The sequence below is a fragment of the Dendrobates tinctorius genome, unplaced genomic scaffold, assembly GCF_039654945.1.
Source record: "Dendrobates tinctorius isolate UK_male_01 unplaced genomic scaffold, ASM3965494v1 ptg000133l, whole genome shotgun sequence".
In the NCBI taxonomy this organism is placed as follows: Eukaryota; Metazoa; Chordata; class Amphibia; order Anura; family Dendrobatidae; genus Dendrobates; species Dendrobates tinctorius.
In genome coordinates this window covers 12348279-12420367 of record NW_027361801.1, presented here as the reverse complement: position 1 = coordinate 12420367, position 72089 = coordinate 12348279, and positions in this window count along the sequence as shown.

Genomic DNA, 72089 nt, shown 5'->3' with positions numbered 1-72089 from the left:
TTGTTAAAGGAGCGATAGTCAATACATGGCCTTAATGAGCCATCTTTCTTGGCCACAAAAAAACCCCCAGCACCTAAAGGTGAAGAAGATGGTCTGATATGACCCTTCTCCAACGACTCCTTGATATAAGATCGCATAGCATCATGTTCAGGTACCAATAAGTTGAAAAGCTGACCCTTGGGAAATTTACACCCAGGCATTAACTCAATTGCACAGTCATAACTCCTATGAGGAGGCAAGACGCAGACTTATTCTCACTAAATACATCAGAAAAATCAGCCAAATAGTCAGGAATATCATGAGACTGGGGAGAGGTGGAGAAAACAGGAGTGTCACTAAGAACACATTGACAACCCCAACTCACCACAGACACAGATTTCCAATCCAAAACAGGATTATGGGTTTGCAACCAAGGAAAACCTAGAACAATAGTATCATGCAAATTGTGCAACACCAAAAATTACAATTCTCTTGGTGGTCTGGGGCGACCCGCATTATCACCTGGGTCCAAAACTGGGGTTTTCTCCGCCAAAGGAGTAGCATCAATACCCCTCAAAGGGATAGGCATCCGCAGGGGTATCATGGGAAAGCCACATCGTTTGGCAAAGTCAAAATCCATCAGATTCAAAGCTGCTCCTGAATCAACAAAAGCCTTAGCGGAAAAGGTAGACAAGGTGCAGATCAAGGTAATCACCAAAAGGAACTTAGGCTGTACACTGCCCACCGTAAATGCATGAGCAAAACGCTTTTCTCGTTTAGGGCAGACAGAAATAGTATGAGAGGCGTCCCCACAAAAAAACACAACTTAATATGCCTTCTAAACTCCCAACATTGTGCCCTAGACAAAACCCTATCGCATTGCATGGGTTCAGAAGTTCATTTGAAAGGTGGCACAGCCTCTAGTGTAGTTTTACATTCACGTAAACGCCGATCAATTTGAATGGCCAATGACGTAGAGTCGTCAAGACGAGAGGGGACAGGAAATCCCACCATAACATCTTTTACGGTTTCTGCCAAACCCTTCCGAAAGAGAGCTGCTAAGGCATCATCATTCCATTTAGTAAGGACCGCCCACTTTCGGAGTTTTTGACAATATAACTCTGCAGAATCCTGACCCTGGTTCAATGCCAATAAGCTCCCCGATGAGTTAGGTTTCAAAGCAAAAAATAGTTTACAATTATTCTTAATATTCAAAAATTTAGCCTGATCCCCAGAAAACACATCAAGAGTAGGGATTTTTGGTTCAACAGCAGATGATTGAGCGAGATAGGCAGAAATTCCCCGCACTTCAGCAGCGACTTGCTCAACACGATCGGACAATTGCTTAGTCTCCATTAAGGAAAAAATCCTCCTACGGCCCCAGAGAAAAAAAGGAAAAAATATACAAAAAAAGATTCTAACACTTTTTTATTTTTTCACAATTCTCTCCTTCTTTGAGTACCATAGAGTCTACAGTAGGGCTGATTATTCTGTTATGAATGGGTCACCAAGGAGGATGGCAGAAACAGGCTAAGTCACCAGAATACCAGAGTGGTTGGTAACTAAGTGGATTGCAGACCCCTGATCCTATCCACACAACTAGCAGTAGCCGTGGAGCGTACCTACGATTCCCTAGACACCTCGGCACAGCCGGAGAGCTAACTAAGCCTAAAGCAAGAAAGGTGAAAACTAAACTGCCCCGGAGCAGATCCCAAAAGGAATAGATAGCCCCCCAAACATATACTGTCGGTGAGACAAGATGTAACACAAACGCAGGAAGAAAAATAGACTGAGCAAACGATGGGCCAAAGCTGACTAGACAGGACAGGAAAGGAAAAACACTATCTGCAATCACGCAAAAACCCTGAAAAATCCAACACGTCTGATGTACAAAAAAACACTGAAGTCACACGACTTTGCACCCACTATATCAGCACTCCGGTATGAACTGGGAGCAAAGCAAAAGAGACCAATATAACAGGGGACTGAACAAACTGACACAGGCTGTAACATATGGAGCGGTGGTCCAGCACAGCCCCCAGAGGAGCAAGCTGAACCCGCACAACAAGCAGAGAGAGACAAAACCAGATCAGATGTAAAGGATTAACAAATGAACCACTTAGCTGAACAATACAGGAACAAGGCAGAAAACATCAGGCCTCTGAATGCACAGGAAAGCAATCACCACAGGGATTGCAGGAAGTCTGCAGACTTAAATACTCCAATCAGTAACTCCAGAGCTCCACTCGTCATCATCATCATCATCATGTGGCAGACCTCTGTCAATCTGGCCAGCTCCACTACCTCCAGTAACCACTGGAGGGAGCAGGGGGAGCTTCGGCTCAGAAGTCTGTGTGGTGTTTGCAGGTACGCAGGATGCAGTGACGAGTCGCGAGACAATTTGGTGCTTTCTATATTAACATTTATAAGACTAGAGGGAACTTTCCTCAGTCCTGGCCTGATCAACAAAAGGGGTAACACGGGTTGCCCTCGCAGGGGCTCTATACAAGCAAACACGAATGGATAGAACACGACTACTTCCAGAAATAGCCGGTCACTATAGGGCCGCAGTATGGCCGACTACGGATCCTTAATTATATAGTCAACTTAGCCGTCCAGACATCCCTCGCCATTCGGGATGGTGGTCTTTCGGCGTAGTAGTCACTGGGCCCAGTTGCTGCGTTGACAAAGTCTTTGCTCGCTCTGGCGCGCTGATGACACTGGAGGGGCAGCAACCCCCAGACTGGGGCAAGTGGCAGCGATGTGGGGTGGCGAATGACAGGCCACCTGCGCAGCTAACGGCTGCGACGGGGAGTCCGCGGCCAGCAGAGGCTCGGCCCCTGCTGCGGACCGGAGCTGGACAGTGGTGGCTGCCGACGGCACTGTACTTGCCATGGCCACCGGTGAGAGCAGGGTGGCTGCTGGTGGCGGGGAACAGGCCGGAGCCGCGTCTGGAGCGAGACTGCAGCGGCCGCGGGAGACCGTGGGTAGGCCGCAGCCGCGGGCTGAGGTGAGGCGGGAGCGGCTGCGAGTCGAACTGGGGCCGCAGTGGCCGCGGGCTAGAGCGGGGCAGGAAGTCTCAGATGATCGACTTGGCGCCGTCCCTCTGGAGTCCTCAGTGAGCATCTTCCCTGGCAACGGTAAGTCGCTCTAGCTTTCAGTCGCTCCCAGGGTCTCCTGCTGCCTCTGTTCCGGTCTGCTGACTCATCGTCCCAGGAATTCCCCCCCTCCTTTATACTGGTCCCTCCCCCAGCCCATCTGTCTGTCACAACGGTCCGTCCTCGAACTCTGTCTCCCAGGGACAGTTTCCCCCGGAACCCAGATGACGGCTCCCTTGGTTCCGGCCCGGACACTCGACGGGGGCAGTTCCTCCCACATCTGAGCCAGGGAATTCACAACACCCTCCCCTCACTTCATCAATTGCAGTCCCCCTCCCCCACTCCATCATGTGCAGTCGCCCTTCCTCAGTCACAAGTCATCATATGAGGGCCCCCCTCAGACACAATTCGTGTGCAGTCCCCCCAGACACAGTTCATCATGTGCAGTCCTCCCCCTCAGACGCACTCAATCATGTGCAGTCCCCCCTCAGATACACTTCATCATGTGCAGTCTCCCCAAGACACACTTCAAGTGCAGTCCTCCCCCTCAGACACACTTCATCATGTGCAGTCCCCCCAGACACACTTCATCACGTGCAGTCCTTCCCCTAGAACACACTTCATCATGTGCAGTCCCCCCTCAGACACACTTCATCATGTGCAGATGTGCAGTTCCCCGTACCTCACCAATTTAATTCATTTTACAAAAGTAAAAAAAAACGTTTTTCATACTTACATCACAGACGATCCCCAGCAGGCACAGCTCTGCTTCTGGCTTCCTCGTTCCATCGCGTACGCACCGTCACCTGACCGGAAGTCCAGAGAAGACAGGGAGCAGGAGCTGCGCCACCGTAATGGTTAGACGGCCGTGCACAGCTCCGAGAACACTCCCAAGCCCCAGCGCAGACGTGTGCACCGCAGCGCACAGCATTTTAGTGCACTATGTAGCCCGGTGATCAGAAGCATAAGGGCAGTAAGGGGAGTAATGACCCGATGGTGGCCCTGTATATATACATTGCCATCTGTACAATGTTAATGAAAAGTTTTGGGAAGAAAGAGGGAAAAAATGGGATTACTATCTTATCATAATATTAAAAGAGTAACATCAAAGTGAGGTGTGAGCGATTAAACTCACCTCATGGAGTTGTGCAAGCAGGCACAACTCTGGAAGAAACATTTCTCCAATATGGATCCCTGATAGTGGTTTGTTTCCTGTGTGGTTGCTGTGGATGATTCCTGGGAATGGTTACAACATGAGGGGTAGAGAAAACAAACAGAAGACCAAGCTGTAAGGCACTTCCACTCATATACATCCAGGATCCAGAGATATGGATGGGATTTTTTTTTATTTTAACCCCTTTTTGTCATGTGACGTACTATCCCGTCCATGTACCCTGGGACTTAATTCCCAGGGACGGGATAATACATCACAGCGATCAGCGGCGCCCACGTGGTGAGCGCCACTGATCGCAGCTGGGTGTCAGCTGATTATCACAGCTGACACCCAGCACAATGTGTCAGGGGCGGTCACGGACCGCCCCCGACACGTTAACCCCTTGCACACCGCGATCAAACACGATTGCGGTGTACTGGGGGTTAAAGGGAAGCTTCCCTGAGCCCCCCCCCACAGCAGCGCAATGTGCAACGCTGCTGCAGGGGGCTCCATCCCTGCAGGTCCCCGAATCCAAGATGACGACGGGGACCTTCGGGGGCCTGCAGGGAGCTGGCTTCCTCATGCCTGCAAAGCGCAGGCAAGGAGGAAGCCTTGTGCAGTGCCTGTGACAGATCGCTGATCTGTCATAGTGATCTGTGATGTGACAAATCAGCGATCTGTCACAGGACAGTGATGTCCCACCTGGGACAATGTAATAAAATAAAAAAAAAAAAAATGTGTAAAAATAATTTTAAAAAAATCGCTAAATAAATTAAAAAAAGAAAAAATATTCCCTAATAAATTCATTTTTTGGAAATAAAAAACCCCCAAAACAATAAAAGTACACATATTTGGTATCGCCGCATCCATAACGACCCGCCCTATAAAACTATCTCATTAGTTAACCCCTTTAGCGAACCCCTTAAAAAATAAAAATAAAAAACGAAGCCAAAAATAATGATTTATTATCATACTGCCGAACAAAAAGTGCAATAACACGCGATCAAAAAGACGCATCTTGTCCCGCAAAAAATGAGCTGCCATACAGCGTCATCAATGAAAAAATAAAAAAGTTACCGTATATCTCGCAGAATAAAGTGATGCAAAAATAATTATTTTTTATATAAAATTGTTTTCATTGCATAAAAGCACCAAAACATAAAAAAAGGCCTAAATGAGGTATCGCTGTAACCGTACTGACCCAAAGAATAAAAGGGCTTTATCAATTTTACCGCACGTGGAACGGTGTAAACGCACCCCCCAAAAGAAATTCATGAAACACTGGTTTTTGTTCATTCTGCCTCCCAAAAATCAGAATAAAAAGCGATCAAAAAATGTCACGTGCCTGAGCATGATACCAATAAAAGCGTCAACTCGTCCCGCAAAAAATAAGACCTCACATGACTCAGTGGGCCAAAATATGGAAAAATTATAGCTCTCAATATGTGGTGATGCAAAAACTATTTTTACAATAAAAAGCGTATTTTAGCGTGTGACAGCTGCCAAATATAAAAACCGCCATAAATAGTAAATCAAACCCCCCGTTATCACCCCCTTAGTTATGGAAAAATAATAAAATAAAAAAATGTATTTATTTCCATTTTCCCATTAGGGTTAGGGCTAGGGCTAGGGTTAGGGCCAGGGTTAGGGCTAGGGCTAGGGCTAGGGTTAGGGCTGAGATTAGGGTTAGGGGTGTGTTGGGGTTAGGGTTGGAGTTAGAATTGGGGGGTTTCCACTGTTTTGCACATCAGGTGCTCTCCAAATGCAACATGGCATCTGAACTCAATTCCAGCCAATTCTGCGTTGAAAAAGTCAAATGCTGCTCCTTCCCTTCCAAGCTCTGCCATGTGCCCAAACAATGTTTTACCCCCACATATAGGGTATCAGCGTACTCAGAACAAATTGCAAAACAACTTTTGGGGTCCAATTTCTCCTGTTACCCTTAGTAAAATAAAAAATTTGGGGCAAAAATATCATTTTTGTGGAAAAAAAATGATTTTTTTATTTTCACGCCCGGGCGTTATAAACTTCTGTGAAGCACTTGGGGGTTCAAAGTGCTCACCACACATCTAGATAAGCTCTGTGGGGGGTCTAGTTTCCAAAATGGGGTCACTTGTGGGAAGTTTCAATAGTTTAGGTACATCAAGTGCTCTCCAAACGCACGACACCCGCAGACCATTCCATCAAAGTCTGCATTCCAAAACGTCACTACTTCCCTTCCGAGCCGCGACGTGTGCCCATACAGTAGTTTTCTCCCACATATGAGGTATCAGCGTACTCAGGACAAATTGGACAACAACTTCTGGGGTCCAATTTCTCCTGGTACCCTTGGGAAAATAAAAAAATTGGTGACAAAAAGATCATGTTTGTGGAAAAAATACGATTTTTTTATTTTCACGCCCGGTCGTTATAAACTTCTGTGAAGCACTGGGGGTTCAAAGTGCTCACCACACATCTAGATAAGTTCGTTAGGGGGTCTAGTTTCCAAAATGGGGCCACTTGTGGGGGGTCTCCACTGTTTAGGTACATCAGTGGCTCTCCAAAAGCAACATGACACCCGCAGACCATTCCATCAAAGTCTGCATTCCAAAACGTCACTACTTCCCTTCCGAGCCCCGACGTGTGCCCATACAGTAGTTTTCTCCCACATATGGGGTATCAACGTACTCAAGACAAATTGGACAACAACTTTTGGGGTCCAATTTCTCCTGGTACCCTTGGTAAAATAAAAAAATTGATGACTATAAGATCATGTTTGTGGAAAAAATACGATTTTTTTATTTTCATGCCCGGTCGTTATAAACTTCTGTGAAGCACTGGGGGGTTCAAAGTGCTCACCACACATCTAGATAAGTTCCTTGGGGGGTCTAGTTTCCAAAATGGTGTAATTTGTGGGGGGTTTTCACTGTTTTGGTACATCAGGGGCTTTCCAAACGTGACATGGTGTCCGATCTCAATTCCAGCCAAAAACGTCAAATGGCGCTGCTTCCCTTCCGAGCTCTGCCATGCGCCCAAATAGTGGTTTAATCCCACATGTGGGATATCAGCATACTCAGGACAAATTGCACAATAACGTTTAGGGTCTTGTTACCCTTGGAAAAGTAAGAATTGAGGGTGAAAAGATCATTTTTGTGGAAAAAATATGATTTTTTAATTGTACCGCTGTACGTTATAAACTTCTGTGAAGCCCTTGTTGGTTCAAATTTCTCACCACATATCTAGATAAGTTCCTTGGGGGGTCTAGTTCCCAAAGTGGGGTCACTTGTGGGGGGTTTCCACTGTTTAGGTACATCAGGGGCTATCCAAATGTGACATGGCGTCCGATCTGAATTCTAGCCAATTTTGCATTGAAAAAGTCAAATGGCGCTGCTTCCCTTCTGAGCTCTGCCATGCGCCGAAACAGTGGTTCCCCCCCACATATCAGGTATCAGCGTACTCAGGACAAACTGCACAATAAATACTGCAGTCCAACTTCTCCTGTTACCCTTGGTAAAATAAAAAAAATTGAACCTGAAGTATTTTTTATGTGAAAAAAAAGTTAAATGTTCATTTTTTTTAAATATTCAAAAAATTCCTGTGAAGCACCTGAAGGGTTAATAAACTTCTTGAATGTGGTTTTGAGCACCTTATGGGGTGCAGTTTTTAGAATGGTGTCACTTTTGGGTATTTTCTATCATATAGACCCCTCAAAGTGGCTTCAAATGTGGTGTGGTCCGTAAAATTAAAATGGTGCTGCAAAAATGAGAAATCGCTGGTCAACTTTTAACTCTTATAACTTCCTAAGAAAAAAAAATTTGGGTTCCAAAATTGTGCTGATGTTAAGTAAACATGTGGGAAATGTTACTTATTAAGTTTTTTTTGTGTGCTGTATCTCTGTGATTTAAGGGCATAAAAATTCAAAGTTGGAAAATTGTGACATTTTCAAAATTTTCGCCAAATTTCCGTTTTTTTCACAAATAAACGCAAGTTATATGAATGAAATTTTACCACTAGCATGAAGTACAATATGTCACGAGAAAACAATGTCAGAATCACCAGGATCCATGGAAGCGTTCCAGAGTTATTACCTCATAAAGGGACAGTGGTCAGAATTGTAAAAATTGGCCCGGTCATGAACGTGCAAACCACCCTTGGGGGTTAAGTGGTTAAACAACTAGCAAAGGGTTGCTTGATAACATATAACAAATTTAAAAAACTTAATAAAACATAAACACTGTGTTTATGTTTGATTAGGCTTTTTAAATTTGTCATTCGTTATCTAGCAACCCTTTCAGTCCATCCATACCTCTGGATTCTCGATGTATCTGAGAGGAAGTACCTTACAGCTTGGTCTTCTGTTTCAAGTATGATGTGTATGGCCATCTTCTTGAACAACACCTTAGCATTTCTCTTGGCACTGTAGGGTAGGGCTGAAGGACTTGATCAGCGAGATCAAATCCCCTATATTTTTATTGTACCCTAGGACACAGTCTTATTTCTTGACCTGTGTAGAGGAACCTTGTAAAGCCGTGGGGGTGCTGCCATCATATGTTTGGTGGTCAAGAAAAGGAGATCCCTCTTGTCCTTGTACTTGACCACCAGCATGTTGTTGCCACATTGGACTCTGCTCTCACTCTTTTTGAGCAAGCTGCCAATTAGTATATTAGGTAGGTCTTTCTGATTTTTGCGGACAGAACCGCATACTATGGTAGCCCTCACAGAGAGGGACTTGAAGATTGAAGAGTGGGATGCTGGTATAAAAGTTATCTATATAGCGGTGATAACCTTGATCCAGCAGTGGGTGCACCAAATTCCACACCATTTCCCACTCACTCCCAGGACTTCCCTTTATAAACTCCAAACCTGTTGGTGTACAACGAGGAAGTCTCGCACAGCTTGTAGAGTTTAATTCCGTACCTGGCCCTCTTACCGGGCAGGAATTGCCAGAATTTCAGCCTCCCCTTGAAATGCATTGAGCACTCAATCCAGCAGATGTGCCTTTGTGGAACATACAATTCAGCCAACTTGTTGCTGAAGTGATCAGTGACCTGCTGAACTTTGAAAAGTCGGACAAAGTTGGAGTAAACTCAGGGAGAATACCATGCATTATCGTTGTAATGCACAAAATTGTGGATTGACTCCAATCGTTTATTTGTCATAGTAATGCGGAACAGTGGAGTGTTGTATAAAACATCAACACTCCAATATTACCGAAGTTCTGGCTTCTTCACTAACCCCATGTGACGAACAAAGCACCAAAACGTCATCATTTCTACTGCATCGGCCACCATGAGGTTTACAAAATCCTCACAGAAAAAGACTTTGAAAAAGTCTATTTCTATGAGGCCAGTGGAGTCAAATTGTATTCCTGATTGCGCCACAAAATAAAGAATCTGTGGCTCATAATATTCCAGGGGTGAGATCCATACAGGGTCAGTAATGGTGAACACTCGTTCCTTTTCAGTTCTGAGGCATCTACGTGGCAGATCAGTATCACTTAAGGAAGAGAAGAAGAATAAAACATAAAGGAAGGTCGCATCCTCTCCCTTACTAGCAGTGTCGGAGGCAAGAAAGGCGTATGCCTCCTTTGGGGTTTACGCGGTACCGGGCCGGTCAGTTCTTCAGGGGGATGTCACGGCAGCAGTGACCTGGTCCGTGGCCCTGGGCGTGCAATAAAATGATTTTGGGGAATGTTTATAGGGAATTAATTTGTGATGCCACCCATGGTGTTCGGCAATGAAGGTGATAGCCAATGCTGCAAAAGAGACCGCTGGGGCTGATGGTGATGCAGAATATTTGTTACAGCTCTTTGAATTGGCAGAGCTAAGCCCCAGGGCAGTTATAGGTGTTAGAGATGATGATGGTGGTTGTGGTGCAAGGCAGGTGACGCAGTAAATAAATCCGAGGACACAGCGGAGTGCAGTTTCCACACTTTTACTCACAGTTCTCCATATACAATCCCCAGCCGGGGTGCTGTGTCCTCCGAGTTGGTGGTCCAGCCAGCTTTCCATAAATTTGGGGTACACCGTGTCAGAACCCCCTTCAGATGTTCCTTCCCTGGCCGTCTCACTACGCTGGCTCCCTCCTCTCCTGCCCGGCGCCTTCACACACAGTGTCCTGAGCCAGCAGCCCCGGATCCTGTCGGGCGACGTACTCTAGGTTCCCTTGATCCTATACGGCTGCCTTTTCAGCGATTGTGTGCGGATGTGGCTGCAGCACATGCAGATACTGCAGCCTCCGGTTAGCTAGCTGAGCCCTCAGTTTCTCCACTAGTCTGGGGCCAGTCTCCTACTGCGACCTGGTCTCTCCATCCGACTACAGTATGTGTGGATTCCTCATTTCTTCTGCCCCTAGAACCCCTTCTTTCTCTCATCCACTGAAGCTTATCTTTCTGCTTCTTCTGCCTTTCCTTTCTCTTTCTACCGTTTTCTGGTCTAGGGATGAGCTCCTCTCAGCTCAAGTCCCCAGCACCAACTGTCCTTTTTCCTCCAAGTGTCACTTCCTTCAGCTCCCACCTACTACTTTCTCCACCCACACCCTCTACGTTGCTCCTCCCGGGCCCTGAGAGGTAAAGTGTTGGATGTAAGTGTGTGTGTTCTGGATAGTGCCCCCCTCCTTACCTCAGAGCGGAGTACCACACCTCTAGCTGAGGTGCAGTGCCTCTGTGACGACTGAACCTTCAGGGGTACCACACAAACTTACTAAACGGGCGTCTGTAAAAAATGAATTACTGAGCGCCTGCAACTATATGACTCTAACCTTGACTATTGTGGTGTAGTGACCACTGTGTCCACTAGGGGGCGCTGTATGGATGTCCCAGGAGAGTGGATGAATGGCAAGATACTGAATGATCGTTATGTATCTCAAGGTGGGTGGCCTTGAGATGGAGATTTATTTGTGTGTTAATCAGCAGTGATACTGCTGAGGTGCTGGTTCAATGTGTCAGGGACTAGTTACCTACAAACCCACCCAGGGGGTGTGTTTTAAGAACACTGTTGTAAAGAGTGTGAGTGGTTGAAGGACCTTTGATGAGGTCATAGTCATGTGACCCGGTGGGCGTGGCTATGGACCATATAATGTGGCCAGGGTGAGTCACATGAGGTGAATGCTGGGACCCGATTGGTCCAGTGTGGAAGGTCCTGCTGAGATGGAGCTTCCTGGCTAACAGCCTGTGAAGTGGCTGTGGTGAATGGCTCCACGTGTCTGAGAGTTCCCAGGGGAGGGAATGAATGTCTGCAGTAAGCTGAAGCAGCCATGAGGAAACCCGGATGTGGGTGAGATAAGTGAGGCTAAGAGAGTCTGTATGCTGGACATTGTATAACCTGTGTGAACACAGGGTTTACAGAGTGAAACTCTGCCATGGACGCTCTGCTGTTTATATGAAGTTTTGTTGCTTCTGTGGGTTTATGATGTTGAATAAACCGCATGGACTATGCTTGCTTTATGGAAAATCTGTGCTGGATCTGATTTTGTGGCTGCTGAGCGAGTATCCCCTACCCGAATAACAGCACTACCTCACAATTGGTGGAGAATGCGGGCAATATTGTAGCCTTTTTGCTAGGGGCAACGGAAAAGCACTGCAAAGTCGGTTGCTAAGGGCAACGCTGAGCCAGGAGGGCTGATGATATGGAAAACCGTGTGATATGCTGACTGGAGTCAGTGGAAAAGACTTATAGGATACCTCTTCGGTAGAGGGGTCCGAGAACCTACGCGGCCAGCAGGTGACGGTCGTGAAAACCGTGTTGTACTGACCGGGGTCAGTGAGAAAGAGACTGTGAATTGTGCTATAGGGTGCCTCTGTGGAGAAGAGGTATCCGAGGACTTGTGTGGCCGACACAGGTAACAGACTGGTGTTCGTGTGGTACTGACCTGGGTCAGTGGGAGAGACTGTGTACCTGGAGGGTTCTGTGAGCAAGGTCCTGAAGGGTCAGTGTTGGGAGGTTCTAGGAGAAGAATCGTCTCCCTGGAGCACGTGGTATGACCTTGGACCTGGTGAGGCGTGAGTGTTGGGCAGTCTCAGCTGGAGATGGATGTCCTGAATAGCACCCGCTGAGCCCCTGGATCTGGTGAGGCCGGTGTGTTGGGAAACCCTGGGAGGAGGGTCGGCTCCCTGAATAGCACCCGGTGCACCCTATGTGTCGGACAGTCTCAGGCGGAGACGGTACATCCTGAATAGCACACAGACAGGACTCGTGAGTTTTTTTGTGTGATGTTTTTTTTCTTCTTTTTTCAACTCAGCCTGTGGTGGCTCAGTGGGAGTCAAGAAGGTGACAAGCGGCTTCCTGTAACTCGGCGGGGTTACGAAGGGGACAAGCGGCTTCCGGTAACTCGGCGGGGTTACGAAGGGGAAAAGCGGCTTCCTGTAATTTGGCGGGGTTACGAAGAGGACACCAGCCGCTGTGTGTGAACAGCAGCCGGTGGTGTCGGTGATCGGTGACAGCAGGAGCTGTGGTGGTGCCAGCAAGGACTTGTGTGGTATTGTTAAAAGATGTGAACTGTGGTCTGAGAAGACCGGTATAATGGACACGGGGAAGTCCCAAAAGGGGGCGGTGGCCCAAAAGGGGGTGGAGTCCCAGAAGGGACGGTGACCCAAATTGGGGTGGTAACCCAAAAAGAAGTGGCGTGCCAGAGGGAGGCGGTGACCCAAAAAGGGTGGAGACCTGGGAGGGGGCAGCGAGCCAAATTGGGGTGGTTCAGGAAATGGCAGCACTGGTTGCCTTAGTGGGTATGTCTGGGGAACCGCAGTGTGTCTGTATGAGTTTTGAGGACTGCGGCATGTATTTTCCAGATAATGATGGGTCACAGGTGTGTACCATGATGCTGCGCCGGGAAGGAGTCTCTGGTAGACTGGACTCAGAGAGTCAGGTGACTCTGACAGGAACTCCTCACGTTTTATCTCTGACCGAGAAAAACGCCAGGGTTCGCTGTAAACATGGGGTCACAGTGAACTATGCAGTAGACAGAGTAATGTTTGAGGGGACTAAAGGTGGTGAGTGCCAAGGGGGCGGGATACCACAGGACTTAGTCTATGCCTTGGAGAGGGGACGGGACTTTGTTTTGTTTGATGATGTATGGTCGGACAATGGAGACGTTTCGACTGTGGGGCCAGCAGACACTGAGACAGTGACGGCTCCTGACGTGGACAGGTCACAGGTAGAACTGACCAGAAGAAGAAGTACATCTGCCCAACTTACGGACCAGACGTCTCATGATATGACGGATGGTGGGCTGGAAGATGAGACGACTGGGGTAAAAACACGGTTAACCGGTAACTGGACGGTTCCCTCAGCTGACGGGACTGACCCAGTGGTACCCTTTGCAATATAATTAAAGAGGTAGTAGTGAGACACGTGCTGGCCAAAAGAGAACAGGATCGTGAAATAAAGCTAATAAAGGAGACAGTGGAAGGACATCTCGAACAAGAAAGAGTCCTGAGACAAATGGCTGAGCACAGGGTTGAGGAGCTCGAGAAAGAAGTCTTGTAGCTCAAAGAATCTGTAAGTGGTCTTCTGCGGGAGAAGAACTTTGACAGTGATGAACAGCGGCCGGGTCCGACTGGTGGTGGAACGGAGCTGCTGGTGCCCGTCTTGGCAGACAGTCATGAAGAGATGAGATCTCATGAAGTTGGGGAGCTAAGAACTGAAGAAGACAGTCACCCGGTTGGGTCAATGGTAGTGAGGGAAGTATCTGTGGTAAAGCTAGAGCTTTCGGTCCAGGAAGAGAGCAGGACCACGACCTTCCAGTCTGTGATTGATGCACCAGAGGACATGCAAGAAGCCTGTGCTGAGGAAGGTGTGCATGAGGCTTTCAAAGAGGCGGTCAAAGCGTGTAAGGTGCACTGGGCACCTGAGACTCGGCAGTTGGTGATAGTATCAGCCAGAAAAGATACATCAAACCGAGTAGCTGTCCTGAAGGAGATGCATCCACAATATCTCCACGTCAAACAGCTGGTCAGGCGGAGTAATATGAAGGCTGCTCGACGCCTAGAGTTAGCAAAGGAGGCTATGGATCGGCTGGCTTTGCGGAAAGATGTGGTTCCGGTACCCAAAGCTTTGATTGGGAGAATCATTGGAAGATCCGGGAAGGTAATGCAAGACCTTGTGAATATCTCGGGTGTGGTGAGGGTGAGTATCCCTCCTGTTGATGAAGACCAGGTATCCAGTGAAGTTGATAGAATTCCCATCATGGTGGTTGGCGCCGTGGAGAGCCTGAGAGACTTTCGGATGCTCGTGGAGTATTGAGTGGGGTACCTGCAAGAGATTGAGCAGTTAAGGCTGGACCGCCGGCGAATTAATAAAGAAGAACGGAATACCCGGTGGCGGCTGCATCCAACCCAAGTGTAAGGACCCGAAGGGTTCCTCCAAGTAGTGACGTGGCAGATGGCCGAAGAATGTCAGCAAGTGGTAGTTCGACTGGCAGGATGATGTTGAGAGACCGTAGTTCCTGTGAGACGCTGAATGAGTCAGACTCAGGCCAGACAGTAGGCCCAACTAAGACTGATGACTGTACCAACCGGGGGAGCTGGTCAGGGAACGGAACAAACAGGGAGAGGAATGTGTTCACTAGACAGTGTCTGATGACGCAGACAGACTGTAACTGGAGGGCCAAAGATCAGGGCCGATATTCTCTCGACCTGTGGGGCAAGGTGTAATGAGTGCCCGGTCTCGAGAGCCTGATGTAAGGTTGTGTGTTCAACCCCACAAGTTTGAACAGAGGGGGGAGGTATGTGGTGTAGTGACCACTGTGTCCACTAGGGGGCGCTGTATGGATGTCCCAGGAGAGTGGATGAATGGCAAGATTCTGAATGACAGTTATGTATCTCAAGGTGGGTGGCCTTGAGATGGAGATTTATGTGTGTGTTAATCAGCAGTGATACTGCTGAGGTGCTGGTTCAATGTGTCTGGGACTAGTTACCTACAAACCCACCCAGGGGGTGTGTATAAAGAACACTGTTGTAAAGAGTGTAAGTGGTTGAAGGACCTTTGATGAGGTCATAGTCATGTGACCCAGTGGGCGTGGCTATGGACCATATAATGTGGCCAGGGTGAGTCACATGAGGTGAATGCTGGGACCCGATTGGTCCAGTGTGGAAGGTCCCGCTGAGATGGAGCTTCCTGGCTAACAGCCTATGAAGTGGCTGTGGTGAATGGCTCCACATGTCTGAGAGTTCCCAGGGGAGGGAATGAATGTCTGCAGTAAGCTGAAACAGCCATGAGGAAACCCGGATGTGGGTGAGATAAGTGAGGCTAAGAGAGCCTGTATGCTGGACATTGTACAACCTGTGTGAACACAGGGTTTACAGAGTGAAACTCTGCCATGGACGCTCTGCTGTTTATATGAAGTTTTGTTGCTTCTGTGGGTTTATGATGTTGAATAAACTGCATGGACTATGCTTGCTTTATGGAAAATCTGTGCCGGATCTGATTTTGTGGCTGCTGAGCGAGTATCCCCTACCCGAATAACAGTGCTACCTCACACTATATTCAGTAAAAAATGCTGTACTTGATGCCAATTGCTACAGTATATTTTACTGTCCCTAATCTAGTCTTATCAACTAATCAAAATTTTTTAAAATTCTTTCTTCATACTAAAAAACAACAACCGGATGCCAGTCAGTGATGTGTGTCGCTGATTAGTGCTCATCGGTTGTAGGATGCACACACAGATGTGATTTTTTTTTACGCTTTGCTACCTGCCTCTAAATTCAGTAAAAATGCTGTAGTAGACACAGATTACTACATCATATTTTACTGTACCTAATCTAATCCTATCAGCTAATCTAAATTATTTTTTTCTTTTTCACACAATAAAAACAACAACCTGATGCCGATAAGTGATTCTCGTCATTGACCAGTGCTCAAGGGCTGTAGGATGCATGCGTGGATATGCAAAAAGGGAGAGAAAAAATAGACACTAAACAAAAGACCTTCCCAAAAGCGACTACAGATGCTTATCAGTCATCTGCGTTACTCATCAGGGGCTGCAGGATACGGGCATGGAGGTGTGTGTGGGGCAAATAGGTAAGAAAGAAAAGTCCTGGAAATCAGCGAACAGGGGTGCAGATCAGTGATTTGTGTCACCGATCAGCACTCGGCAGCTGCATAGAAACTGCGCTACAACTGATGCCTTCATCATCTGGACTGGAGTGCAGAGCATGCTAACTCTGACCACAATGAATATCCTGATGCTGGCACTGGCCAGCGTCAGGACATAATACTTTATTGCATGCATTGCAGCGTTCAGTGTGCTCACAATGTAAGGTGTAATTAAAGGGCCATCAGTTGGCAAAAAGGGATTGACGGACCAAGTACTGCGGTCCCAAGGAATCTGCCTGTGGACTGGAAGCAATGACACGATGGCTCAGAGGTTAGCACTGCAGCCTTGCAGCGCTGGGGTCCTGGGCTCAAATCACACCATGGACAACATCTGCAAGGAGTTTGTATGTTCTCCCCATGTTTGCGTGGGTTTCCTATGGGTACTCCGGTTTCCTCTCACATTCCAAAGACATACTGATAGGGAATTTATATTGTGAACCCCATCAGGGACAGCGCCAATAATGTCTTTAAAGCGCTGTGAAATTAATGGTGCTATATAAATGAGTAAAATAAATAAATAAAATAAAAATAAATGAAATCTGGAGGAACTGTTGGATTCCCACCCCTGTTGTGCTGGATTAAATAAATTGATATTTCGATAGAGCTTGACAACATCATTATGTGATAAAAAAGTAGAGATAGGAGCTAGCTTCCATCTCTTGTCAGAAAGGTAGGTTCCGGCCATGTAGCACATTTGGCACTAAGCCTGTATGGAACAGGAAAAGGATAAATAGAACAGTAGTCAAGCATGTGCTCAGATGCTCCATTCAGTGTTTATGGGGCTGATGAAAACAGCTTAGCTCTGCAATCACTCCATCAATCAGTCCCATAGACATTGAACTGAGCAGCACCACATGTGTGTAGTTGTTCAGTGATGAGGAACAGGGGGCTCAATACCCCAATTGTCTGCTGTGGATCAGAAAGAAATGTAAATGGCTGGGCAATTCCTTTACGATGCTTTCTGGAGGAGAGACAGCAGCAATGACAATAGACTGCCCCCCATTCCAGAGTTCTTTTCTAATTTCTTTTCCCCGCTTGGAACTTTTTGTGCATTTTCTGATTGAAGTTGTCAGACCTGGCATCTGCTACATTCCCAGTACTACAGCATAATATATTCTATTGCTAAGCCACTGGGCTATAAAATCAACAAGTTTTTGAGAATCAGAGTAGTGTGTTCTCTTCCTGGAAAAGAAAATCTATTATTTTTTGGTGAATAACATATCTCATTATCATATACAAAACACTTGCAAATCAGCTACTAAAAATGTATGCAATGGAGCAAACAGAACAGTAGGAACACAAAACAATGTGCAAACTGCTTTATGGAGAACAGCACTTGTTTGTAGCACATAACGACACCCACCCACACAGGCTAAAAGTATGCAAAATGTTTATACAATGACTGGGGGCAGACGACAAAATGCAGGTATAAGGCCTCTTTCACACATCAGGTTTTCGGCATCAGGCGCGATCCGGCGCTTTTGACTAAAACCGGATCCGGCGAAATGCAATGCCGGATCCGGTTTCCCCCCCATTGACTTGCATTAGAGCCGGATCGAGCCGGATGGCCATGCGTTTCATCCGATTTTCGCCGGATCCGGCAATGTGACGCGATCCGGCGTCTGGAAAAAACGGCTACTGTAACGTTTTTTGTCTCCGGCGAAAAAGCCGGACACGCCGGATCCGGCGTGTCCAGCTTTTTCATACAATGAAAGCCTATGAGCGCCGCAATGCGCCGGATCCGGTTTCTTTGGTCTGAGCATGCTCAGTAGCTCTGCCCACAGGACATATATAAAAGCAAGACAATGGGACCCTCAGCCACACCCAACATGCCACCCAAGCCAAGAACCAGGAGCAGGAGAAGGCAGCAGACATCTGCAGCAGCAGCACCATCAGCACCACCCCAAATGGAGCAGCATGCTGAACAACGGGAGGGGAGTCCAGCAGCAGATGAGAGACGGTAATTATCAAATCCCCCATTCCTCCAAACTAGGGCTATGGAATATCAAGATATTCATTGGCCCTTTGTTTCTCTTTATTCAACAGCCGCCCAATAGATGCAGCAGCAGCAGCAGCAATGGCAGCAGCAGAAACACCACCCACAGCCATGGAGTCTGGCCATGAGGAAGACAGCACATCTTCTGGGAGCCCTCCCTCGCATCGTCAGCGTTTGACGGTAAGTTTTTATTTCCAAAATCCATCATCTCTGTAATATATGTGTATTCATTGCCTTTTATTTCAAAACAAGAATCACAAGATGAAGAGGAGCTCCCTGAAGAAGAAGGAAGGGGTGGACAGACACTTGGAGTGGGCTCACAATTGGTAAGTTTTTTGCATCAAACGCAGAAACACAACATCACACTACACACAACACATAGAAAACAATGTTCTGCAGACCACACACAGCAAACAAATGCCTACATCCAAAGACATAACATATTTTGTTTTCTTCTCTAGTCTTCCCAATCTGGTGCTCGGCCAAGAGGTCCTCGCAGTGCCTCCCAGGGTCGTCGGCGACAGCAACGCGGCGGTCACCAGCGTGTAAGTCTAAATATTTTTGCTTTGTTTTTTTTGCACTTTTTATTTCATTTCTTTTGTGGAGGCTAATTATGTTATTTTTGTCTTTTTCTTTAACAGCCTTCACAGCGTGCTCCCGACTCTGACGGTGAGGATGGAGGGATTGATGTGGACCGCCTCATCGATCTCGTCAGAGAAAGGGAGCCGCTCTGGAATATGGCTGACCGCTGCCACGCTGACCTGATCGTTACCCGACGACTCTGGGAGGAAATCTGTTCGCTCCTTGTGGACCGCTGGGAGGACCTCGAAGCTCGGGCCCAGATTAAAGAGCGTAAGTATATACAGTACCGGTTGCTTGATTTAAACCAGTGTTTCCCGAACTCCAGTCCTCGTGGTCCCCACGGATCATGTGTTCAGGATTTCTATTTACTTTGGAAATCCTGAAAACATGACCCCTGGGGACCATGAGGACTGGAGTTTGGGAAACACTGATGTTGTATACTAACCACTTTGTCCTTTCTTGTTTCAGGGGAGAGAATTGTGAAGCGGTGGCGGTCTGTGAGGGATCGTTTCAAGAAGGAGTTCAATAAAGAGATGCGGGCCCCGAGTGGATCTGGAGGACGCAGGAGCAAGTACAAGTACGCACGAGCCCTGTCGTTCCTCCGGGAGACAATGCTCACCAGAAGGTAAATATTACACACCACATGTGACAAAAAAATGTTTACATGTAACTTTTTTTTTTCAGCCAGGGCCATACCATGTCACTATTTTAATTGTTTTTTTTTCTCTTTATTCCACAGCACGGTGAGCAGCACTCGGGAGCCTGCATGATTGGACCCTTCTGAGGCGATCCCTGAGGAGACCGGCACCGAGGGACACTTCGTCCGCCCTGGTACATCTGCACCTTCCCAGCCTTCCCACACATTCGACCCATCTGTCCCATCCACCAGCACCAGCACAGGAGCATCGTGGCCGCCTACATTACATGAAGCTGCTGGTGAGGAGATCGCTTTCCCTTTACCCCACCCTTCTGCCCCTGCCACCTCTAGTACACCTGCGGGTACTGGGCGGCAGCGGCAGAGGGGTCAGGAAAAGACTTATGCGCCAGAGTTCTAGCATCTGAATGCATCTTTCCAGAACTGTCTAAAAGTCTTGTCAGAGCAAATCTCCGCAGGCTTTCAGCAGATCAACTCCAGCATTCTGGAGGTGAAGACACTTCTGCAAACCATGCATTCAGAAGCAAGATCTTCGCCAAACCACACCTTTTTCAGGTCTGTTGTGGAGCGCATGGCAACACTATCTCCTACCCAGCAGATGCATGTAATGCATTCGTGCCACGGTGCTCTACAGCAGGTTACCTCCCAACCTCCACCTCCCACCACTGTAGTTCCTCCACCTGCACCCCCTCCAGCCACTTTCCATCCTCCCCCTCCTATTACATCTGCACCCCCTCCAGCCACTTTCCATCCTCCCCCTCCTATTACATCTGCACCCCCTCCAGCCACTTTCCATCCTCCCCCTCCTATTACATCTGCACCCCCTCCAGCCACTTTCCATCCTCCCCCTCCTATTACATACCAGCAACCTCCCCAGTACCAGCAACCTCCCCAGTACCTGCAACCTCCCCAGTACCAGACATCTCCCCACTTCCAGCAACCTGCCCCGTACCAAACTCCTTCCCCGTACCAAACTCCTTCCCCGTACCAAACTCCTTCCCCATACAACTTTCCATCAACATCATCTGCTCCTACAGTCCCTGCCCAACCCTCCACTCCACCGCCCACCACCTCTTCTGCCTCCCACATGTCCACCCATTCTGTAGCTTTTTCCACACCATCACCTCTAACTGTTCCTTCCCCACCACGATCCCAGTCCTCTCTCCACACTCCCAGTGTCGAAGTGTCCCGCAGCCCCTCCAGCAGTATTTCCACCCCACACTACACAAATTTATAATGTGTGTTTTTTAATAAAAATGGTCATTTGGTTTAAAACATTTATTACAAAAGTTTTTTTCACTTTAAAAACATTTTACAAAAAAAAAATATTTTAAATAAAAGTTAAATTATCGTTTTACAATGGTTGTCTGTCATTTCTTTCTGCGGCGAACTATGTTTAAAAAAAAGGTTAAATACAGGGTATTTTAAAGGTAAAAAGGTATTCAAAACCAGGTATATAACTGTGGGTAAATTTTAGCTTTTTGCCACAGTTGTGTTCCTGGTTGTGTTTGAAGCAAAGTATTTCACCTAAAAAGTTGTGTTTATTGTTGGTGATTTCCTAACAATGTACACAACTTTTGTTAAAAGGTGAAATACTTTGCATAAAACACAACCAGGTACACACCTGTGGCCTAAAGCTAAAAATAGAGACCATGACAAGATAGCCAACTTTGGTTGGCAAAGGTATATACTGTTGGTACAGAAGGTACACAAGTTTGGTTAGGGCACAAATCTTTCACACTCTGTCATCCTGCCAGTGTACTCTGCCTTGAGGTGACATAAAGTATAGTGCAAAATTGTCCCTCATTACTGAAACCGTCACAGAACTTCTAGTGGTAATGTCATGGTAATCTTGCAAGGTGGTTTCTTCAGAGGTGTCCTCAATGGAAATGGGTTCCTTGCAGATAACAAAATTGTGGAGTACCACGCACGCTTTGATCACCTCGTCCACAGTTTCTGTCTTGAGGTTGATCGCAGTCAATAGGACCCGCCATTTGGCTGTCAGAATACCAAAGGTACATTCAACCATTCTTCTTGCTCTTGTGAGGCGGTAATTAAAAATGCATTTTGGTCTTGTCAATCCTCTGCTAGAGTACGGTTTCAAAAGGTGTTCTGACAGCTGGAAGGCTTCATCCCCTACACAGACAAATGGCATAGGTGGACCAGATGTTTGCGGCAGCGGTCTAGGTGGTGGGAACTGGAAGGTGTTTCCATACAGTTTACGCCCCATGGCAGACAGTTTGAAAACTTGAGAGTCATTGGAGCGGCCATAGGCCCCAATATCAACCGCAATAAATTTGTATTCCGCGTCAGCGATGGCCATGAGGACAATTGAAAAATATTTCTTGTAATTGAAATATTCCGATCCCGATCCAGCTGGCTTTACAATGCGGATATGTTTCCCGTCCACAGCGCCCAAGCAGTTGGGAAACTGACATATCTGTTGAAACTTGTCAGCAATTTCAATCCACCTCTCTGTTGTGGGCTCTGGTAAAAACTCTTCAGCTAAGGAGTCCCACAGTGCACGGCATGTGTACTTCACAATTCCAGATATGGTGGAAATCCCGAGTCTGTACTGGAAATGCAGTGACGAAAGGGATTCTCCAGTTGCAAGAAATCTGTGGGGAATTAAAAAACAATAAATTAGTTTTAAATCACAGCATTACATACCAAAACTGAGCTATAACACTTGGAGATACAAACTACCACCAACAAGATTGCAGTGAAAGTGTGCTCTGATGCGATCACATCCAATAAATGTGGCTTACCTTAAAGTCACCATCAGACGCTCTGCGGGTGAAACAGAGAAGCGGCAATAGGTGTCTGCTTTTCTTATGAGGTGTGCAATGCGCTCCACCAAGTAATCAAAATTCTCCATTTTCATCCTAACATATCCAAAAAATTTATCCGGGTTTCGTCGAAGGTCCATGCAGAGTGTAGAATAGACCCCACGCGTCATTCTCTTGGCTGTGATGGGGTGGATCCACAAACGTCGTCTACGATGCCTGATGCGCTGCTGTCTCGCTCTCTCCTTCTCCAGAACAATCACCCTCAAACGATTCGCCTCCGCTATAAAATCCGCCAAATTCTTCAAAATATTTCCAATGACAACATCCATCTTCGCCAGTAACTTGCTCTTCTCTCCAACCTGCACTTTTTCCTCGACAACCTGTCAAAGAAGGGCTGTAGGAACACTCTATATATAGTTTTCCAGTAGCCAATCCCGTTCGGAAGGCCACAAGGGTCAATTTTAAAAACCGGATCCGGCGTAATCCGTCGAAAAACGGATAGAAAAACGGATGAACCGGATGAGACGGATCCGGTTTTGTCTGTCAAGAAAAAGACGGATCCGGCAGAAAACCGGATCCGTCACATCCGGTTTTACTAAACATTTGCCGGATCCGGCGTTCCGGCACGACGCCGGATCGCGCCTGACGCCGAAAACCTGATGTGTGAAAGTAGCCTAACACATAACAGTCACATCCTTTAGTCCCAATATTTTTCTTTAAAGTAGATCTGCCACATAAACCTTCTAGCCTAGGCAAAGGCCGCATATAACAGGGAGAGTACTGTTCTGCGATTAGCTACGATGACATGAAAATATTGTGCCATTTTGTTAATAGGAGCTATCAAAAAATTGACAGCGGCATTTCACAGGTTAACAGCCGTGGGTGGATTGCGATTCCACCCACGGCTGTTAGGGGCACATGTCAGCTGTTCAAATCAGCTGACATGTGCTGGGAAAGATGTGGGCTCAGCGCCGGAGTCCACATCAAAGGGAGAGACCTGACATGGGCCGTACATGTATGGCGCATGTCTTGATGGGGTTAAAGAAATTGTATTAACTCAAGAATGGGTTTTTAAAAGTTCTGTCATAATGAAGGAGTGGCCATGCATGCTCTCCATCACTCAATTCTTTGACTATCAGACCGCCAGAGGTAGTTGAGTGCTACAGTATATTTGGCTATCTCTGCCAGTCCCATGGACAATAAATGGAGTAGTGTTGCATATACGTGATTACTGCTCTAATTTAGCCGTGAATTCCCGTCTCATTTTTGGAATTGGTTGGGATCCAAGCGATTGAACCCCTAGTGATTAGCAAGTTATCACCTATCCGGTTAATTGGTGAAAGCTTGAGATGGGACAATCAATTTATCCAAGCGTTTGAACCTCTAGTGATTAGCAAGTAATCACCTATCCTGTTAATTGGTGATAGCTTGAGATGGGACAATCAATTTAAGATCATCGACTAAGAAACAGATAATTTCATAGCTAATAATAAATCTTCCATGGAAAGCATTGCACAAGCTATTTTCTATCCATAAAATGAGGACAATTATTCAGTACTGCTGCAAAATAGCTGATGTATGTTGATAGAGCACAGATGTGCGTTTGATACATCAGCAGATCTGGGTATTTAGAGCCATTTCAATTTTATTCTGCCTTTTCAGTTTTTGTTAGCAGTAGCATCCAATTATTGAAGTATGATAGTACTTTTTGATTAGAGTAGAGAATTGTAAGTGGTCACAGAAATACCAAGCTGTACTTTATTATCCCACTTGGAATCTTCCAATTCCGAGAGTTTTCTTGTAGGTTTTGTGAGTAGAATTCTTGATACATTGCTGTCCTTATTTTATTGCCCATTGTTTCAACCGATTTTTGCCCCTTTTCTATGTTGTTGCATGTCAGTGAGGCATCACAAGATAACAGTGGTGGCATATGAGATGGTATGTCAGTTGAAGCCTCAGTTGACATAGAAGATTCTGAACTACAAAAATCTACAACACGGCAGCAAAGATGGTGGAAAGTGTATTGGCATCAAGACAACCCTTTTCCATATGGTCTATTATGGGATCTGTAAGGGTCAAACAGCCCAGTAACATAGGTTCTTTTGGGTATGTTTGTTATGTTGTTTGTTGTTTTTTACTCAGGGGGCATACTCTCAAATGTAATAAGAACCCCAGATGTAAAGCAATAGCAAGGAAGGATTTGGCCCATTTTATAATAAAGTGAACTTTACTGTTGAAACTGATGGAATATGTAGTCAGAAGGTATGAAGTAAAAACCTTGATTTTTAAACCTTCTGTTTTTAATAGTTGCACAATCATAGTCAGAAGTGGCGGCACATCACTTGCAAAGAACAGTTCTATAACACAACATGAATATCTTGAATCTTCCATTTCTAGCTTGCTTTTCTGTCAATGACAACCCATTTCCTTATGGTACCCATGCCCCGAACATGCAAGTCGAGTCTTGCTGCACTAAAATCCCTGGTCCGGCTTAGGCTACTTTCACACATCAAGTTTTCGCCGTCAGGCACGTTCCGGCGTCGTGCCGGAGTGCCGAATCCGGCAAATGTTTTGTAAAACCGGATGTGACGGATCCGGTTTTCTGCCGGATCCGTCTTGCGCATGACAGCCAAAACCGGATCCGTCTCATCCTGTTCATCCGGTTTTCGATCTGTTTTTTGACGGATTACGCCGGATCCGGTTTTTAAAAACGCCCCTTGTGGCCTTCCGAACGGGATTGGCTACTGAAAAACTATATATACCGTGTTCCTACAGCCCTTCTTTGACAGGTTGTAGAGGAGAAAGTGCAGGTTGAAGAGAAGAGCAAGTGACTGGCGAAGATGGATGTTGTGATTGGAAATATTTTGAAGAATTTGGCGGATTTTACAGCGGAGGCGAATCGTTTGAGAGTGATTGTTCTGGAGAAGGAGAGAGAGAGACAGCAGTGCATCAGGCATCGTAGACGACGTTTGTGGATCCACCCCATCACAGCCAAGAGAATGACCCGTGGGGTCTATTCTACACTCTGCATGGACCTTAGACGAAACCCGGAGACATTTTTTGGATATGTACGGATGAAAATGGAGAATTTTGATTATTTGGTGGAGTGCATTGCACACCTCATAAGAAAATCGGACACCTATTGCCGCTTCTCTGTTTCACCCGCAGAGCGTCTGATGGTGACTTTAAGGTAAGCCACATTTATTGGATATGCTCGCATCAGAGAACACTTTCACTGCAATCTTGTTGGTGGTAGTTTGTATCTCCAAGTGTTATAGCTGAGTTTTGGTATGTAATGCTGTTATTTTAAACTAATTGATTGTTTTTTAATTCCCCACAGATTTCTTGCAACTGGAGAATCCCTTTCGTCACTGCATTTCCAGTACAGACTCGGGATTTCCACCATATCTGGAATACTGAAGCACACATGCCGTGCACTGTGGGACTCCTTAGCTGAAGAGTTTTTCCCAGAGCCCACAACAGAGAGGTGGATTGACATTTCTGAAAAGTTTCAACAGATATGTCAGTTTCCCAACTGCTTGGGTGCTGTGGACGGGAAACATATCCGCATTGTAAAGCCAGCCGGATCAGGATCGGAATATTTCAATTACAAGAAATATTTTTCAATTGTCCTCATGGCCATCGCTGACGTGGAATACAAATTTATTGCTGTTGATATTGGGGCCTATGGTCGCTCAAATGACTCTCAAGTTTTCAAACTGTCTGCCATGGGGCGTAAACTGTATGGAAACACCTTCCAGTTCCCATCCCCTAGACCGCTGCCGCAAACATCTGGTCCACCTATGCCATTTGTCTGTGTAGGGGATGAAGCCTTCCAGCTGTCAGAACACCTTTTGAAACCGTACGGTAGCAGAGGATTGTCAAGAACAAAACGCATTTTTAATTACCGCCTCACAAGAGCAAGAAGAATGGTTGAATGTACCTTTGGTATTTTGACAGCCAAATGGCGGGTCCTATTGACTGCGATCAACCTCAAGACAGAAACTGTGGACGAAGTGATCAAAGCTTGCGTGGTACTCCACAATTTTGTTATCTGCAAGGAACCCATTTCCATTGAGGACACCTCTGAAGAAACCACCTTGCAAGATTACCATGACATTACCACTAGAAGTTCTGTGACGGTTTCAGTAATGAGGGACAATTTTGCACTATACTTTATGTCACCTCAAGGCAGAGTACACTGGCAGAATGACAGAGTGTGAAAGATTTGTGCCCTTAACCAAACTTGTGTACCTTCTGTACCAACAGTATGTACCTTTGCCAACCAAAGTTGGCTATTTTGTCATGGTCTTACTATTTTTACCTTTAGGCCACAGGTGTGTACCTGGTTGTGTTTTATGCAAAGTAGTTCACCTTTTAACAAAAGTTGTGTACATTGTTAGGAAATCACCAACAATAAACACAACTTTTTAGGTGAAATACTTTGCTTCAAACACAACCAGGAACACAACTGTGGCAAAAAGCTCAAATTTACCCACAGTTATATACCTGGTTTTGAATACCTTTTTACCTTTTAAATACCCTGTATTTAACCTTTTTTTTAACATATTTAGCCGCAGAAAGAAGTGACAGACAACAAGTGTAAACAATAATTTAACTTTTATTTAAAATTTTTTTTTTTTAGTAAACTGTTTTTAAGTTAAAAAACTTTTTTAATAAAGGTTTGACACCATAAAACTGGTCATTTTTATTAAAATACACACATTATAAATTTGTGTAGTGTGGGGTGGAAATACTGCTGGAGGGGCTGCGGGACACTTCGACACTGGGAGTGTGGAGAGAGGACTGGGATCGTGGTGGGGAAGGAACAGTTAGAAGTGAAGGTGTGGAAAAAGCTAGAGAATGGGTGGACATGTGGGAGGCAGAAGAGGTGGTGGGTGGTGGAGTGGAGGGTTGGGCAGGGACTGTAGGAGCAGATGATGTTGATGGAAAGTTGTATGGGGAAGGAGTTTGGTACGGGGAAGGAGTTTGGTATGGGGCAGGTTGCTGGAAGTGGGGAGATGTCTGGTACTGGGGAGGTTGCTGGTACTGGGGAGGTTGCTGGTACTGGGGAGGTTGCTGGTACTGGGGAGGTTGCTGGTATGTAATAGGAGGGGGAGGATGGAAAGTGGCTGGAGGGGGTGCAGGTGGAGGAACTACTGGGGTGGGAGGAGGAGGTTGGGAGGTAACGTGCTGGAGAGCACCGTGGCACGAATGCATTACATGTATCTGCTGGCTAGGAGAGAGCGTTTCCATGCGCTCCACAACAGACCTGAAAAAGGTGTGGTTTGGCGAAGATCTTGCTTCTGAATGCATGGTTTGCAGAAGTGTCTTCACCTCCAGAATGCTGGAGTTGATCTGCTGAAAGCCTGCGGAGATTTGCTCTGACAAGACTTTTAGACAGTTCTGGAAAGATGCATTCAGATGCAAGAACTCTGGCGCATAAGTCTTTTCCTGACCCCTCTGCCGCTGCCGCCCAGTACCTGCAGGTGTACTAGAGGTGGCAGGGGCAGAAGGGTGGAGTAAAGGGAAAGCGATCTCCTCACCAGCAGCTTCATGTAATGTCGGCCACGATGCTCCTGCGCTGGTGGATGGGACAGATGGCTGTAATGTGTGGGAAGGTGCAGATGTACCGGGGCGGTCGAAGTGTCCCTCGGTGCCGGTCTCCTCAGGGATCGCCTCAGAAGGGTCCAATCGTGCAGGCTCCCGAGTGCTGCTCACCGTGCTGTGGAATAAAGAGGAAAAAAAACAATTAAAATAGTGACATGGCATGGCCCTGGCTGAAAATTTTTTTTTACATCTAAACATTTTTTTTTACATGTGGTGTGTAATATTTACCTTCTGGTGACCATTGTATCCCGGAGGAACGACAGGGCTCGTGCATACTTGTACTTGCTCCTGCGTCCTCCAGATCCACTCGGGGCCCGCATCTCTTTATTGAACTCCTTCTTGAAACGATCCCTCACAGACCGCCACCGCTTCACAATTCTGTCCCCTGAAACGAGAAAGGACAAAGTGGTTAGTATACAACATCAGTGTTTCCCAAACTCCAGTCCTCATGGTCCCCAGGGGTCATGTTTTCAGGATTTCCATAGTAAATAGAAATCCTGAACACATGATCCGTGGGGACCACGAGGACTGGAGTTCGGGAAACACTGGTTTACATCAAGCAACCGGTACTGTATATACTTACGCTCTTTAATCTGGGCCCGAGCATCGAGGTCCTCCCAGCGGTCCACAAGGAGCGAACAGATTTCCTCCCAGAGCCGTCGGGTAACTATCAGGTCAGCATGGCGGTGGTCAGCCATATTCCATAGCGGCTCCCTTTCTCTGACGAGATCGATGAGGTGGTCCACATCTATTCCTCCATCCTCACCGTCCGAGTCGGGAGCACGCTGTGAAGGCTGTTAAAGTAAAAGAGAAAAATAGCAAAATTAGTCACCACACTTTAAGACATGAAATAAAAAGTGTACCAAAATTTAACTTAAATATTATACTTACACGCTGGTGACCGCTGCGTTGCTGTCGCCGACGACCCTGGGAGGCACTGCGAGGACCTCTTGGCCGAGCACCAGATTGGGAAGACTAGAGAAGAAAAGAAAAAAATTTATGTGTTTGGATGTTGGCATATTTGTTTGCTGTGTGATGTCTGCAGTACATTGTTTTCTATGTGTTGGGTGTAGTGTGATGTTGTGTTTCTGCGTTTGATGAAAAAATCTTACCAGTTGTAAGCCCACTCCAGGTGTCTGTCCTCCCCTTCCTTCTTCTTCTGGGAGCTCCTCTTCAGCTTGTGATTCCTGTTTTGAAATAAAAGGCAATGAATAGACATATATTACAGAGATGATGGATTTTGGAAATAAAAACTTACCATCAAACGCTGACGATGCGAGGGAGGGCTCCCAGAAGAAGATGTGGTGTCCTCTTGCTGGCCAGACTCCATGGCTGTGGGTGGTGCTGCTGCTGCCAGTGCTGCCAGTGCTGCTGCTGCTGCATCTCTTGGGCAGCTGTTGAATAAAGAGAAACAAAGGGCCAATGAATATCTTGATATTCCATGGCCCTAGTTTTGAGGAATGGGGGATTTGATAATTACCGTCTCTCATCTGCTAGTGGACTCCCCTCCCGTTGTTCAGCATGTTCCCTTTGCTGCTCCATTTGGGGTGGTGGTGGTGCTGATGGTGCTGCAGTGGTCTCTTGCCTTCTCCTGCGCCTGGTTCCTGTCTTGGGTGGCATGTTGGGTGTGGCTGAGGGTCCCACTGTCATGCTTTTATATATGTGTGCTGTGGGCAGAGCTACTGAGCATGCTCAGACCCAAAAAACCGGATCCGGCCACCGGATCCGGCTTTCGCCGGATCCGGCGCTCATAGACTTTCATTGTGTGAAAAAGCCGGAAGCGCCGGATCCGATGGGTCCAGCTTTTTCGCCGGAGACAAAAAACGTTACAGTTGCCGTTTTTTCCAGACGCCGGATTGCGACACATTGCAATGTCAGTGTGTTTCCACAGACCGTGTGTCCGTGGGCAAAACACACTGACATGTCCGTTTTTTGCCATCATCACGGATGGCAAAACGACTTGCACACGTGCACACGGAGAACACACTTTAATGTCCTCCATGTGACACAGACAGTTGCCGGGGAAGAAGCGCGACTGTAGCGTTGTTCCCCGGCAGCTGGTGCTGAAGCCGGCTGTTATTCTCCCCTGCTATGCCAGTGAAAAAACACAAAAATTGAGCTTGGTTTGAGTTGGTACACATGCAGCATATAAGCTCAATTTTTGTGTTTTTTCTTTGTATTTTTGCATTCTGTGCAAGCTGGGGTGTGGCCTCCCTCTCCTGAGCTGGAAATTGTATTTAAAGGCTTCCCTTGACTGGTGTCCTAGTGGTTGGGACCCGGTCCTTGTCTGCCCTTATTCACATAGACGTCAACTTTGACACATGATAAGGTTATTAATACTAGACAGTGTAGGACCACCCCGACCACAGAGTCACCTTGTCGATGGTGGGACGGCTTTTATGCTATGTTTGATCAAATACAGTATTACTGAAAACTCTGTATGATTTAAATGCACTTTTGTTTTTTACTTATTTAATTATAGCAGGGTTTTTTTCATTTTGTCTTTTGTAGGTTTTGTATGCTTTTTGGCCATGTGGACATGCATTTATATGCTGCATGTGTACCAACTCAAACCAAGCTCAATTTTTGTGTTTTTTCTTGGTATTTTTGCATTCTGTGCAAGCTGGGGTGTGGCCTCCCTCTCCTGAGCTGGAAATTGTATTTAAAGGCTTCCCCTGACTTGTGTCCTAGTGGTTGGGACCCGGTCCTTGTCTGCCCTTATTCACACAGACGTCAACTTTGACACATGATAAGGTTATTAATGCTAGACAGTGTAGGACAGCCCCGACCACAGTCACCTTGTCGATGGTGGGACGGCTTTTATGCTATATTTGATCAAATATAGTATTACTAAGAACTCTGTATGATTTAAATGCACTTTTGCTTTTTACTTATTTAATTATGGCAGGTTTTTTTCATTTTGTCTTTTGTAGGTTTTGTATGCCAGTGAGCAGAGGAGAATGATGAGCGCTATATTTATTAAAGTCTGAAAGTCTTTTGGGACTGTTACCCCCATCATCCGACACCTACTGTTGCTAATAACAGTGACAGTAGGTGCGGATGATCGGGGTATACCACAGCCCCCACTTGCTGACGTTCAAACTTTAATATAACGCTCATAATTCTTCTCTGCTCGCCGGCAAAGCAGGGGAGAATGAAGTCAGCCAGCTTCAGCACCAGCCGCTGGGGAACAGAGCTTATAGTACCGCTTCTTCCCGGCGGTTACCCGTGTGGTACTGATGCGGCACACGGTTACCACACTTCCTCTCTGAAGAGACAATTTCCAGAATTAGCATATTTCCCAGAGGAGCATTGCGGCTTTAAGTCTCCTCACCTCGACATGCTTAGCATTTCGTTCTCCGCAAGGAGAAATGATACTTCTTGGACACCAAGTACACGCACGGACACACGGACAGGGATATCTCCGGTACCGGTTTTTCCGGTACCGGAAATAAACGGACGTTTGAAAGAGGCCTTAGACATTTTTACATCACCCTGTATCTTTAAAATTTATAGAAAAACAGCCAACTTCAGCCTTTCCATCATCATATATGATTTTCTGCAACCACCAGGCCGCCTACTGTTTCATTTACAATGAGTGATCTGCTATTTGATGAAAAAGCAGATTGCCTCCTTGTCACAATGGTTTCTCTGTGAGCACCTATTACCAGGCTTGTTCAGATGTCAGAGCAGGCGGCTAGATCAATGGACAAGGCAAGGAACGCCATTGTCACACATAACCTCAGCAGGACAACATCATTACATATCTGGAAAATTGCCTTTAAATATTATACTACATGTTAAGAAATGTTCACATCCACAAATATTTTATTCATGGAGAATAAATGTTTGTCCATAGGTTCCATTATAGCTATCTGTAATAACAGTTATGTTAATGAAGCCCGGGCGGCTTGGATTTGGCTCTCCGATACAGTGTCATGATGCCAGTTATTGTCCTGTGTCTCACACAATGATCTGATCATCAGCCTTCAACTGAAAGAAAGACCTTGTATAACAATTCAGAAGCGATGGAGGATGTATGAGGACTTTATGAGAGATATAAGCACTGAACGGAAAGTAAAATGTTATGTGATTTATAAATAAATCTGGAACATTTCCTTAGAATTATTTTTATGTGAGCATCTACATAATTTTTTATGTATTTGAACATCATTATCCCCATTTTAAGAAATTTGTACCATAGAGGTGCAGCATGTGCCAATGATGGGGCCAATCCCTACTTTTGGGGGGTATAGCACCTGTGCGGAGGTCTCCTCTCCACAGGAACTTCAGTCATGGCCAAAAGTTTGCAGACTGACAAACTTTGGTTTTCACAAAGTTTATTGCTTCTGTGTTTTTCGATCTTTTATTTAGATGTTTCACATCAAGTTTATAGAAGGATTCAATATTTAAAGTGTTGACTCTTATTTCTCAAGACTTCTGGGTTCAATCCTGATTGATAGCAGCCCAAGTGCAGGAGAAATGAAGTGTTATTAAATGTAATCAAAAAGTGTCTATTCTTTGTAAAAGCAAGACATACCTTTGTGAAGAAATATGCCTATTCTCTGATGTACATAGTTCTTATCAAATTGATGTTCAGTAAAAATAGGTTTAATGTTCGGCCTTGGTCTTCCTTAATTAGGTCCCTAACATCTGGTCTTGGCCTGCCTTATCTAGAAGCACCATACAGTCTGCAGAGATGTATCACATGGGTAATGAGAGCACATACACAGTCAGGACATTTATTTTCATGTACCATACTGGAGCAAGAAACCCGTGTACCTCACCCACAGCTACTGTCCCGCGTCACATTATACACAGGACTCATCTATTGAGAAGATCACTGAAATTATGTAAGCAGGTCATTTTGTGGCACGGATGAAAATCATTGGGGATGAAGTTAATTTTCATGGCAAGGAATGACTTTGCAATTTTTTGCATTTCATCTGATCACCAAACCCTCTGCACTTGCATCTCATTTGCAAACATATTGGATATATAAACTTTGGAAAGACATCAAGGATTGTAAAAAAGAAGGTATAGATTTAACCAGAGTTACAGTGAGCTAATATAGATGTATTTGCTATATGATACAAAACCCTGCTGACATGTTCCCTTTAAAGACAATTTTCACCCCTTTTTTTTAATTTCCATAAAGTCAGAGTGTACTATAAAAAAAATGCATACATTCAACTCTGGATCCTCTGCCTCTCCTCCATCGCTCTAGACGGGTGCCCTTCCACTCTTCTTCTCTTTCAGCCTGGTTGGTGTCTGATCAACAATACCTGCCACTGAATGGCTGTAATTAAAAAAAAAGATGTGGAAGCCCCGTTTAAATGGTATATGACAATCCAATAATATGTTGCAGATTCTGCATCATTTCCACTAACACTAAAATGTTGCCACACCTGAACATGGCTTCCTTTCCACAGGGGTTAAGGCAAAAAGTGCCTGCCAATTGGCATTGGTGTCAGTTCAATTAATCTTACCATGAATGACATCATCTACACACACTTGAGAAAGTGACAAGATGTAAATTACATGATAAAACCCTATACTACATTTTTTACAGAATTCTTCTTTTTCAAGACACCTTAGTTTAAAAATTAATAGCAACGGACAGTATGGGGCAAGTAAATTGCTCTACTCCCCCTGAGTTCTATCATTTTCATGGTGAGAGATGTGTAAGCAGTAAAAAATAAGAAAAGCTCTGAGACGCTTGGAATTCTTTGCTGGTGTATGAACATGATTGAGCTATGATACATAGCACTGGATGATAATTCCCTCTCTGTGTGATGTGCAGGCTGATAAGATTGACAGTGAAAAGACTTTTCAGTCTTGGAACCGGATGCTGATGCATCCACTGTCACTTATGTGTCCCTGAATCTGTCACCTCTAGTGTATTGCGGTAAAAACTCATGGAGCGCTAGACATTTCTATTAGCAATGATTACTCCTCTTTTGTGCCAGACCATGATGGCATATAAAAGGGTAACATTATAAGCATTATGAGAGATTCTATTCTGGAATATAAACTCCAAAAACTTCCTTTTAGAAAAGGTTTTAGCTAACTCAACTATAGAGGGGATCTTACAAAATAAAGCAAAATAGATGTGTATTGTTATGATAAAGGTTTTTCCACATTATTTACATGCATGGCCACTGGCATAGCTTGAAGATTCTGTGCCCCACTGCAAAATCCCCACCAGGGCTTTAACTATCCTGCGTCTTTAATACAGTACTTCTGATCTTCTCATATTGACAAAAGGACTTTTTTGGGCTTCCTAGACTCCATGGGCTGAAAGGCTTCCACCTCTGCACTTCCTATTGTTATGCCACCATTTACGGCATTTCCACTAGATAGGTAATAAATGTATGATATCTAAGGGTCCCATCTCTGGAGCCTGCTTTTAGAACAGGGGCACCTTGTCTAACTGCATTTTTAACTCCCGTAGAGATAAATTAAGAGTGTGACACAAACGTGGTGTATCCACATCTGTTTTCACTCCCACCGGAACGTGGCAGCACCTTCACCATATGCAAATGTTATCCTTTTTTCACATTTTATATTGAACTTGTTTTATACATAGACAGTATAACACAGTATACATAGACAGCTAGACAGTGCAAAGTACAAACCAGGAGAGGAAGCCAAGACTCAACAAGAGCTCTGTCTTCAGCCAAGCAATGATAACTACTGCTTTCTAAAAGCACTTCCTGCCCATCCATGTCACATTCCTACGGCTGCCGACTTCGATTTAATCAGTAAGTCAAAGAGGCAGTACTGGCATGTGAGTGACTGTATGGTAGTCACTCTGACACAGGCTGGCTGACACGGTTATACTCTACTCCGTGCCTCATTCATTTCATCCACCAGTGTCCTCCAACTCCATCTTAGGCTCCATTTACTCATCTATGTGAGTGTTACCATCTGAGTGAAATAGAAATATTTTTTCTCAAGTGTCTTCCTAGTTGCATTATAGTTTCTTATATTTTTTTTCTCAGCTGTCCATCAACCTTTCTGGTTGATGGACAGCTCTCTCCCATGTATATACATAGAAAGAGATCTGCTAATCAACTGAAGCAAAACAGGGAGAACTCGGCCAATGGCATTGCTGGACTAGTCTTGTCTCTGGCTATGATTTGAGACAGCCTCTTCAAATTAAATTCTCTCTGAAACACTGGAGCATTTCAGAAAAAAGCATACCTGCCTGTATTTATGCTGCCAGGCTGTGATTCATGCTGCTCGCTGTTTAGAAAGCATGAAACAAGTGGCAGGTTCCCTCTAACTGTAATTTTCCTTATTTTGTTGTTCATTTATTCACTAGCATTATTAATATTTATTATTATTATTATTATTATTATAAATCACCATGCAGTTAGATTGCTCTAGTGGATAATGCCAGCAGACAGAATTTTGTCATTTAACTGGATGGTTGTGTGAAGAGAAGTAGGTATTTTGGAGCTCAGTATCAGACAAAAACAGAACTCTGACCCTTATTGGATACTGGTCACATACATACAGTGGGTACGGAAAGTATTCAGACCCCTTTATATTTCTCACTCTTTGTTTCATCTCAGCAATTTGGTAAATTCAAAAAAATTAATTTTTTCTCATTAATGTACACTCTGCAACCCATCTTGACTGAAAAAAACAGAAATGTAGAAATTTCTGCAAATTTATTAAAAAAGAAAAACTGAAATTTCACATGGTCATAAGTAGAGTTGAGCGAAACGGGTCGGTCAAATTCAAAAGTCACCGACTTTAGCTAAAGTCTGGTTTCGCCGATCAAAACCCGACCATAGCGTGAGGTCGGCCATGAGGTCACCGAGCCGAGCGCCAAAGTCGCGTTTCAAATAATGCTTCCAGCGCCTTTTCTCAGCCAATGATGGAGGACACACACTGTGGGCAACGCGATGACATGGGCAGGAGCCACAACCATCTTAGAGAAGGGCATTGAAGTGATTGGCTGGCTTTGTGTGGCGTCACAGTGGCTATAAAAGGCCGTGACCACCGACCGCCATCTTACTTCTGCCGATCTTAGAATAGGGAGAGGTGCTGTTGCTGATTCTGAATAAGGGAGAGCATTAGGCAGGGAAGAAGAAAAAAAAATGCTTCTGCTGATAGCGCTTTTCACTGTACAGTTAGTGTGCAGTGAAAGGGGACGATTTTTGTTGTGTGCAGCAGCTCTGGTGGTAATTAGGCTGCCTTTTAAGGCTACCTGATAGCTGCATTGCTGTGTGCACACTGCTGTTCAAACTGCTTTTTTCAAAGCACTCCAACTTTTTGTTAAGGCTGGTGGAACGCACCAAATGATAAAATAGTAGTATGTTATGAATGAGTCACCGAAGGAGGAAAAAACAAAAATACAAGCTAAGTCCAGAAAACCGGAGAGGTTGGTAGCTATCGGATTGCAGACCCCTGATCCTATTCACCACAACTAACAGTAGCTGTGGGGGGTTCCTACGGTGCCCTAGACCCCTCGTTCACAACCAGAGAACTAAATAAACCTAAAGAAAGAAAGGGAAAATCTAAACTGCCCCAGAGCAGACCCCAAAGCAATAGACAGCCCCCAACATGTATTGACGGTGAAAAGCAGATGAAAACACAAACACAGACAGAAAGACAGGTTGAGCAAACGATGGGGCCCAACTAGCTAAATAGGAAAGGACAGAAAAGATGCTGGCTGCAATCCGCAAAAAACCCTACCAAAAATGTCCCAACCCTCTGATAGGGAAAAAGGCCCTGAAGTCGCTAGACTTCAAAATCACTATATCAGCACTCAGGTATATTCTGAAAACAGAGCAAAGAGATAAACTGATCAGAGAAAAAAATGGAGCTCAGCCCGTCCCAACAAAGGCAGGCTGAACACAAAACACGAAGCAAACAGACAAAATCTCATGGAAAAATAATAGAGCAAAAACTTAGCTTTCAGTAGACAGGACTAACTGGTTGCAAGAGCTCAGAGCAGAAAGGATCACCAGCACCCCTGTAGGGCGTTGGCTGCCTTATATCCACTCAGTGATTCCGGGTGTCCAATCAGGCTCCACCTGTTCAGATGACAGGTTCTTCTCAACCCAATCACTTTCACTACCTCTCTTCATCAGCAGAGGGAGTTCATCAGACATCAACGGTGAAGGGGAAAATGAACTCACAACAGTACCTCCCCCTTGAGGAGGGTCACCGAACCCTCATCCACGCCACCAGGACGATCAGGATGGGCCCAATGAAAAGCACGAACCAATCTTTCGGCATGAATATCGGATGCAGGGACCCAAGAATTATCCTCCTGGCCATAACCCTTCCATTTAACCAAATACTGGAGTCTCCGTCTAGCCAGGCGAGATTCCAGTATCTTCTCAACCTCATATTCCACATTACCTTCCACCAATACAGGGTCAGGAGGTGCCACCACAGGAACTATGGCTCAACAAACCTCTTTAACAGAGACTTATGAAACACGTTATGGATCTTAAATGTAACAGGAAGAGCCAATCGAAAAGAGACAGGATTAAGAATCTCCAAAATCTTGTAAGGTCCAATAAATCTAGGTTTAAACTTTGGAGAAGCCACCTTCATAGAGATATTCTTCGATGACAACCAAACCATATCACCCACCTTAAACTGGGGACCAATGGTCCTATGACGGTTGGAAAACCGCTGGGCCTTTTCCTGGGAGAGAGACAACCTATCCACCACTTGGTCCCAGATCTGGTGCATTCTCTCCACCACAGTGTCAACACCTGGGCAGGCAGAAGACTCCACCTGCCCTGAAGAGAATCGAGGATGAAACCCAAAGTTACTAAAAAAAGGTGACATCAAAGTGGCAGAACTAGCTCTATTATTTAAAGCAAATTCGGCCAAGGGCAAAAATGAAACCCAATCATCCTGATCAGCAGAAATAAAACATCTCAAATACGACTCCAAAGTCTGGTTTGTTCTCTCTGTCTGCCCATTGGTCTGAGGGTGAAACGCAGAGGAGAAGGACAACTGAATTCTCAGCTTGGAACAGAAAGTCCTCCAAAATCTAGAAATAAACTGAACTCCTCTGTCAGATACAATGTTCTCAGGAATCCCGTGCAAGCGAACCACCTGTTGCAAAAACAAGGGCACCAACTCTGAGGAAGATGGCAACTTAGGGAGTGGTACAAGATGGACCATCTTAGAGAATCTATCACAAATCACCCAAATAACAGTCATTCTCTGAGAGACAGGCATATCAGAGATAAAATCCATTGAAATATGGGTCCATGGCCTCCTGGGCAACGGCAATGGCATCAGCAGCCCACTAGAGCGAGAACAAGGTTTAGACCGGGAGCAAGTCCCACAGGACTGCACAAAACTCCTGACATCACGAGACAAGGCGGGCCACCAAAAAGACCGACTCACCAAATCTCTAGTACCAAAAATACCTGGATGACCAGCCAATGCAGAGCAATGAACTTCAGACATCACTCTCTTCCTCCACTGGTCAGGAACATACAATTTTCCAGTGAGACAACGCTCAGGTTTGTCCTCCTGAAACTCTTCCAGAGCACGTCTCAAATCGGGCGAGATGGCAGAAAGAACTACCCCCTCACCTAAGATGGTAGCAGGCTTGGTCACAACAGGAGAATCAGCAAAGAAACTCCTAGAGAGGGCGTCTGCCTTGACATTCTTAGTGCCTGGAAGAAAAGAGACCACAAAATCAAAACGTGTGAAAAACAAGGCCCACCTAGCCTGTCTAGGATTCAAGCGTTTGGCCGACTCCAGGTAAATCAAATTCTTGTGGTCAGTAAGGACCACGACTTGATGTCTAGCTCCCTCCAACCAATGTCTCCACTCCTCAAATGCCCATTTCATGGCTAACAGTTCCCGATTCTCCACATCATAGTTACGTTCAGATGGGGAGAACTTTCGGGAAAAGAAAGCACAGGGATTCATTTTAGATGTTACCGGATCTTTTTGGGACAAAACAGCTCCTGCTCCAATCTCAGAAGTGTCCCCCTCTACCTGAAACGGGAGTGAGACATCAGGTTGCCGCAAAACCGGAGCAGAAGTGAACCGTCGCTTCAGCTCCTGAAAGGAAGAAACAGCCTCCGGAGACCAATTCAGCACATCAGCACCTTTCTTAGTCAAATCAGTCAATGGTTTGGCAATACCAGAAAAATTAGCTATAAATTTACGATAAAAATTAGCAAATCCCAAAAACTTCTGGAGGGCCTTCAAAGAAGTGGGCTGAACCCAATCATAAATGGCCTGTACCTTGGCCGGGTCCATTTCAATAGTTGACGGAGACAAAATAAATCCCAAAAATGAAATCCTTTGTACCCCAAAAAGGCATTTCGATCCCTTGACATACAGAGAATTCTCCCTCAAAATCCGGAACACAGTCTGAACATGTTCCACATGAGAGTCCCAATCCTTGGAAAAGATCAAAATATCATCCAGATAGATGATCAAAAATTTACCCACAAAGTCTCGGAAAATATCATTCATGAAGCACTGGAAGACAGAAGGGGCATTAGTGAGCCCAAAAGGCATCACCGGGTACTCAAAATGTCCCTCTGGAGTATTAAACGCCGTCTTCCATTCATCCCCATGCTTAATGCGAATAAGATTATACGCCCCTCTGAGGTCAAGCTTGGTAAACCAGCAAGCACCTTTAACTCTAGAGAATAGATCAGAAATCAGGGGTAACTGATACTGATATTTAACAGTAATTTTGTTGAGGGAACGATAGTCAATACAAGGCCTTAATGAACCATCCTTCTTGGCCACGAAAAAAAACCCAGCACCTAAGGGTGAAGAGGATGGTCTAATTTGACCCTTCTCCAACGACTCCTTAATATTGGATCGCATAGCCTCGTGCTCGAGTACAGATAAATTGAAAAGTCGACCCTTGGGAAATTTACACCTAGGGCTCAGCTCAATTGCACAGTCATAACTCCTATGAGGGGGCAAAGACGCAGACTCATTGTCACTAAATGCATCATAAAAATCAGCCAAATAGTCAGGAACATCATGCGACTGGGGAGAGGTGGAGAAAACAGGAGCGTCACTAAGGGCACACCGACAACCCCAACTCACCACAGACACAGATTTCCAATCCAAAACTGGATTATGGATTTGCAACCAGGGAAACCCCAGAACAATGGTATCATGCAGATTATGCAACACCAAAAATCTGCATTACCACCTGGGTCCAAAACTGAGGTTTATTCATCGCCAAATGAGTAGCATTAATACCCCTCAAAGGGATAGGCGTCTGCAGAGGTCTCATAGGAAATCCACAACGTTTAGCAAAATCCAAGTCCATCAGGTTCAGAGCTGCTCCCGAATCCACAAAAGCCTTAGCGGAAAATGTGGACAGGGAGCAGATCAGAGTTATTGCCAGAAGAAACTTAGGTTGAACACCACCCACAGCAAATGTGTGTGCAAAACCTTTCTCTCGTTTAGGGCAGACAGAAATAATATGCGAGGCATCGCCACAAAAAAAACACAGCTTATTACGCCTTCTGAACTCCTGATGTTGCGCCCTAGACAAAACTCTATCACATTGCATAGGTTCAGACATTTGTTCAACAGGTGGCAACACCTCTCGTGCAGTTTTGCGTTCACGCAAACGCCGATCAACCTGAATGGCTAATGACATAGAATCATCAAGACCAGAGGGAACAGGAAATCCCACCATAGTATCTTTTATGGTTTCTGACAAACCCTTCCGAAAGAGAGCTGCCAAGGCACCATCATTCCAGGTAGTAAGGACAGCCCACTTCCGGAATTTTTGACAGTACAACTCTGCAGAATCCTGACCCTGGCTCAATGCCAACAGGGCCTTTTCAGCCTGATCAATAGCATTAGGTTCATCGTACAACAGCCCCAAGGCTTGAAAAAATGCGTTCACATTAGTTAGAATAGGATCATCAGGTTTCAAGGAAAGCGCCCAATCCTGAGGATCGCCGTGCAGCAAGGAGATGACAATTTTAACCTGCTGTGCGGAGCTCCCTGATGATTAGGCTTCAAGGCAAAAAATAATTTACAATTATTCTTAAAGTTCAAAAATTTAGACCGATCCCCAAAAAACACATCAGGAGTAGGGATCTTTGGCTCAGCAACATGTGAATGAGCAAGATAGGCGGAAATTCCCCGCACTTCAGCAGTGAGCTGCTCCACACGATCAGACAATTGCTTCATCTCCATTGAGAAGAAAAAATTCCCCCTACGGCCTCAAAGACATAGAGGAAAAAATATACACACAAAAAAAAACAAAAAAAAAATTCTGACACTTTTTTTTCATTCTCTTTTTTTTTTCTTTTTACAATTCTCTCCTGCTATTGAGTACCCTAGAATCTGCGGTATGGCTGGTGATTCTGTTATGAATGAGTCACCGAAGGAGGAAAAAACAAAAATACAAGCTAAGTCCAGAAAACCGGAGAGGTTGGTAGCTATCGGATTGCAGACCCCTGATACTATTCACCACAACTAACAGTAGCCGTGGGGGGTTCCTACGGTGCCCTAAACCCCTCGTTCACAGCCGGAGAACTAAATAAGCCTAAAGAAAGAAAGGGGAAATCTAAACTGCCCCAGAGCAGACCCCAAAGCAGTAGACAGCCCCCAACATGAAAACACAAACACAGACAGAAAGACAGGTTGAGCAAACGATGGGGCCCAACTAACTAAATAGGAAAGGACAGAAAAGATGCTGTCTGCAATCCGCAAAAAACCCTACCAAAAATGTCCCAACCGTCTCTATATCACCACTCAGGTATATTCTGAAAACAGAGCAAAGAGATAAACTGATCAGAGACAAAAATGGAGCTCAGCCCGTCCCAACAAAGGCAGGCTGAACACAAAACATGAAGCAAACAGACAAAATCTCATGGAAAAATAAGAGAGCAAAACTTAGCTTTCAGTAGACAGGACTAACTGGTTGCAAGAGCTCAGAGCAGAAAGGATCACCAGCACCCCTGTAGGGCGTCGGCTGCCTTATATCCACTCAGTGATTCCGGGTGTCCAATCAGGCTCCACCTGTTCAGATGACAGGTTCTTCTCAACCCAATCACTTTCACTACCTCTCTTCACCAGCAGAGGGAGTTCATCAGACATCAACGGTGAAGGGGAAAATGAACTCACAAAAGTAGTAGGTGCGTTTGCAGCCTGGGGTCCACCGTGCAGAGGTGGTACACTGCTGCTACATAATGGCGGAATAATTAAGCGGTGTGAAAACAGTCACACATGGGTTACGTCACCCAATGTGAACTGGAGCGAACTCTGTTAATGCACAGAGCCACACAACCGCTGAACGTAGATGCCGGAGCCTATTTAGCTCACAGAGCCCAGCCAAAAGAGCGCACAGTGTACGGCCACAGAACTCTACCCCAAGGACACAGGGTTAGAGTCCCTCTAGGCCCACTGAGCGCGGCGTCGCTGCCGCGAGCGCCGCTATAGACGCTGGCTATGAGGTGTGGAGCACGTGCACTGAGGCGTGCCGAGTCCCTGGTGAGGACTGATGCCTGACTCAACCTCTGACCTACCTATGCCTAAGCCTGGGCACTAGCAGGCTAGGCTGCACAACACATGCGTACCAAGGATAGGGGTTTCTTAATGAGTCATTGACCAGAGACATTCATACGTGCATACATCACTCACTCCACATAGTCTGTAAATACAGTCTATCCTAGCGCATGGCCGAGCGGCCATGCGAACCTTTTATAGCCGCGAGCGTCCGGGACCTTCCTGGCTTCTCGGATGGGCCAATCCGAACACGAGCAGGACCTGAGCACGTGACCTTCGATCTTCAATGGGAGATCACTCCACGGGTATGCACAGTGGCCCAACATGGGGACTTAGTCCCTGGAGAATCTCGCTGCTGAGCAGCATGTATTGCCATAGCTGTGCCAGAGGTGGCAGCAGCAAGCAAACCCATGGAGCTGGTCTGGGCAGAGCGCCTGGACCGACGAGTTTGCTGAGCAACCTTCTCTGTGGCTGGAGAGGAATGGGAGACTGCTGAAAGTAAGGCTCGGGATTCCCGCTGTGCAACAACAGAAATCCGACGCCTAACACTTTTATTATTTTGTTCTGGTGAGTTACCGAGCGTTCATTTTTTCACACACCGTATAGCGGTGTACGCTCCTCACACACTACCGTGTACCAGCTGGTATCACGGACAAAACCAAGCTATCTGTGTGTTACTCTGGAAAAACAAACCGAGGAGATTTTCCATTTTTCCAGACCTACACCTTATAGAGCTGTCCGCTTTTCAAACAGTTTCATATATCTGCTGTTTGAATACGATCAAAACTATACAGAGACAGCGTGTGTCACTCCGTATAAAAATGGACGGAGATTGACAATTTTCCATACAGACACCGTATAGCGGTGTACACTCCTCACACACTACCGTGTACCGGCTGGTGTCATGGACAAATACAAGCAATCTATGTGTGACTCTGGAAAAACAAACCGAGGAGATTTTTCCATTTTTCCAGACCTACACCTTATAGAGCACTCACAAATAGTGTTGAGCATTCCGATACCGTAAGTATCGGGTATCGGCCGATACTTGCTGTATCGGAATTCCGATACCGACTTCCGATATTTTTTCAATATCGGAAGTCGGCATCGGAATCGGAAGTTCAAAGTTGATTGACAGCCTGACGTCATCATGATGCGCGGTGTGTGCGCATCATGATGCGCCGTCATTTCGGGCCTTCCGGGGGTCTCTGCCGGCCTGCCGGGGGGCTGTGTGGACTGCCCGGGGTCTGTACCGGCCTGCCGGGGGGCTGTGCCGGCCTGCCGGGGGGCTGTGCACCCTGTGGGGGTCTGTACCGGCCTGCCGGGGGGCTGTGCCGGCCTGCCGGTGGTCTGTGCACCCTGTGGGGGTCTGTACCGGCCTGCCGGGGGGCTGTGCCGGCCTGCCGGGGGGCTGTGCTGATGTCCGGGGGTCTGTGCAAGCATCGTCCGATGGGACTACAAGTCCCATCTGGCGATGCCTGCTACCATGACAGTGATTGACACATTAGCCAATGATGGGACAGTAGTAGTCCCATCATCCGGCTAATGTGTTAAATGTTAAAAAAAGAAAAAAAAAATACTACATACATACTACATGCATGCTACATACATACTACATGCTACATACATACTACATACATACCACATACATACTACATACATACTACATACATACCACATACATACCACATACATACTACATACATACCACATACATACCACATATATACCACATACATACTACATACATACTACATACATAACACATATATACTACATGCATGCTACATACATACTACATGCTACATATATACTACATACATACTACATACATACATACTACATATATACTACATGCATGCTACATACATACTACATGCTACATACATACTACATATATACTACATACATACTACATACATACTACATGCATGCTACATACATACTACATGCATGCTACATACATACTACATACATACTACATGCATGCTACATACATACTACATGCTACATACATACTACATATATACTACATGCATGCTACATACATACTACATGCTACATACATACTACATATATACTACATGCATGCTACATACATACTACATGCTACATACATACTACATATATACTACATGCATGCTACATACATACTACATGCTACATACATACTACATATATACTACATGCATGCTACATACATACTACATGCTACATACATACTACATATATACTACATACATACTACATACATACTACATGCCACATACATACTACATACATACTACATGCTACATACATACTACATATATACTACATGCATGCTACATACATACTACATGCTACATACATACTACATATATACTACATGCATGCTACATACATACTACATGCTACATACATACTACATATATTCTACATGCATGCTACATACATACTACATGCTACATACATACTACATATATACTACATGCATGCTACATACATACTACATATATACTACATGCATGCTACATACATACTACATACATACTACATGCTACATACATACCACATATATACTACATACATACTACATACAATACATTCATACAATACATACATAGACATACAGTACATATAACATAGAGTAACATACTTACCAATACTTGTCACATTGTTCCCCGAAGCCATTGTCTTTTACGGAATAAATATTAACATAACAAACCACAAAAATACTCACCCACGATCCGAAGCAGTCCACGAGTGTGTCCCACGACGATCTTGGGTAGAGAACTGCAGCATCAGCTGTTGCTGCCGTTCTCTACGGGCTGCAGGAATCCAATGACGGAAGGTAGGTATCCTTCCGCACTGTATTCCTCCGCCACTTAAAAAAAAAAAGTCCCTAGTCTCACTTTATGCCATTGCTGTGTGGGAAATTCCCACGCAGCAATGGCATAAAGTGAGACTAGGGACTTTTTTTTTTTTAAGTGGCGGAGGAATACAGTGCGGAAGGATACCTACCTTCCGTCATTGGATTCCTGCAGCCCGTAGAGAACGGCAGCAACAGCTGATGCTGCAGTTCTCTACCCAAGATCGTCGTGGGACACACTCGTGGACTGCTTCGGATCATGGGTGAGTATTTTTGTGGTTTGTTATGTTAATATTTATTCCGTAAAAGACAATGGCTTCGGGGAACAATGTGACAAGTATTGGTAAGTATGTTACTCTATGTTATATGTACTGTATGTCTATGTATGTATTGTATGAATGTATTGTATGTAGTATGTATGTAGTATATATGTGGTATGTATGTAGCATGTAGTATGTATGCAGTATGTATGTAGCATGCATGTAGTATATATGTAGTATATATGTAGCATGTAGTATGTATGTAGTATGTATGTGGTATGTATGTAGCATGTAGTATGTATGTAGCATGTATGTAGTATGTATGTAGTATGTATGTAGTATATATGTAGTATGTATGTAGCATGTAGTATGTATGTAGTATGTATGTAGCATATATGTAGTATGTATGTAGCATGTAGTATATATGTAGTATATATGTAGCATGTAGTATGTATGTAGTATGTATGTGGTATGTATGTAGCATGTAGTATGTATGTAGCATGCAGTATGTATGTAGTATATATGTAGTATGTATGTAGCATGTAGTATATATGTAGTATGTATGTTGCATGTAGTATATATGTAGTATGCATGTTGCATGCATGTAGTATGTATGTTGCATGTAGTATATATGTAGTATGAATGTAGCATGTATGTAGTATGTAGTATGAATGTAGCATGTATGTAGTATGCATGTTGTATGTATGTAGCATGTATGTAGCATGTAATTTTTTTTTTTTTTTTTTTACATTCAACACATTAGCCGGATGATGGGACTACTACTGTCCCATCATTGGCTAATGTGTCAATCACTGTCATGGTAGCAGACATCGCCCGATGGGACTTGTAGTCCCATCGGACGATGCCTGCACAGCCCCCCGGAGCCTGCACAGCCCCCCGGCAGGCCGGCACAGCCCCCCGGCAGGCCGGCACAGCCCCCCGGAGCCTGCACAGCCCCCCGGCAGGCCGGCACAGCCCCCCGGCAGGCCGGCACAGCCCACCGGAGCCTGCACAGCCCCCCGGCAGGCCGGCACAGACCACCGGAGGCTGCACAGACCCCCTGGCAGGCCGGCACAGCCCCCCGAAAGGCCCGTACAGACCCCAGAGAGGCTGTACAAGGGAAAAACAGGATTTTTCTTATTCCGATACCGGAAGTCCCATAGACTTGAATGGGACTTCCGGTATCGGAATCGGCGATACCGATACTTTTTTTTAAGATCGGCCGATCCATTCCGATCCGATACTTTGAAGTATCGGACGGTATCGCTCAACTCTACTCACAAATGAAAAATATAACACGGAGGACCGTGAAATTACATATGAGGAACAAAAAGAAAAAGGTCCTCCAATGAGAATAACATTTTTATTTTTATTTAAACATATGACATAAGATAAAGCAGAGTCGGCAAACCATACTTGAAATGAAATAGCGAAAAAACACACAGCCTCTGGGTGAATAACACTTTTTCATAAATAAGGTAGAATGTAATTTTACACATAAATGCAAACTGGCAACAAATAGTCACATAAATCTCACAGAGCACATATTTTTCGCAAATAAATGACTTGCATTAAAGAGCTTACATGTATTTTCTGGACATTGCTGGTTCTTCACATTCAATCGTTCCCCATATGGGAAATAACCCACAGTACACAATTATAATAAAATTATTTTGTAAATTTACAAGGAGTAGATAAATGTGAAAAATACACCTTATGCAAAGAAAAATAATGTACACAGATAATTCAAAACATTACTAATTTCTCACATCTCATCCTTCTCCAAAAGGGAAATATCCCACAATGCAAAAGGTTGTACAAAAATTGTATATGCAAATTCATAAGGAGAGAAAGGATAGATGTGAAAAAATACCTCATGGCTCCATTAGTAACATGCTGATAAGAGTCGTTACCAGAAAGAATCACCCAGGGACCCCCTGACCCCCTTCTGAGGAAGATATTCATATCGAAACGCGTGTCGGGGGTCCCTGGGTGATTCTTTCTGGTAACGACTCTTATCAGCATGTTACTAATGGAGCCATGAGGTATTTTTTCACATCTATCCTTTCTCTCCTTATGAATTTACATATACAATTTTTGTACAACCTTTTGCATTGTGGGATATTTCCCTTTTGGAGAAGGATGAGATGTGAGAAATTAGTAATGTTTTGAATTATCTGTGTACATTATTTTTTTTTTGCATAAGGTGTATTTTTCACATTCATCTACTCCTTGTAAATTTACAAAATAATTTTATTATAATTGTGTACTGTGGGTTATTTCCCATATGGGGAACGATTGAATGTGAAGAACCAGCAATGTCCAGAAAATACATGTATGCTCTTTAATGCAAGTCATTTATTTGCTAAAAATATGTGCGCTGAGATTTATGTGACTATTTGTTGCCAGTTTGCATTTATGTGTAAAATTACATTCTACCTTATTTATGAAAAAGTGTTATTCACCCAGAGGCTGTGTGTTTTTTCGCTATTTCATTTCAAGTATGGTTTGCCGACTCTGTTATATCTTATGTCATACGTTTAAATAAAAATAAAAATTTTATTCTCAATGGAGGACCTTTTTCTTTTTGTTTTACACCTTATAGAGCTGTCCGCTTTTCAAACAGTTTCGCATATCTGCTGTTTGAATTCGGTCAAAACTGTACAGAGACCTGTGTCACTCCGTATAAAAATCGACGGAGATTTACAATTTTCCATACAGACACCATATAGAGCTGTCCGATTCTCAAACAGTATTGTATATCTGCCATTCGCATTACAGTCATATCTATACAGAGTCAGCGTGTGTGTTTGACACTCCGTAAATACGTAAATACATATACGGAGATTGTTAGTTACACAAAAAACGTATACAGCTGTACACTTCTGATACAGTTCCATATATCTGCTTGTTGGATTACGGTCAAATACATACTGGGTGAGCGTCTGTGACTAACAAAATATATACGTAGATTTAATTTTTTTAATACACCTTACACAGCTGGATGCTCCTAATACAGTACCATCTCTCTGCTGGTATTTTTGGTACATTTTCCCAAACATGAGGAAGTGTGGTGGAAGAGGCCGCGGACGTGGGCAGGGGGGTGCAGCTGGTACTGATGGTGGTGGTGCATCGGCTGGTTCTGCCAAAAGCACAATAGCAGCTAAGGCAGGAGGTGTTGAGCCTGCGTCATCGTCTGGCCCAAGAAGGCCTGTAAGGTTCCCTTTTCTTGGAGTAGGAAAACCGCTTTTGAAGCCAGAGCATCAGGAACAGGTTTTGGCGTACATTGCCGAAACAGCCACCAGCTCCATTGCCTCCTCTTCTGAACATTCAAAACCTGCAAGCACGGAGTCATCAGTGCAGGGTTCTGGTCAGGAAAAACACCTTTCCTTGTGTCCTTCACCCCCACCAAAAGTTAAGGATGCGGCAGCCCACACTTCAGATTACTCTATGGAGCTCTTTTCACATACCATGCCTGGTTTATCCAGTCAAATCCTGAATTCCCCAGTCCAAGATGAATCTGACATGGAGTGCACTAATGCACAGCCACTGATAGATGATTCTGCTGGTACCAATGTACCCAGAGCACTACATTGCCCTTGCAGTCTACTGAGCCAGAATCTGACCCTGATGAAACTCAGGTGCCCCTTCCTGCATACTATACCACCTTACACGGTGACACAGAAGAAGGTAAAGAGGAAGTTGCAGATGACTTTGAAGAGGAGGTGATAGATGACCCAGTTCTAGACCCGGATTGGCATCCATTGGGGGAGGAGGGTGGCGCTGGCAATAGTTCAGATAAGGAGAAGGGTCCACATCAGGCATTGACATCGCAGCAGCGGTTATCTGGCAGGCCCGTAGCTGTCCAAAAACGTGGACCAAAAACTTAAAGAGTTGCAGGTCAGCTTGGCCAGACGGTCAACTTAGCACAGCGTGCAAGGCCAGAAAATGTATACCATAGTAGGAAGAGTGCAGTGTGGCACTTCTTTGTCCAAAATCCTACCGATGAGGCAAAGGTTACCTGTAAGAAGTGCGAAGGACCTTTAGCCGAGGTAAACAACTCAGAAATTTGAATACCAGTTGCATGCTTAGACATTTAATCAACATGCACTTGTAAGCGTGGATGGACTACAAAACCTCAGGTAGCACATGTGCACCTGCTCCAACTGAAGGTAGCCAGCAATGCTCCATCGCTTCCCCCACTGTAAGACCACCGCCACCTTTAAGCACACCACCAGCACTAAATGTTGAGGTGTCTTCGCAAGGCCAAAACACTCAGGGAATCACAATGGTTTTGCAACACAACACTGAATTTAGGCCATCACCACCAATACCATCACCAACCCCCTCTCACTCCTTCCGGTCCACCGCTACTTCCTCCATATGCAGCTCTCCAGTCCAGCTCACCCTACCAGACACTCTGAGTAGGACAAGAAAGTACTCATCCTCTCATCCACGTACACTGTGTTTGAACGCCTACATTGCCAAACTAATCTCATTAGAGATGATGCCCTACCATTTGGTTGAAAGCGAAGCTTTCCACGAGCTCATGGCCTACGCAGTCCCACGCTATGACCTACCCAGTCGGCACTTCTTTTCTCGAAAAGCCATCCCAGCCCTCCACCTTCATGTGAAATGCTGCATTGTCCATGCACTCAAGCAATCAGTGAGTGGAAAGGTGCACCTCACAACAGATGCATGGTCCAGTAGGCATGGCCAGGGCCGTTACGTGTTCAACACTGCGCACTGGGTTAATGTGGTGGATGCAGGCTCCACAGGGGACAGCGGCGTGGAACAGTGCTGCCTAGCCCACGGTATAGGAAACAGTTGGCTGTAGGCTTTCGACCCTCCTCCTCCTCCAGAAGCGAAAGCTCGTCCACAGAGCGCAGTCGCACGAGCACTCCATCCGCAGCTGGCAGTGTTGCCCACAAGGTGTCCTACTATCGAACAGCTAATGGTAAGCATCAGCAGGCTATGTTAAAGAGGATGTCTTTGGGCGACAACAGACACACCGCGGAGGTACTGGCCGACTACTTGCAGCGACAAACTGAGTCATGGCTGGGCAGTCTACATCTTGAGCCAGGCAAGGTAGTCAGTGATAGCAGCTGTAATTTTGTGGCGGCCATAGCCCTTGCAAAACTCAGACACATACCTTGCCTGGCTCACACCTTGAACCTGGTGGTGCAGTGCTTCCTTAATAATTATCCGGAGTTAACATCCCTGCTCCATAAGGTGTGAAGACTGTGCTCGCACATCCGTCACTCGAACGTCCACTCCACTCATATGCAGAAGCTGCAGCGATTGCTCCACCTCCCCAATCACCGCCTAATCATAGACTTTGCAAGAAGGTGGAACGCCACCCTGCACATGGTTGAGAGGCTGTGCGAACAAAGGCAGGCTATAATGCATTTGTGGGAGGATGCACGGGCAGGCAGTTTGAGGGAAGACATAGAATTGTCGGGTGTGCAGTGGTCAAAGCTGAAAGATCTCTGCAAAGTCCTTCAGTGTTTTGAGGAATGCACACGGCTGGTAAGCGCAGATGACGCCATCATAAGCATGAGCATCACACTTATGCGTCTGCTCATGCAAAGTTTGACCCACATTAAGGATCTGGCGTCTGCAGCGGAGGAGGAACAGGAGGAGGAGGAGAAGGAGGGAAGCCTTGATGACAGCCAGCTATTGTCTGGTCAGGGAACTGTCCTGGATGAGGTGGAGGAAGAAGAGGAAGAGGAGGAGGATGAGGGGGATGATTATTTTGGGCAGGAGGATGCTTCTCAGGGGGCAAGAGAAAATGTTGGCATTCAAAGGTCAGATACAGTGTTTGTGTGTGACTGTAGGGATGTGGATTTGCCAGAAAGTACTCCTCCACCCAGCAGTGGCAGTGCATTATTGACACCTGTAAAATTGGCCCACATGTGCGATTATGCCTTGCGGATCCTAAAAAGGGACCCCCGCATTGCCAAAATGATGAGGGATGACGACTACTGGCTGGCCAGCATCCTCGATCCACGCTACAAAGGCAAATTACACAACATCATGCCACAGAAGAACCTAGAGATAATATTGGCTAACAAACAAGCAACTCTGGTAAACCGTTTGTTTGAGGCTTTCCCAGCACACAGCAGCGGTGCTGGTTCTCCCATGAGCCGTAGTGGGCACAATATAAGAGGTGTTCGTGGTGCACACAGCCGAAGTGGCGTTGGAGACAGGGGTTTAATAACCATGGTGTGGAATGATTTCTCAAGTACCGCTCACACGACTGCTAATACTGCATCGATTAAAAGTGACAGGAGACAGCAGTTGTCAACTATGGTTACAAACTACTTCTCCTCCCATATTGATGTTCTCCCTCACAGGTCATTCCACCTTTGACTATTGGGCCTCTAAACTGGACACCTGGCCTGAATTGGCACACTATGCCTTACAGGAGCTCGCTTGCCCTGCTGCTAGTGTGTTATCTGAAAGAGTCTTCAGCGCTGCTGGATCAATCCTGACAGAAAAAAGGACCCGTCTGTCAACCCAAAATGTTGATGATCTAACCTTCATTAAAATGAACCATGCATGGGTTTCAAAGGATTTTGTCCCACCTTCCCCTGATGACACATAGGTTGCCAGAAAATTGCCTCGCTTTTGTTCTCCTCTTCCTCGGACTTGCCCAATTCCACCATTTGCAGCAGCTGAATGTCCAGCCTACACTGTTATGAATGAGTCACCGTAGGAGGCAAAAACAGAAATACTAGCTAATTCCAGAAAACCAGAGAAGTTGGCAGCTATCGGATTGCAGACCCCTGAACCTATCAACAACAACTAGCAGTAGCTGTGGGGGGTTCCTAAGGTGCCCTAGACCGCTCGATCACAGCCGGAGAACTAAATAGCCTAAAGACAGAAAGGGAAATCTAAACTGCCCCAGAGCAGACCCCAAAGCAATAGGCAGCCCCCAACATATAATGGCGGTGAAGCAAGATGAAAAAATACTCACACAGATAGAAAGATAGGCTGAGCAAATGATGGGGCCCAAGCTAACTAAATAGGACAGGATAGAAAAGCTGCTGTCTGCAATCCGCCAAAAACCCTATCAAAACAAGAGCCAACAGACTGATAGGGAACAAAGCCCTGAAGATGCTAGGCTTCAAAAAGACTATATCAGTACTCAGGTATTTTCTGAAGACAGAGCAAAAAGGAATTCAGCTCACCCCGGCAGGGAATGGCAGAAATCCAGAAAAACAAGGCAAAACAAAACCAAAACACAAATGCAAAAAGCAGGGAATCAGACTGGTCTCCTAGAATCCCTCAGAGAAATCACCCGCAAGGCAGAAGGGCGTCGGCTGCCTTATATCCAGTCAGCAATTCCAGTCACCCAGTCATCATCATTCTGCTCAGGTGCTTGGTAATCAGCCTCACTACCTTCCTTCACCAGAAGAGGGAGTTCATCAGACCTCAATGGTGAAGGGGAAAATGAACTCACAACACTACACATCAACATATGCCATTTATTAAACCTCGGTAACTGGACTGCCCGCCCCCTCCCAAGGGCTGGGGTCAACACCTGGCGCACCCGGGCAAGTGCCGTTACACTGAGCAGGTGGCTGGGCCCACTGATGGCTGACGACACTGGCACAGGGCCCCTCATAGTACAATACAGTGTCTCTGACAGTGGGGGGGTCCACTCGCCGTCAGACACACCAGCGTACTATGAGGGGCCCTGTGCCAGTACTGTCGCCCATGAGTGTGCCCCTCCTGCTTGGTCATGGCCACAGCACTTGCAAGTTGCAATACTTATCTATCCCTGCTCCACCACTGTGTAGTCCGTGCAGTTAAATCCTTCACAGGGACGGCCACTAGAAATTTGGTGTATTGATCGATGATGGTTAAGATGTAGCTATGGCCTGTCCTGCTGGCCTCTACCTTCAGATGATCAATGGCTACCATTTGTAATGGACGTCAACTTAAAGCAGATGCAGTGGTGCTTTATGATCACCTTTCACAGTTGTGATAGTCACAGACGTGTGACATTCCTGCCACCATTTTTCAGTGTCTCCTCTCATGCCAATCCAATAGAATCGCCTACGGCCTGTGGCTTCTGTCTTTTGCACTCCAAAATGACCATACACATCATGATAGTGTTACTCCGGAAAAATATTTGGAGCTTTAAGATTACCCCAACACTGTATACAGCTGTACGCTTGTGTTACATTACCCATTTACAGATTTTCATATTCTTGTGTAATCCATACTGGGCCTGAGAGCGTTTGTGTCTGCCTCCTGAAATATATACAGAGATTCAGAATGTTTACACTATACTATATATACCTTGTATCTGGTGATACTGTACCCTTTTTCAACTTTTTATTTTATTTTGTAATCTATAGTGAGCCTGTGCGCATCTGTGTATGACTCATGAAATATATGCGGAGATTTACTGTTATCCCTAGACTGTATAGAGCTGTACGCTTCTGATACAGTACCATATATCTGCTGGTATTTTGCGTCCATTTTCCAAAACATGAGGCAGTATGGTGGAAGAGGACGTGGGCGTGGGGGCCACCTGGTACTGATGGTGGTGGTGGTGCATCTGCTGGTAGTGACAAAAACACAATAGCAGCTAAGGCAGGAGGTGTTGAGCCTGCATCATGGTGTAGCTCTGGAAGGCCTGTAAGGTTCCCTTTTCTGGGAGTAGGTAGACTGCTTTTAAAGCTGGAGCATCATGAACTGTTTTTGGCTTACATTGCTGAAACAGCCTCCAGCTCTATCGCCTCCTGTTCTGAAGTTAAAAAAAATGCAATACTGAGTTGTCAGTGCAGGTTCCTGGTCAGGAGCAACCCCTTTCCTTGCGTCCTTCACCCACACCAAAAGTGAAGGATGCGGCAGCACACACACAGATTACTCCATGGAGCTCTTTTCACATACCATGCCTGGGTTAATTAAAAATGGGGCCCATCATATACTAGAGCATTCCAAATGGGGGACATCAGACACTGGAGCAGTATTTATGGGGCCCATTATACACTGGAGCATTAGAAATGGAGCCCATTATATATGGAGCATTATTAGGGCCCATCATACACTGGAGCATCATCCATGAGGGCACATTATACACTGGAGCATTAGAAATGGGGCCCATTATATATGGAGCATTATTAGGGCCCATCATACACTGGAGCATCATCCATGAGGCCCATCATATACTGGAGCATTCCAGATTGGGGACATCAGACACTGGAGCAGCATTTACGGGGCCCATTATACACTGGAACATTAGAAAAACCGGATTACTTACTGGTAATACTCTTTTGTAGAGTCCACGACAGCACCCACTGAGAGAGGGGATCCGCTCCTAGGAACAGGAAATCTACAGAGAGATAAATGGGGCGGTCCCCCTCGCTTCCTCAGTTTGGATTACAGAGAATAACGAGGAACCGCCATACATGTTTTAGTCAATTTGCCAGATAAATAGCTGACACTTATACATATCTTTCGCTTGCTACACAAAACTACTCCTTAATTCTCGTTTTCCACCACCAAAGAGAACCACGTGCAAGTTTCTAAATTAAGGGAGGGAAGTGAACGGGTGATGTCGTGGACTCTACAAAAGGGTATAACCGGTAAGTAATCCGGTTTTTTCTCTTCGCCACGACAGCACCCACTGAGAGACTTTCAGAGATAGTCACTTGGGAGGGCACACCATGTTAAGAACTAATCTACCGAAGGCCAAATCCTCAGAGGAGGATAAATCTAGTCTATAGTGGTTATAAAACGTAGAGGGAGAAAACCAAGTTGCAGCCTTACATATTATTTCAATTGGGACGCCTGCTTTCTCTGCCCAGGAGGACGATATGGCTTGAGTAGAATGTGCTGTTACACCCTGTGGAAGGTCTTCTCCTTTTGCTGAAAATGCCGTCCTGATCGCATCTCTGATCCACCTGGACAGCGTGCTTCTCGTAACTCCAGACCCCTTCTTGTTACCCTGGAAGGAGATTAAAAGAGACCTACTCTGCCTCCATAGACTGGTTCTATCTAGGTAGGTCAGGACTGCTCTTCTGACATCTAATGTGTGAAATTTAACTTCTTCTGGCATCACTGGGTTCTCGTAGAAGGAGGGAAGGCAGCCTTCTTGGGCTCTATGAAATCTAGTAGCACGCTTTGGAAGATAGGATGGGTCTGTTTTCAACACCAGCTTGTCATGGCTTACTGACAGGAATGGGGGATCTACCGATAGTGCCTGGAGATCACCTACCCTCCTCGCCGAAGCTAGGGCTACTAATAGAGCAGTTTTTAATGAAAGGTTTTTCAATGATGCTAGGTGCATAGGTTCGAATGGGGCCTGAGTTAAGGCATCTAAGACCAAGTTAAGGTCCCACGTAGGTAGCTGAGGGATGTGGACTGGACTCACCCTCTGACAAGCTGAAATAAATCGGGTCACCCATCTATTGCCTGCTACATTGTGGTTATATAAGGCTCCTAGAGCCGACACGTGAACCTGTAGGGTGTTAACTGAGAGTTTTAACTCTCGGCCCCTCTGCAGGAATTCTAGAATAGCTCTAATGGGCTCCTCACTGGAAAGCTTTGTAGTGTGAAAAGCTAAAAATTTCCTCCATATTTTTACATAAATTCTTGCTGTGAATTCTTTTCTACTTTCTAGTAGCGTGTTAATAAGATTATTCGAGAACCCTCTTAATCTTAATAGCCTCCTTTCAAATTCCATGCCGCAAGTGCAAGGATTTGACTCGGGGATGGTGGCAGGGTCCCTGGAAAGAAGGTCCCGATGTAGCGGGAGAATCCATGGGTCGGTTATCGACATCGCTCTCAACCATGAGAACCACGGCCTCTTGGGCCAAAATGGGGCTCTCAGGATGACTTTCACCCCTTATCTTCCTGACCACTGTTGGTAGCAATATCATTGGAGGGAAGGCGTAGGCCTGTTGAAATGTCCAGGGTGCTTGAAGGGCATCGAGGACGTCTGGATTGTCCTCCCTGTATAGAGAAGCGAACCTTTCTACGCGTCTGTTGGCTCTTTTCGTGAACAGATCTATGTCTGGTTTGCCCCATCTGGCTGTTATCATCTCGAAGATGTGTCGGCTGAGAACCAACTCTCCTTGGTGTAAAGTTTGGCGACTGAGAGAGTCCGCTCTGGAGATGTCTATTCCTCTGATGTGGATGGCGGATAAGGAGCGGAGATGTAATTCGGCCATGTCTAGAATTTCCTCTGCGATAGACATGAGTGGTCCTGATCACGTACCTCCTTGCCGGTTTATGTATGCCACTGAGGTGATGTTGTCTGTTTGGATTCTCGTGTGGGTACCTTTTAGCTGCGGAAGAAATTTAGATATAGCAAGATATATCGCTTTTAGCTCCTTCATATTTGACGAGCTCTTTGTTTCGAGTTCGGACCACTGACCCTGTATCATGTTCTCTCCTAGATGGGCTCCCCATCCCAAGGGGCTAGCGTCCGTGGTAACTAATCTAGAGGGGATAATCCACAATGGAACCTCTCCTGTTAGATTGTTAGGGTTCAACCACCACCTTAAGGAGCTGATTACCTCCGGTGATAGGGATATCCTCCCATTCAACCGCCCATGCAGCCTATCTGTTTCTCGTAAAATGGCCCATTGCAATTTTCTGGAATGTAATTGGGCCCACTGTACCGCCAGAATGCATGATATTAAGGACCCCAGTAAGGACATGCCTTCTCGTAAGGACATTGCGTTCTTATCACACGCCATCCGTACTTTGATAATTAAAGCCTGTGTCTTTGTTTCTGGCAAAAAAACATTTCTGACTTACAGAGTCTACTTGGAGGCCCAGGAACATCTGACAGGTTACTGGTTGCAGTCTGGACTTTTCCCAGTTGACCAGCCAGCCTAGTGTCTCTAGCATCAGCTTGGTAAAAACGCGGGGAGCCATGGATAACCCGAACGGCATCGCCGTTAACTGGAAGTGTCATATTTGGCCCTTTACCAGGACCGCCAATCGAAGGAACTTTTGATGCTCTCTTCATATAGGGAGATGATAATAGGCATCCTTTAGGTCCAATAGTGCCATATAGCACCTAGGAAACAAGAGTTTTATCACTGAACAAATCGATTCCATCTTAAAGGTCCGCAGCTCTAGGAACGAATTAAGCTTCTTTAAATTAATTATCGTTCTAAAGGAACCATCCGGCTTAGGGACTAGAAACAGGGGAGAATAGAATCCTGTTCCCCGCTCCTCTCTTGGCACTTCTACCAGAACATGCTTTGGCAAGAGCCCCGCTATCTCTATTTCCAAAGCTTTCTGCTGCGTTGGGGACTTCAGAGAAGTCAATAGGAAGGAGTTCGGTGGGAACCGAACAAATTCTAGCCTTAGAAAAAGCAAAGCTATAAAAACTCGCGCTGTAGTGTATAACTAAGGGATAAATTCCACCAAACCAGTTTTTATATGCCAAGACTAATGTCTCAAACTGGTTTGGTGGAATTTAATCCTTAGTTATACACTACAGCGCGAGTTTTTATAGCTTTGCTTTTTATGGTTTATTATATTGGACAAATCGAGTGGTTTTGTCCTTAAAACATGCTGCTTGTGTGTGATATATGTAAAGCGTAGCGCCGAATGTTTTTACTATTGATAAATTCTAGCCTTAGGCCTGATGATACAATATTAATTGCCCAGGAGATCGATGTTATTCTCTCCCACTGATGGCTGTATTTTAGCAGCCTGCCACCTACCGGTGATTTATCGCTACCGGAACCTGTCCCCTGACTTAAAGGGACACTTTCCAAATAGTTTGCCTCTCTGCTTGGGATCTTTATTACCCCAACGGTCTTGGGGTATGAAATCCTTCTTTTTCCCAAATGGAGGCTTCCTGAAGGCTCTCCTGTTAAAGGGAATATATGGGTTAGGGAATCCTTTTTTCCAATCCCCCGCTTTTGTCAGGATGTCGTCCAATTGTGTGCCAAACAGATACTTACCCTGACACGGCATAATGCAGAGTTTGGTTTTAGTTTGCACATCACCTCAACCCTAAGGCCCGTCGGGTTGTGTTGGTTAAACCCGCTGTTCTGGCAGATAGACGAAGGGAGTCAGCTGAGGCGTCGGATAAGAAGGAGGCTGCCCCCTTAATCAGGGGAATGGAGGAAAGGAGCCTATCTCTCGATGCCCCACTTTTTATTTTATCCTCCAATTTGTCCAACCATACTATCATGGACCTTGCCGTGCACATGGCTGCTATAGCCAGTATAAAGGCCCCTATGCATGCTTCCCAAGACCGTTTGAGGAAAGTGTCCGCTCTGCGGTCTAGTGGATCAGACAATGTCCCTGCGTCCTCTACTGGTAGGGATGACCGGCGGGAAGTGGAGGCTACTGCCACATCCACCTTGGGAGCTCTAGACCAAGACGCCAGCTCGTCATCGTCAAAGGGGTATTTTCGTTTGAAAGCTAATGGGATAAAGGCTCTTTGCCCCTGTCTTTCCCATTCCTTTTTTACCAGCTCCTTAATTGCTGGTACTACAGGGAAGGCTCTGACTTTCTTTTGGGCGATGCCCGCGAACATAATTTCCTGCGGGGTTTTGGGCTCCTTAACATCACATAGCCCCGTTGTATTCCGCACAGATCTAACCAGATTATTCATGCTGTCTGTGGGAAAGCAAGTCTGCTCTTCCTTTTCCGAGGTTAGGTATTCCTGAGACCTATCCGAGTCCAATTCTCCAGCCTCCGAAGGCGACCCCGATGTCGGTGACCTTACCCCTCTAAGGCTGGTTTCACACTTGCGTTTTTTGCGCTGTATTTTAGCGCTAAAAAACGCATGCGCTTTTTTCCCCTATATTTTGCATGGGATGCGCTTATGTGCGCATACACATGCGTTTGTATGCGTTTTTACGCGCATGCTTTTTTTGTGGTGTGCGCTCGCGTGCACAAAATGCATCCTGTTGCATTTTTTGGGCGTCCGACTTGCCTCAAAAAAACGCATGCACGCGCAATGCGTTTTTTTACAGCAAGACACCCATTATAAGTCTATTGGTGCGCATATGTGCGCATTGGCATGCTCATGTATGCGTTTTTTTGTGCATGCGTTTTTTTGTTGACCATTGGTTAGACAATGGAAATTAGGGGTTTGGGTTAGAGTTAGGGTTAGTTAAGGGGGTTTAGGGTTAGGGTTAGAGTTTGGGTTAGTATGGTTTGGTTAAGGGTTAGGGTATAGGGTTAATTAGGGTTTAGGGTTAGGGTTAGAGTTTGGGTTAGGGTTAGTAGGGTTTGGTTAAGGGTTAGGGTTTGGGTTAGTATGGTTTGGTTAAGGATTAGGGTTAGGGTATGGTTTGGTTAAGGGTTAGGGTTAGGGTTAGGGTATGGTTTGGTTAAGGGTTAGGGTTAGGGTTAGTAAAGTCATGGTTTGGGTTAGTGTGAGGGGCCAACTAATGTTGGAAAAAAACGCAAACGCGGTAAAAACACACTAAAAACGCATACAAACGCATAAAAACGCTGCGTTTTTTTCATGCATGCTCATAAAAATGCTTGAAAAAAACGCAGCATTTGTATGCATTTTTTCCATGCGTTTTTTTGCGGGAAAAACGCGCTGCAAAACAAAGCAAGTGTGAAAGTAGCCTAATAGAGGTATGTCCACCATGACTACTAGCACCGCCCAAGGCCTGCAGCTCTTCTCTGATCATACGAATATCCTCCTTTCTAGTGGAGGACTCCTCCCGCAGGGTTTGATCAATACATAACTGACATAACCACTTAGGGTGACCATCCGGGAGAGGTTGGGAGCATAAGGCACATTCCCTGTGTTTATTTTTCTCCGTCCTTTTGGCCTGAGGGTATATAAATAGACAAAATCGGAAACGCCATGAGCTAAGAGCTTGATCCAAAACACTCACCCGTGAATTCCGTCAGCTCAATACCGGCTGAGGGGCTCGAGACTCAGGCTGAAGCGAGGAGCAAGGTGCTTTCTTCTGCTTTTAATCCAAAGCTTCGCTCTGCCTAGAGCGTCCGCTGGTCTCTCTCCTGGAGCTGCTGCTTCTTCTGGAGTTGCTATTTTTCCTAGAACCGCTCTGAGAAGATTCTCCTGGCTGTACCTCGGGGAGCGAAACTGGGTCGTTTGCTGTCGACATGACTGCGCACCGGTGTGCCTCTGGCCAGTGCCTTTATGCAGCCCCCCGGTTTCACTTTCTTTCCTTTTTTTTCTTTTTGCGCTACTGCGCATGCGCGGTCGCGCCTGCGGTCTCGCGATACCTCCTGCTGCCCCGGAAGTGCCTCCACCACTTCCGGGTCACCTGGTCTCCATGCAATGACGCCAGGTATCTGCTCCTCTGGCTGCCACGCGCACCCGTGGTCTTCTCCCGACCACTGCCCCTGCACCGCGGGATCAACATACCGCTCTTACTCAGGTATTTGAAGATTCTCCCTTTCAGCGCCTGTAGCACATATTGCATCCTGCGCGAGCTCAGGTCTTCATCCTCCTCCCTGGCCTCGCCATCCCCGGTCTTCTTTTGGGGCGGGGGAGTGAGGGGGGCCTTCTCCTGGTTCCCCGAACCCCCGACGCTGTGCCGCGCGCCGTAATGCGCAATCCCCTACTGGGGAATCTCCCAGGTGCTACTCCCATGCACCTCCTGGTGAGCCAGGCACTCCTTGCCAAGGCCTCACCCACATTACCAGCAGAGGGGCGATTCCTATGCTGGATCCCCCGTCGCTGCTTCCCGCTCTGGGGCCCCCGTTGCTCATATAATGCCGCGAGCAGCTACCAGGCCAGGAATCCTCTTCTCTGTGGGTTCCTTCCTAGGAACAGGAAAACAAACTGAGGGAGCGAGGGGGACTGCCCCATTTATCTCTCTGTAGGTTTCCTGTTCCTAGTGGCGGATCCCCTCTCTCAGTGGGTGCTGTCGTGGCCAAGAGAGAATAGAGCCCATTATATATGAAGCATTATTATGGCCCATCATACACTGGAGCAACATCCATGAGGCCCATCATATACTGGAACATTCCAGATTGGGGACATCAGACACTGGAGCAGCATTTACGGGGCCCATTATACACTGGAGCCTTAGAAATGGAGCCCATTATATATGGAGCATTATTAGGGCCCATCATACACTGGAGCATCATCCATGAGGCCCATCATATACTGGACCATTCCAAATGGGGGACATCAGACACTGGAGCAGCATTTACGGGGCTCATTATACACTTGAGCATTAGAAATGGAGCACATTATACCTGGAGCATTATTTGGGCCCATAACACACTGGAGCATTGTCCATGGGGACTATCATATACTGTAGCATTATGTGGAGCTCATCATATACTGTATGGAACATTATATGTGACCAATTATTCTGTATGGAGAAATATATGGGGCTCATTATTCTGTATGGCGCACAATGTGGTGGCCATAATACTGTATGAAGTAATATACTGTCCTTTTTTTGAGCTATTGTACAATTTAAAATAGATCAGTCATGTCATGTAAGCAGTGAAGTATTTGTCATTGTATATTTCTGTGCCGTATCGGAGCATCATGAGTTGTGGTATCTGTTAAAGGGGCGCATTGACACTCTTTGGCCCAGGGTACACGAAAACCTGGAGCCAGCTCTACCCCCACAACTTTAGCCAAATAACCACTAGTTTTCAATGCGTAACTATTATTATGAAGTAAATTAAGGTTGACAAGCTTCAGTAATAAGAATTGATGTTTTTGGCATTAAAATGGGCACTGTAGGTGTGTTTACTGTCCTCCACTCCCTGCCGACTTTGCTTCCCCATTGACTTGCATTGTGTTTCGTGTTTCAGTCGGCCTCCGACTTTTCCCTATAGTCGGCCGATTTCGTTCGACCCGACTTTTGCGAAAGTCGGGTTTCATGAAACCCGACTCGACCCTAAAAAAGGCAAAGTCGCTCATCTCTAGTCATAAGTATTCAGACTCTTTGCTCAGACACTCATATTTAAGTCATATGCTGTCCATTTCCTTATGATCCTCCTTGAGATAGTTCTACTCATTCATTGGAGTTCAGATGTGTTTAATTAAAGTAATAGGACTTGATTTGTAAAGACACACACCTGTCTATATAAGACCTCACAGTGCATGTCAGATTAAATGGGAATCATGAGGTCGAAGGAACTGGCCAAGGAGCTCGGAGGCAGAATTGTGGCAAGGCACAGATCTGGCCAAGGTTGCAAAAGAATTTCTGTAGTACTCAAGGTTCCTAAGAGCACAGTGGCCTCCATAATCCTTAAATGGAAGACGTTTGGGACCATCAGAAGTCTTCCAGCCAAACTGAGCAATCGTGGGAGAAGAGCCTTCGTGAGAGAGGTAAAGAAGAACCCCAAGATCATTGTGGCTGAGCTCCGCAGATGCAGTAGGGAGAATGGAGAAAGCTCCACAAAGTCAACTATCACTGCAGCCCTCCACCAGTCGAGCCTTTATGGCAGAGTGGCCCGACGGAAGCCTCTCCTCACTGCCAGACATATGAAAGTCTGCATAGAGTTTGCTAAAAAACACATGACGGACTCCCAGACTATGAGAAATAAGATTCTCTGGTCTGATGAGACGAAGATAGAATGTTTTGATGACAATTATAAGCGGTATCAATCCAAACAAGTATATAACTCAAATCATCATAAATACTGATCCCTTCAAACTAAATTGACATCACCAAAAGAAACACAATGAAGGAGCAAAAGATCCAAAAATACAAAATTTTTTAGACTGTGAATAAAAAGCATATCATAGCAACACCATATACATATTAATGAAATACAGAGTATATAAAGGAAGGCCAATACCTAACCTTATTAATCAAGAGATCATAGTTGTAAATACCGGACAAATTGTAAAAGTTCACAACAGCCAGGACCTAAAGCAGCAGTGATCCATATCCTTTTTGGCACTCATTATGTACCATGTAAGTGGATAGAATATCCCTATATAATAACAAGTCACCAAAAGCTGTGACACATAAAATAATCACCATATATGAGCTGCCAATGTACCTGTAGTCATGCTGCCGTCTGGTTGTGTGAGCCTGTAACGTTACGTTTTCCTTCCCATGCCTGTTAAATCTTTTTTATTCTTTTACACATTGACATCAAGTACTTGCTGGCCTATGTATGAATTATAACGTAATTCAGTTAAATAAATGTTTAGAAAGCATTTATAATGTCCCCGTTTCCTCTGCTAATGAGGTCTTTGACCAGTTGATGGGGCGTTAGTTTGCCCAGACTAGTCAGCCCTCTTTCCATGTTTTCACGCCCCTTCGGGCATAATAGCATAATTTGCACGAGCCAGTCTCATCGTCACTCATGAAATCTAGTGCACGTGCGCTGCTCATGTTAAATACCAACAAGTCTGACGGATACACATGACTATTAACCATGTATATGACCGGATTAATATGGCCTATCATCAACTACTACATAGAATCACATGGAAAATGATGATCAGAAGGCAATCATACTATATAAAAAATATAATTTTTTATTAGAACAACAATAAAGTCACATTGTCAAACACTGGAACAAATAGGAATGTACAAAGCACTCGTTACTCATAGCACTCAAAGGACGCAAAGGCCCAGAGCCGACGACTACCATAGGCATGGGTAAAAAGCCAGGAATGTGCCAATACCATCTATACCTACATAGGCTTTACTGGAAGGTATATACCCTCCAGCGTCTGGAAAATTCCTAAAATCATAGATAATAGCACTGTATATCATACTATCCCATGGCACTTAATATCCTTATTAATCCAAAAATGGATGCCGTGCAACTACTACCACCCTATAATTATATTTTTTATATAGTATGATTGCCTGCTGCTCATGTTAGCAGTGTCAATGCATCTCTGAAGCTAGGTGTACATTTTCCGGCTTCAGAGACACACTGCGCATGACTGGAAGTTCGGAAGATGGCTGAACATGGTAAGAGGATTTACTAGTTACTGTCTGGGGATACTAACAACCCATCAACTAGTCAAAGCCCTCATTAGCGTAGGAAACGGGGACATTATAAATACTTTTTAAAAAATTTATTTAACTGAATTACGTTTTACAAGGTTGGTTAAGCAGTGAGTTTCATCATACATAGGTGAATGCTGCTGGGTTAGATGACATGGGGGACTTGGCAGGTTCCCTTTAAAAAGGGGTTGGATACAATCCTAGGTGACCTCAGAGTGTTACACACGTCTTTATACTGTCAAGGTCATGCGTGGCTGGACACAGCGCATCCAACAGGGCGGATTTAGATGACACGCGTGACCCTGGATACACCGCCTCCAGTTGGGCGAATTTAAATAATAACACATGCAGCTGGATACGCCGCCTCCAACAGGTGAATTTCGGAAATACACGCAAGTCTGGAAACCCCGCCTCCAGTATGGCGAATTTAAACAATAAAAGGAAACCTGGGTAACAATAGCAATGGTGGCCCTGCAATAGGGAATGGGGACGTGGAGACCTCCTGCACTCCCCTGAGTCAGTGTCTCTACACTCCTAGCGTTCCCTAGGCCGGTTCCGCAACGGGCGCCGCTCAGGATACCTTTAAACCCTAGCTCGCCCTCCACCTAAACCCTCACTAGTGAAGTGGACGGTGTGGAAACTAATCCCACCACTGCACTAAACACACATAAGGAAAAGAGACAAAACAGTGGAACACCACTTAGCTTTGCTCTGTTGCTTATGCTCCCAGAAACAGAGTCCACCACCTGCGTGCATCTTTTCCTCCGACCGGGTCCAACACCATAGTGCAGCCTTGGAGCTATCAGAGTCCACCACCTGCGTGCAGCTGTCCAGAAAACAGAGTCCAGCATAAGAGTCCAGCTTTCGGCAAAAGAGTCCAGCATGTTGAGTCCAGCTTTCCAGTAACCGAATCCAGCATCATGAGTGCAGCTCTACACCATAGCTGCCACTCCACCAAACCATGCAAGAACTCCTTGCTGACACCATAGCTGCAACTCCACCAAACCATGCCAGCCCTCCTCGCAGACACCATTGCTGCCACTCCAGGACTCTCACTGAGCTGCCCGGGACTCTCTTTCAGCTCCATCCTTCACTCACGCTTGCATGCAACTGAGGACTAATCACCAACACTGATTGACACACCTGACACTCTCTTATGGAGCAATCACACCTGTTACATAATTGCGTGCACAAACTAAAGTAACCGAGTGCAATGATGCTCACCACCACCGGGGGGCAAATTTAGAACAAAAGACACCACAGTACAATAATCCTAATGGCTGCCGGGGGCAAGAACCAAACCTTGGCACACAGTCAAAGGAAAAAAAAAGGTTACTTTGTGCATTTATCTGTCAGATCCAACCTGGATCATGACATATACATATCTATGCACATCAATTGGAGACTTTCCAGTACCTGTGATTTATGTGAATCATGTGAATCATTTAATCGCTAAACAAATCTTTCCAATGATTTGTATATTTCTAATAATAAACTATATGGTATGAATATAATGGATATTAAGTGACCAGAGTAGGCTTTGAGGGATATTTTGTATGTTTTATTCTCTGACATACTTCCTTTAAAATCCTGCTTTTTCCCCTTGTCTGAAGATACCAGGTATCAGGCTCCACCAGACAAAATCAGCAGGCTACTCAGATATAAGGCATAACCTCAAATTTATATTGTCAAAATGTCCTATAGCCTAGCAGTATGTGCTGCATATACTGAGAGAATTATCTGCAAAATCTAAAGAAAGTTTCATAATTATTTATCCAGCAATATGATGATAGATTTTAAAAAATGCTAAATACAAGTTTAGGTTTCTTACAGTGTTTACAGGTAATCCTTAGAGAAATGTGATCTAATCATATGATTGATGGCTTTCAAAACTATTATAACTTAGCTTTTCTTATACATTTTTCATAAGTTATCACTTAAGTGAATCATCTCAATAAGGTGAAAACTAAAAAAAATATAAAAAATAATGAATTTAGGAAATAGACCCATGTGTGTGGGAGGTAGGAATATATATTAGCACTTTTAATTTAATTTTTGAGAGATGATAATGCTGAATTTATTTGTATCAGACAAAGTTAATTCTAGTAATCTGTATTACTAAGCAGGGTTTGTCCCAGAAATATTTATTGTGTATTCATGTGTATGATAAATGTTTGATCAAGGAGGAACAGATGCTGATGTCTCTACTGAACCTGAGAACGAGTGGCCCAAAGTTGCTCGCAGTGATTTAACTGGTGTCTGATGGGCTGTAACGTGGCATGGGGTGGTGTTTGGCGTCGGGTTCCTGCAACTGCACAGCAGGAATCCAGAGCCTTGCATCCAGCGTTCTCCCATTCTCCACCGACCACTCAGGAGCCTGCACAGCAATCTCGGCGTCCCAGACACTGCTCAGACCAGCTCTGTAGGACTGGTTGTTACTGGCACCTCTGGGTCAGCAATAGCAATGCAGGCTGTCCTGCAGCAAGCCACTCCAGAGGCTAAGTCCTCTCATCGCGCTACTGGGCATGCTCACGAGACGATCTCTCATTGGAGATCGGGAGTCACGTGCTCAGGTCCTTCTCTGGATCTGATTGGTCCATCTCAGAGATCTGGAAGGTCCCGGAAGCGCACGGCTATAAAAGGCCCGCATGGCCGCTTGGCCATGCGCTAGTATAGACTCTAATTGCTATCTGTGTGAATGATGATGAATGCATGTGCCTACAAATGACTCATTAAGATCCCCTCCCTCTGATATTACATGTGTGGATAGGGACTTAGTCATAGAGTCAGCGCTAGTCAGTGGCACGCTACAGGCCACAGTTCACATCTTACAGCACTAGCGTCCAACAGTGCGCCCCCTCTTGGGCATTGTCGTGTGGCGGATGAGTTGGTCGCCGCGCTGCAGTCAGCAGCACTTGTTGGCATCCGCGGTAGTGACGCCGCACGCACGGTAGATCTAGACGGACATTGACCCTGAGTCTTGGGCCTACTCCTTTGACCGTATACTGTGTGTGCACACTGCTGAGACCTGTGAGGTCAACAGGCTCGGCATTTATGTATATAACTTAGTCGTCTCTGTAAGGTTAACAGAGCTTGCCAGCGCACATCGGGTGACGTATAACCCGCGTGTACTATACCACCATATAGCGCATCTGCCATTATATAGCAGTAGTTTAACACCTCTGCACGGTGGACCCCGGGCGGCGAACGCACTTTCTGTTATTTAATGTTTAGTGCGTTTCGCCGTCCCTAACAGGTGGTAGCCATGGGTGAGATACTTGTCTCTCGCACCCTGACACGTCACATGAAGGTGGGGGTCCTGTCTGGGTGTGTGGACTTGTGCTGTGAAGGCGCTATGGAACCAAGGTTGCTGGTTTGCCAGATGTTTAAGAATTCAATGAGGGAGACCACCTGTCATGTAGCAACAAGGGACTGTGTGAACCTATCTGATCCCTCAAACTAGTCTGTCCCTGTTCCCCAGATTACTCCTGAAGGTGGAGACCCTGGGTTCTCGTATCTATCTATGCTCCTAGCTTAACCCTTATCTCTTCCTTCCCCCCACCCAGGGAGGTGAGGGGCTGAAGTGTATAGGAATGCACTAATCAGACAGGGTTAGCAGACAGGGATAAAATAAAACTACAATCATACAAATACACTCACAAAATAACAGCGGGAAACAGCAGAAGTATAGAAAGGGAAACCAAATGTTAGAGTATAAGGGAAAACACACAAACCAACTCCACACAGTAATCTCCAGAAAAACTCTCCAACCACCAACTCCAAACACTGAACTTTCTCCTTCACAACCAAACCAGGAAGTAGAACTATCACTGGCAACTCCCAAGTGCTAGTGGCGAACATATATATAAGAGTGGAGTGGCCAACACAGAACAGTTGAGACAATTCAGGATGGAGAGCTGCAGGAGATCAACTGAACGGATTAACCCTTACCATGACAGCAAGTAAACATGCACTGCTTAATAGGATGGTAAAGCAGCTCTAATAAGTGCAGGAGTTGGCATAACCAGACACCGCAGTCTTCTGGACCCTCTCTCTTGCGGTATCTGCATGAGACAACCATTCAAAAATTAACTTTTACTGAATGGGAACTTGGTAGGAAATTTAAAGAAGAGATAGTGGGTACAAAGTCTTATGGATGTTTCCTTTACAACTCGAAGCCTTTTCCACACAGTTTCCTTCTTTCATTTCTGTATTGCTCTCAATGTCCACTGTTTCTCACTAATTTACATCAAAGCTTTAAAACTACAGTCCTCCTTAGCAAGAGTCATTTACGTGTCCCGCTGTTCCGTGTTCTCTTTTCTCTTTAGGATGCCAGTATGGACAGTAATGCTGATGCTCTGGAACTTCCTACTGGGCAATTTACTTGCCTCATGTACTTAGCTCTCTAGGCCCGTTATTTTCAGGAGTTATAAATTCGGGGCTTTGTGGCTAGGCGTCTTCTCCCAGTAGAAAAAAGTCCATCTCACCGTAATAGACATCCTTAGGTGTTCCGAGCATGGGGAGCGCTGTGTCAAGGCATGGAGCAATCAAAACAAGAGAAATCCAGCTCAATGAACTAGTGAAAAAACTTTGTGATTAAGGGTACGTAGCCACCTGAAATGCGTCGATGTCGCATATCATGTAACTTTCAACACTGATGTTGTTTTACCCTCTGCTGAGCACTTTTTGGTGAATAAAAAAGAAGTTTTTTCACTAGTTTGTTGTGCTGGATTTCTCATGTTTTGTCCTCTCCCAGTACCTGTCTCCGGAAGGTGATTCTGTCTCTTAGTCATTTTTGCTCTGGATATCATTATTTCTTTTCTTTGGTCTAACAAAAACAAGGAGAAAGTCAGCACCATTAAACCTGTGTCTGTGAACTATGGTACAAATGACAAAAAACTGACGGCACATCTAGAACTAGTCTGAATAGGTGCATACCAAAAAACAGCTTACATATCAAAATAAGGAAATGGTTGCACTCAATTTAAGGCATATCAAATATGAAATATATGAAGTACGAATAGCATAATGGCTTTTGTAATTTAGAAAAAACATATGAGATACTTAGCACAAAATTTGGCCAAAAGATGTGAGCTCATTCACCAACGTCAAGGTGATCTCATTGAATGGGTCCCTATCTTCCTATAAATACAGGCTTTACCATGTTATTAGCCAGAGGTTAGTTCACACTAGGCAGTTAGAATAGGGACCCGTTCAATGAGATCACCTTGACGTTGGTGAATGGGCTCACATCTTTTGGCCAAATTTTGTGCTAAGTATCTCATATGTTTTTTCTAAATTACAAAAGCCATTATGCTATTCGTACTTCATATATTTCATATTTGATATGCCTTAAATTGAGTGCAACCATTTCCTTATTTTGATATGTAAGCTGTTTTTTGATATGCACCTATTCAGACTAGTTCTAGATGTGCTGTCAGTTTTTTGTCATTTGTATGTTAGCTTTCTGACTGAGCACTCCGCCCTTCACCATGCTGTGATTTTAATTACATCCAATCACATTTTGGTTCCTATCTTCCTATAAATACAGGCTTTACCATGTTATTAGCCTGAGGTTAGTTCACACTAGGCAGTTAGAATAGGGACCCGTTCAATGAGATCACCTTGACGTTGGTGAATGGGCTCACATCTTTTGGCCAAATTTTGTGCTAAGTATCTCATATGTTTTTTCTAAATTACAAAAGCCATTATGCTATTCGTACTTCATATATTTCATATTTGATATGCCTTAAATTAAGTGCAACCATTTCCTTATGTTGATATGTGAACTATGGTAGTCCTTAAACCAAAGTTTGGACTGAGCAATCAAGTGTACAAATACTGGATGCCCACAAAATGAGATGCAAACATGTATTAAGGAAGAAAAGGTAGTGGCACTCACCGGTCCTTTAAAATCCAATGTCTTTATTCAGAAAAATGTGTTTAAGGCTAAGTTCACACGTAGCGGAACTTCCGCGGAAGTTACTGCGGGAATTCCGGAATTCCATTCCTTGGGAAAATCGCATTTTTAATTCCTGCGATTTTCCCACAGAAAAACTAGCGATTTGCAAGCGTAACTAGCTTGCAGAATGCTAGAGTTTTCCAGCGATCTGTAGCATCGCTTGGAGAACTGATTGAAAGGTTGGTCACACTCGTCAAACATAGTGTTTGACGAGTGTGACCAACTTTTACTATTGAGGCTACCTATGCGACATCAGTAGTAAAAAGATCTAATGTTAAAAATAATAAAAAAAATAAAAAATCAGGTTATATTCACCTTCCGATGTCCCTCCCAGTGTCCCCAGGCCTCAGCGATGCTCCGGCAGGTCCCGTTCCCAGTCACGAGACCGCTACAGTATCGCGAGACAGCGATGTCAGCAAAGGTCATTATCATAATGCATTACTGGGAACGGGACCTGCCGTGTGTATCGCTGAAGCCTGGGGATGCTGCGCGGGACATCGGAAGGTGAATATAACCCGATTTTTTTATTTTAATTCTATTTTTTACAGGGATATGGTACCCACAGCCCAGAGGACAGTCTCCTCTCCTCCGGACCATGGGTACCATCCGCAAATGTTCTGCTTACTTTTCACATGGTGGGCACAGCCACATGTGGAAAGTAAGCAAAACAATGCATTCCTATGTGGGCGGAATTGCCGCGATTCCGCAAAATAATGAGCATGCTGCGTATTTTTCCGCAATGCGATTCCGCCACGGGAAAATCCGCAGTATTAACACAGCATTGCGGAATCCCTTAGGATTGCATGGGATGCTTTTTTTGCGTTTTCGCGGCAAAATCGCACGTTAAAAACCGCCGCGAAAACGCGAAAAAAAATACGACGTGTGAATGCAGTCTTAAACTGGCCGCAGAGAGGGAAGGATCACATGTGCAGGATGACAATTTTACACTCTCCTGCACTTCTACTGGTCCTAGAATGGGGGTAGGTAGGAAACACCCTTCTGATATACCTAACCACCTCTTACACACACGTGTGCAATTAAATCTCACAGAGTGACACAATAAAGTAACACCTTTTTTTTAAAAAAAAAATAAAAACTAAGTCTTATGAAAACACTGACATGTTGAACTTATCATTAACTCCAATATGTTCAATGTACTATTTCAATGCCTGCAAATTACAGTACATCGGGGTCTGTCTTTGCAAGGATGTCTTTTTAAGGATAACATCAGAATTAGGCCAGAGGAATAACTCCCTGCTATAGATGCTTCATTGTTATTATTGCTATGCTTCACTATTGCTATCAATCTGACAATCGATCTGCTTCATCCTCAGGTATGTCTTCTGGCTGCAATACCATCATCACCAATCTTTCCTGAACCCCAATCACCCCTGTATCTGTCTGCTATCAATGGTATGTCTCCTGGCTGCAATACCATCATCACCCATCTTTCCTGAACCCCAAACACCACTGTATCTGTCTGCTATCAATGGTATGTCTTCTGGCTGCAATATCATCATCACCCATCTTTCCTGAACCCCAATCACCCGTGTATCTATCTGCTATCAATGGTATGTCTCCAGACTGCAATAGCATCATTACCCATCTTTCCTGAACCTCAATCACCCCTGTATCTGTCTGTTATCAATGGTATGTCTTCT